General features: G+C 47.2%; 2 protein-coding genes across 2 annotated transcripts in view; both read left to right on the plus strand.

The window, feature by feature from the left end:
• Nucleotides 1-20,215: 20,215 nt before the first annotated feature.
• LOC310746412 (uncharacterized protein) lies at nt 20,216-50,820 on the plus strand (the record flags this gene model as incomplete). The annotated part of the gene is made up of 7 exons (XM_083580126.1): nt 20,216-20,305; nt 40,679-40,809; nt 44,928-45,065; nt 45,588-45,750; nt 48,207-48,255; nt 49,086-49,484; nt 50,719-50,820. The coding sequence occupies exons 4-7, from the start codon at nt 45,620-45,622 to the stop codon at nt 50,818-50,820; spliced, it is 681 nt and encodes a 226-aa protein (XP_083436252.1). The 5' UTR covers nt 20,216-20,305; nt 40,679-40,809; nt 44,928-45,065; nt 45,588-45,619.
• Nucleotides 50,821-70,383: 19,563 nt separating this feature from the next.
• XIRP1 (xin actin binding repeat containing 1) overlaps nt 70,384-71,799 on the plus strand; it is a 14,251-nt gene continuing 12,835 nt past the window's right edge. The window contains exon 1 of the mRNA XM_083579055.1: nt 70,384-70,469. The gene's annotated coding sequence lies outside the window, so the exon portion shown is untranslated. The remainder of the gene's footprint in view (nt 70,470-71,799) is intronic.

The following is a 71,799-nucleotide window of genomic DNA, read 5'->3' on the forward strand; positions in this document are numbered from 1 at the left end:
GACCAAAAAAAGTACTTTTTCATACGGTGTGTGGTTAAAACTATGGACTTTGCTACCGCAAGGTGCTACGACACCTTGGTTTTTTGAAAGAGGATTTGATAAGGCCATCAAAAGCTCCCGGTCACGGTGGCTATGTGGCAACATCTCTAGGCATCTGAATATCAGTCGTTGGGGGTCGCAAGCAAGAGAGGTCTACTGTGCTCCTGATCTCATTGGAAGCCCCTCACAGAAAACCCCACAAAAACCCACTCTTTACCGCCAAATCGGAGCAAACAGCAGTCCATGGGAAACCCAAACTGCTGTTTGTTCTGATTCAGCATTGAAGAGCTGTTTTTTGTGGGGAAAGCGCCAGGGCAATAAAGAAAAGCACTCAGTACCACCACTTTAAAACACAGCCAAAAGGTAAGCATGGGTGAGCCTTCAAATGAAATGTGCACTTTTTGTACACCCGCGTGGGACTGTCATAGAGTCGGAAGGCACCCTGAGGCAGTGGCGTAGCAAGGTCAGGTGGTACCCAACACGATTTTTTTTTAATTACTCCCCCCCACACACACACATTGAAATCTAATTGGACTCCCAAGAGACTGTGATCTGCTCATGTCAAGACGAAGGGCAAAGGAGGAAACGCCACAGCTCCCCTCCCCCCTTCCACCAACAGCTCAGGTTAGGCAGGAGTCGCGGGCGGGCGGCGAGCTGATGACACCCCCCTCAGTGATGACACCCGGGGCGGTCCACCCCACCCCCACCTTGCTCCGCCCCTGCCCTGAGGATCATCTAGTCCAGCCTTTCTCAACCTGTGGGTCCCCAGATGTTGTTGAACTACAACTCCCATCACCCCTAGCTAGAGCTGAGGGGTGATGGGAGTTGTAGTCCAACAACATCTGGGGACCCAAAGGTTGAGAACCGCTGATGTAGTGCAACCCCTGCAATGTCGGACTGTGCAGCTGTCCTATACAGTGGTGACTCGGGTTAAGTACTTAATTCATTCCGGAGGTCCGTTCTTAACCTGAAACTGTTCTTAACCTGAAGCACCACTTTAGCTAATGGGGCCTCCTGCTGCCGCTGCGCCACCGGAGCACAATTTCTGTTCTCATCCTGAAGCAAAGTTCTTAACCCGAGGTACTATTTCTGGGTTAGCGGAGTCTGGAACCTGAAGCGTATGTAACCTGAGATACCACTGTACAGGGACTGAACTTGCAACCTTGGCATTCTCAGAACCACACTCTCACCAACTGAGCTATCCAGGCTGACATTAGAAAAGCTGGAGAAACTGAGATTGGCAGATCCACCCATCCCTGTGTCAATTTCCACAGCGGGGCTGCTCTTGGCAAATTTTGTGGGTCTTGAGGGAAGAGGAGACAGGGTGGTGGAGCGTCACACTGAACAGAGCCATTGGTAGGCCTGACCTACTCCTAAGGGACCAAGCAAGGGTGTAGCAAGTAGTTTGTCAGTGATTGGTTCATGTGCTGGCCCCGGGGGTAACCCGAGAAACACGGTCCAGGTCCAGTCCAGAATCCAAAGTTTCCGCTAGGAGTCAGTCCGGTGGGGCTAAGGCAGGACGCGAGGCAGGAAACCAGGCAAGGACAGGTACAGGATCTCAGGCAGGATCTGGCATACAGCAATGTTGCTGCCACAACCTGGGACAGGGTCCGTCAGCCTTTTATCTTTGTCGGGGTAACTGCCGGTCCTGATCCCGGGCGACTCACCTCCCTGTTTCGCCCGAAGGTGAGCACTCCTCCTGCGAGTACTCAGGTCTCTCCTTCTCTCAGACCTTAGTCTCTGCAGCTCGGGAGACGTTGGTGGGTTACTAGACCCAGGGGCTGCCTCAGCCTCCCCTGACCCAACCAGTAGTGGGGCAGCTATAAGTGATGGCCCAACTGAAGGCAACGAGGTAATCCCCGCATCTGGAGCGAGGGCAGGCTCAGGCCCCTGACTCGGCCCAGCTGGTGCTTGTTGCAGGGGCAGCTGTGCAGACTGGGGCTCTTCAGGATCAGGCCCCAGACTTGGTTCAGATGATGCCTGAGGCAAAGGATCTGGTGCGGACTGAGACCCCTCTGGTTCCGAGTCCAAGCCCGAGTCCCAGGCCATCACAGTTCGGTTCCACTCCATGTGCTGCTTTCAGAGCAAACCTGGAAATCAAGACTCTATACCTTTGAGTTGTCTTGACACGTCAAGTCGTCTTGAATGCAAAGCACAGTTTGAAACCTGTATTAAATGTTTCTCTTCCACTCTGCACAGCGTTAAACGTTCGCCCACAAAGAAAGAAACCAACTAAGTCCCTGGCCATTATTTCAAGCGCTTGCTTCCCCCTGCAAATGCAATCCAGAGCAACTGAAAAACCGCAAGCTGCTCTTTGTTTCTGGAACATGCAGGTGTGTGATTTGTGAGAGTTAAAAATGTAGCAGCAGCTAATAGTGGCCGTGTGCAACTCGGCGTGTGTGCTGGAGCGTGTGGCAGAGTTTTTCTGCAGAGTGATGGCTTGCAATAATCCAGCCAAGACATTATAAACACTCACACACCGTAGACTACTAATTCCGCCTTAGGCTGACGACAGCGTTTCTGGGTTATTGTCCTAGAAAGCCAACAGTCCAGACATTTCTTGTTGCCACGACTGACTCATGTGAACTGGAAACGACATGAAACGCTCCCCAAGCACCTTTGTGAGCAAAATCTTCCCTCTCTGAGACCCACATTGACTCTGAGCTGTGCAAGATTCCAGGGGTCCAAGAATCTTATCTGAAGCTCAGGTTTCCTTTTGGGTTCAAACAGAAATCAAACATGGCTCTCAAACATTGCTTTCCCTCTCTCTCCCCAGCTTGCTGCTTTACTTTTAGTTCTCATCACTGTCAACCCCCCCCCCAAAAAAAACACCTCTACTCTAAACCCTGTTGAGGGAGGGGCACCTGCCCAAGGGGTTCTTACAGAACCCCTTAATTTCCCTTTGTTTAGTTATTCATTTACAGTTTTACCTCAGGTTAAGAACTTAATTTGTTCTGGAGGTCCGTTCTTAACCTGAAACTGTTCTTAACCTTAGGTACCACTTTAGCTAATGGGGCCTTCCGCTGCCACCGCACGATTTCTGTTCTCATCCTGAAGCAAAGTTCTAAACCCGAGGTACTATTTCTGGGTTAGCGGAGTCTGTAACCTGAAGCGTCTGTAACCTGAGGTGTCTGTAACACGAGGTACCACTGTATCTACATTGGCTCCCAGTACGTTTCCGAGCACAGTTCAAAGTATTGGTGCTGACCTTTAAAGCCCTTTAAAGCCTGAAACAGCCTCGGCCCTGTATACCTGAAGGAGCGTCTCCACCCCTATCGTTCAGATGTCAAGGAAATAAACAACTCGGTTTTCGAACGTAATCCGTTCCAGAAATCTGTTCAAGTTCCAAAACCAAAAACTGAAAGCAGAAGCCTCAAAACGGAAGCCTCAATACAGAAAACTCAAAACGGAAGCCACATTTCCTATTCGACTTCCAAGGCACGTTTGAAAACTGGGGCGTTTACTTCCGGGTTTTCAATGCTCAAGTTCCAAAACGTTCAACTACAGAGGCGTTCGAAAACCAAGGTACCACTGTATCTGACTTTTAGAAGACAACTGAAGGAAGCCCTTCGTATGGAAGTTTTCAATGTCGGGTGTTTTACTGTGTTTGATGTTTTAATTTGCTGTAAGCTGCCCAGAGCGGCTGGGGCAACTCAGTCAGATGAGCGGCATATAAATATTTTTCATTCATTTATTTAATTGATTTACTTCTTTGCAGCATTTGTACCCCACTCTTCAGCCAAAGTGGCTCCCCATCAAAACAAGCCCACCAAGAGGCTTACAACCTAAAAGAAAAAATCGCAGCACTCAAAGGAAAAGGGACATCCTGAATAGAACGTAAGATATGACTGCGCATTTGCATGCGCGAGCGGCGAAACCCGGAAGTAACGCGCTCCGTTACTTCAGGGTTGCCATGGAGCGCAACTTGAAAATGCTCAACCTGAAGCACATTCAACCTGAGGTATGACTGTATTATTATTATTATTATTTTCTGTTTTTTCCTTCTGATGCCCTGTGGTTAGGGGTGCGGGCCAAATTGAGTTCGGTTTGCATTTTCATGCCAACCCAGCGAATTCAAATTCTCTGAATCGAAGCATGGCCAAGCCACAGATGCATTTGGCTCCCCGGGCATACTCTCGGCGAGGAGTCGCGACCCTAACGCCTGCACGCTATTGCAACAACATAGATTGACGCAACAGAAGATGTTGACGCGCCTAATTCTGTAGCCTTGAAATTGGCAGAGGTTTGATGTATAGCTTCATCTGGGTGAGGCAGAAGGGAATCCGCCCCAAAGGCATTTATCCTTTCATGAAGAAAGGGACTCTTTTACTGTTTCTGTTGCTTGCTCTTTCTGTCGGACAGGGAGAAAACAACTCTTTAATCTACACCGAAATGATCGTTTTGGTGGTCAGCTGGCAAGAGGAACTGGGCAGCCCAGCCACTTTGGGTGGGGGTGGTAGAAGATGCTGTAGGGATTTTCGGGAGACCCAGAAATCGATGGGTGGCGTGGCTTGCTGTCCATTGATCAAAGCCTACATCGCAAATAACCCTTCTGGGCCTGGCGCCATAGACGCTGGGCTTGAAAGGAGCCCTTTGATACCTGGTGAGGATAATCTGTCATTCTAGAGTCATAATCCACTTTCTCCTTTAGTTTAACCAGAGAGCTGCAACTCAGGTGTGAAATGTTAAAATCACAGCTCAGAGGAGATGAGCAGGACTTTGGCATGTTGTCGTTGCTGTTTCTGGAGATTTGCTTCACTCTTCTCCCTCGAGGCAGCTGCAGTAGCGAAGTTCAGCTTCCTTTCAAAGAGAGGAGAAGCATGTTTCAAACCTCTTCTGAGCAAAATGGAATCAAAATTCTTTTCACCTTCCCTTCAAAACCCGGCCTTCAGTCCCTTGGGATCCTCCGAAATCACCCGGAACGAAAAGGAAAAACTATATTGATAAATCTTTGCGCATCCTTCTGTAATTATTTTCACTGCTCATGTGGATATTTCAAAGACCCTCCAAATATACACAGCCAATTCCTCACAAAAATCCGTCAGCATTTGAGTGGTAATTTCTCTTAATATGCACATTTTGTGTGTGTGTGTGTGTGTGTGTGTGTGCAATTTCCCCTAATATACACATTTTTTGCAAAAGCATTCTCCCCCGACATTATTTATTTATTTGCTCACATACTTATTTATAAAAATATGCACATGCCGCCCTCCCATAAAACATCACGGGGAGGTGTACAGCAACGTTGTAAAAGTACCCTTTAAAAGGAATACAGAACAATCATTAAAATGACTGGCTGCTTTTTGGTATGCTATTTTCTTTTTCTTCTCTTTTTCTGGGTGGGATGCTTCTTTTAAAAAAAAATTTAAAAGTTTTTATTATTAAAATAATTCAGCATTAATACACACATATTGCAAATATACAAGCATACAAACATACTATGCGGGGGGGTCAAGTTTGACCAGGGGGTCCAGCACACTTCCTCTGCGCAGCTCTGCTCTTCCCCCCTGGAACCTTTGACTCCAGCAGAGTAAACACAGCGGATGTAGAAGCTTGAAACGTTCTGTCGTGTGGTGGCAATAACTCAGGCCGAAACGCAGCTCTCCTTATCTTAAAGTCTTTATTCCGTACAGATCAACACATCGTAAATCTTCCCGGTGAGTCGCAACTCATGTTGCTCTCTCTCACACTGCGTGCGTCCTTCTCCTTAGAGCGTAACACACAGACTGAAAGCACACACAGAAATCCACGCCCCTTCCGTGTTCTCTGCCCGCCCTCAGAATGTGAGGCGTCATCACTCAGAACTCTTAACCCTGTAAGTTCTGAGCCCCCTCAACACCCCCTCTCGAATCACATTCTGAGAGGACTTCTGAGTGTTCAACACCTTCCCCATTGCCTTCCGCCCCTTCCTGGCATCATTGTTAGGCACCTGTTGAACCTCACAAACCTCAGGTTCGCACTGTGCGAAACCAACCCACGCATTTGTGACCTGAAACCTCTCAGGTGGAATTCCCTTTGTTGCCCTTGAAGACCGCCTGGGCACAAACTGGGGTTTTTCTCCTGACCCACTGGGGCCAGCATGTGTGTCTTCCTCATCAGAAGACTCCCCCTCTGACTTGACACGTCTGTGAGCTTTCTCCATTATGCGCACAGGAGATGAGGGCTCACTCTTGGACACTCCTTTAACAACCTGTGGAGACGCCTCCCCCTGGTCCTGATCCTGATCATCGACCAGATCACCATCACCTGGCTCTCCCTCCTGCTCAGATTCGGATTCAGACAGACAATCTGAGACAGCGTCATGGCTGACTTTGCGCCTTGACCTATTTCCCTGCTGCTCTTTGAACTCAGCATGCTTGCTGACCAGAAGCTTGGTCTGATCACCTTCTGGGTATGCGAACCTCCACCCCTTGGTCGCGGGTTCATACCCACAGAAGATCATTTCCTGGTACCTTGGACCACCTTCTTGCTGCAAACACTTTGGTACAGGCACCATGGCTCTGCAACCAAAAGTGCGAAAGAAATGCACAAGCGGCTTCTGCCGATGAAGCAGGAAATACGGGGTGTCACCTACCACTGCATTGTAGCACCTGTTCATCGAGAAATTGGCCGTTTTTACCGCCTCCCCCCAAAAACTGTGAGGCAAACCAGAGTCATCCAGTAGAATTTCGGATGCTCGGACCAGAGCTTTACTCCTAAGCTCTGCCACGCCACTCTCTTGAGGAGAAGTCACCTTGTGACGTATCCCCCTCTGGCGAAAGAAACCCTTTAGAGCAGACCCAGTGACCTCAGAACCACGGTCAAACTGGAAACCTTGCACCTTGGTGGAGAACCTCTGTTCCACCTCTGCAACCCAATCTTTGATCAGTTGCGCTGCTTCCTCCTTAGCTTTCAGCGTGAAAGCCCATGCGTTCCTGCTAAAATCATCTGTCAGCACCATCAGCCACTTGGCCTTGCCCAGACTTGGCTGTGGCATACCTACAAGGTCTGCATGCACAAGCTCAAAAGGCTTTGTGGTCACCCTCTCCACTCTGGGATCATCAAATCCCTTGTTTCTGGCTTTCCTGCAAGCCTTGCAATTCAAAGGTTTCCCACACTCTTTTACCTTGCAACCTTTGGTGCACTCTGATAACATCTGGACGTCCTCGCAGGACCCATGTGATATCCTCTTGTGCCACACGCAAGCACACGACACATGTGTGTGATCAGTGGCTTTCCCCTCACCCTCTAGAGGTGATTCCAGAACAAAGAGGTTGTTTTGATCCTTTCCAACACTTACGAGCTCCTTCCCATCTCTGGAAATTGTGCAAACATTTTTTTCAAAACTCACAGAATATCCCTCCTGTAAAAGGCATGGTACAGACAGTAGGCTATGTTTTAACTCAGGAAGAACATAAACCTTCAATTCAGCCTGTAAAAAAGGGACAAACATGTTAGAAATATGGGTTACACGGCCCTGTGCACCTGTAGCAAATCTAACAGTTTTCTCAGTTGAAACAGCCTTGCAGTTCCACATTTGTCCATCAGGTGGCGCTGTTACCAAATGGGCATTCGCAGCTGAGTCAACAACCCAACGTAGGACCCTCCCCCCACTGGAGTTGTCCTTCTTTGTTGCCTTAGCAACTGACTTCCTGCTCCTCCCGACCTTGGAGCTCTCGTTGCAGGTGGTGTTTTCCAAAACAGCCATCGAAGCAGTCAACGTCTCTTGTTTCTCACGCCTGCTCCCTCTGCAGGCCCAGTTGCCATGGAAACCCGCCTGGTTCCCATGGGAAATGTCCTTGGGACCTTCCTGCCCTTTGTCTCGCTGTGGACAGCTTCGGCGCAGGTGCTCCGGAGAACCGCAAGCAAAACATCTCCGAGTGGAAAACTTTGCAACTTGGCCTTTGGTCTTCAATGCCCCCCCAACCTTTCCAGCAGCCCTCCTCCTTGAGGCTTTTCTGCTGTTGGGAAAATGGCCTTTGGCTTCCAGCTCTGTGGTTTCTCTGCAAACCCCTTCCAGCTCCTGCCAAACAGCCTGGGCACTCTCAAGACCCTTGGAATGGCCTTTCTGGCCTGCACCCCCAAACTTAGGTGCAAAGCCTCCAGAGGAACAGCTTGCCACTGCTTTCCTCTTTCCAGCTTTCAGCAGCTTCCCAGCACATGGCTGCTCATCTCTCTGGCGTGTCAAAGCATCGCAGCAGCTTTTAGACACGGCTTCAGCCCACTTTGGGCTTTCTGGGCATCCCACAGCCCCTCCTGGACGTCCCTCAGGCTGGCGTCTGGCCCCCTCTGATGTGGCTCCCACTCCTCTCAGTGCCTGCCACTCTCCCCAGGGCTTCTTCCCGTCTGCCTCTTCAAAAGGGATTGCACGCGATGTCTGGCTGTCTGCCATGTCTCCCCCGGGGGCCCAGCTTACTCACGAGTACCTCCGGTCCGGCAGATCTCAGCTCCTCCCAGCGAACTCCTGGCTGGCTTTGGCTGCAGTTTCCCTTTCCCAGCGTCTCATCAGCTGGCCTTTGGCTGCTCCTCAGCCGATTCTGCCTGCAGCTTTCACTTCCCAGCGAGCTCCCTTCGCTTCTGCTGGCACCAGCTTCTCCTTGCTGGCCTTTGGCTGCAGCCCTCTCACACGCACGAACGTTGCTTATCTTTATTGCTGACACCCATAACCTATTGCGGGGGGGTCAAGTTTGACCAGGGGGTCCAGCACACTTCCTCTGCGCAGCTCTGCTCTTCCCCCCTGGAACCTTTGACTCCAGCAGAGTAAACACAGCGGATGTAGAAGCTTGAAACGTTCTGTCGTGTGGTGGCAATAACTCAGGCCGAAACGCAGCTCTCCTTATCTTAAAGTCTTTATTCCGTACAGATCAACACATCGTAAATCTTCCCGGTGAGTCGCAACTCATGTTGCTCTCTCTCACACTGCGTGCGTCCTTCTCCTTAGAGCGTAACACACAGACTGAAAGCACACACAGAAATCCACGCCCCTTCCGTGTTCTCTGCCCGCCCTCAGAATGTGAGGCGTCATCACTCAGAACTCTTAACCCTGTAAGTTCTGAGCCCCCTCAACACATACATTTCATACAATCCTTTAAAAAGTTCAAACATACCCACACTCAGTTCCACAGAGAATTCCTTTTCCCATCACCATCCACCACCCCTCACCCCACCTTTGTGTTAGACTTCCAATCTACTCAATTGCAATTTCTTTCCACTTCTATTACTTTCCTTCACACACCTTTAACCTAATTCCATGCTCCTTTTTCTATTACACATTGTTATCCATCTTATTTAGCATTTCAGGATTTTAAACAGAACTTGTTTATTCTAATAGGAGTTCTGATTTTTCAATATGGTTTTGCAAGTATCCTTTAAACACCTCCCAGTCCCTGTCTATCTCAAAAGAGAAGATAGCTATTTTCAATAAATTTATGCATTCATCAGCATGATTTGCCCAAGCATATGCCATTTTGTACGCATGCCTTGGCTACAGAGATGCTTTGCGAAATTCAGAGAGGTGCGAATTTCAAAGGATGGCTGTCCGGAGTGCGTGAAGGAGCCATGCCCTGTGACCAGAAGGACTTCGCAGGATTGGGGCCTTCCGAAGTTTGTTCTGGAGAGGCAAGGTGCGGCCGCACAGGTGAGGCCACTTGGTAACACAGCATTTCCCTTCGGCTCTTTGCCACAGCAACACGTTTCCTGCCTTGCTGCATTTGGCTTCTTGCTTCTTGACCCTCGGACCCTTGACTTTGTGACTCCCTGCTTCCTGACGCTTGGACCCCTGGCTTCTGGACTTTCATTCCTGCTCCCACCTCACCATCTTGCCCCCGGTCCCGACATCCTCAGCCGGGACTTCAATCGCCCGTAGAATGGACCGTGACAATGGCTGTGCTTTGGTTGCTCCAGGAAGTGTGAATTCAGCATGTTCGCCTTTAGTTGTGAACTGGATCAAATATCTCAACCATCCCTGCTTAGGAAGGAGACTTTAGCTCCTCTCAACTGCATCATCATTGCCAGTCCTGCTGCCACACATGCACGTTAGAGGCAATGAGGAGCCTTTTCTACTCATTTAGGCTTCTTGCTCAATTCAGAATCCTGATTTTTCCAGTGATCCAAATCTCTACTATCAGCACCACCAATTTATTAATTGCCTTCTAAAGAATTGTCTCAAGGCGATGTACGCTGAATATCATCGAAGTTTAAAACTCAAAGGAGCAAATACATTTAAAACAAAATTAAAACATATAAAGTAGACTTAAAAGGGACACGGGTGGCGCTGTGGGTTAAACCACAGAGCCTAGGACTTGCCGATCAGAAGGTTGGCGGTTCGAATCCCCACAACGGGGTGAGCTCCCGTTGCTCAGTCCCTGCTCCTGCCCACCTAGCAGTTCAAAAGCATGCCAAAGTGCAAGTAGATAAATAGGTACCGCTCTGGCGGGAAGGTAAATGGCGTTTCCGTGCGCTGCTCTGGTTCGCCAGAAGTGGCTTAGTCATGCTGGCCACATGACCTGGAAGCTGTACGTCAGCTCCCTCGGCCAATAAAGCGAGATGAGCGCCGCAACCCCAGAGTCGGCCACGACTGGACCTAATGGTCAGGGGTCCTTTTAAAGTAGACTTAGGGTAGACACCCATTTCTCCAGCTGAGAAAGCCTGTCAAAACAAACATGTCATTGATTGTTTCTGAAAATGCACATAGTGGGAGCCTTTCAAATCTTGTCAGGAATGCAGTTCCACAGAAGTGGGGCAGCCACACTAAAAGCCTTGCTCTGAGTTACTGTGAACTGGGCTTCTGAGATCTTTGGAACTTGCAAGAGAAACTCTTTGCACTTCTTAGTGCACTCCTACGGAAGATTTTAAACCCAGCCAGACTTGACAATTCCCCTTTGTCCCACAGAGGTTGGACTGTGTAAACTCTTAATGCATACTTGCCAGGCAATCTGATAATCAATGCACACTTGCTCAGGGAACTAACACGAGTTACACAACGAGTTACATCACAATCATTTCTCAATGATTTAAAGAACCCATTTTAAAATCTCACCCCCCTGCTGTCAACAAGAGTTGCCTCCCTTGTAATAGATCGGCAATTTGTTCTTCTGTGCTCTTGCAGCCACCGGAGGGGAAGAGAGCTGGGTGTATCTTAGGGCAGCAGCTCAGAGTAACAAGAGAAGAAGAACTTGCTGGATCAAGCCGAAGATCAAAGATCTAATCCAGGGGTGGCCAACTCCCAAGAGCCTGCGATCTACTCACAGAGTTAAAAACTGGCAGTGATCTACCCCCTTTTTAGGAGTTCAGGTCAAGGTCACTGAACTTTTTTTAGGAAGGAAAGCCCTTTTTTGGGGGGTTCAGGTTGAAGTTGTTGAGCTTCTTTTAGAGAGAAGGAAAGCCACATTTTTGGGGGGTGCAGGGCAAAAATGTTGAGCTTTTTTTAGGGGAGCCAAAATTGTTGAGCTTCTTTGGGGGGAGCCAGTGATCTACCAGTGATCTACCACAGATGTCCAGTGATCTACTGGTAGATCACGATCTACCTGTTGGACGTGCCTGATCTAATCCAACAATGGACATTCAGAGGACACCCAGGACTATGGCACCACACACTGGTGCTGGAGCTATCATGCAGTGGTTCCTTGGAATGAAAATCGTTCCCCGAGAGAGAGAGACCTTGAAAAACATCGCAATAGATCAGTGGTTCCCAAAGTAGGGGCAATGGAGGAAAGGGGGCGGGAGAGGGCGCGGGAGGCGCAAATGACTTTAAAAAGCTGGTATCTCCGGAGCAAGTCCATCGATTTTGTTGAATTAATTAAACTAAGTCATTTTAATTGAATTTTGAATAAATGTGCAATTACTGTTTCTAATTTTATTGTATCACTATTTTCCTTAGTAGGATTACAGTGGTACCTCGGGTTAAGTACTTAATTCGTTCCGGAGGTCTGTACTTAACCTGAAACTGTTCTTAACCTGAAGCACCACTTTAGCTAATGGGGCCTCCTGCTGCCACCACGCCGCCAGAGCACATTTTCTGTTCTCATCCTGAAGCAAAGTTCTTAACCTGAAGCACTATTTCTGGGTTAGCAGAGTCTGTAACCTGAAGTGTATGTAACCTGAGGTACCACTGTATTGCTTTCTTCTTCTTCGTCATAGAATTTATATACCGCCCTATACCTGGGGGTCTCAGGGTGGTTCACAGAATAAAATCAAGATATAAAACCACAAAATACATAATAAAAATAAAGACAACAGCCCAATAGCCCCCCCCCAAAAAAATACATTTTAAAGGGGCATGCAATGTAAATTGAATTGATTTTAGAATGCATTTCAATTAACTGATTGTGATTTTATGTAAACTGTGTTACTTTTATTGTTGTTAGATGCTCTGAGCCCGGCTTTGGCTGGGGAGGGCGGGATATAAATAAAATATTATTATTATTATTAAATCAGATCAACCAAAGATCTGGTTATAAAGGAACGTTTTTCCCTGACGCCTACATGTGTCTAATAAAGGTGTATTATGCATTTTGTTTTGGTTTTTTCTATTGTGATTTTATGTTGTGAGCTGCCCTGAGATCTATGAATGAAGGGTCATTTGATAATAATAATAATAATAATAATAATAATAATAATAATAATAATAATAATAATGCTTTTGATAGGGTAGGGAGCCCTGGGGATAAGTTTATGGAACCAAGTGTTGGATCGTGGCATTCTTGCAATTGCAAAAAAAATCCCTTGCAATTCTTCCTGGCGCTAATAGCAAAAGCTGCACGGATTCGGGAATCAACAACCAAACGACCCGCGCCAACAAGTTGCATGAAACTAACGCTTCCGTCGCGAGTGACATGCTGCTTATTAATGGCAGGTGTGAGGAAGTTAAGCACGGCGTGTACACAGATCTTTATCTGCAGCTATTCTTCAACAAACTGGCAGAGATGCATCGCTGCCTGCCGGGCAGAAGACAGAGAGGGATTAGATGTTAGGCAGGGGACCCCCAACCTCCCAGCTTTAAGTTTCTGAAGAATACGGATGTGTCCTCGGCTGATGAGAAGCGCAGACAGGGGCCTGGGAAGGAGATACATCAACAATGAAGGTTATTGCCATATAAGGCGAAGAAAGCAATGGTGCTTGCCAGGGGGGGAGAAGCAGGTTCAGGCAGACGGGGAGATCGTGGGATCGGAGCATTAGTGCCGAGGCCTGTCGAGTGGTGCCAGGATGAAAAATATGCGAGGGAGCTAGGAAAACAGGCAGCCAGATCAGCCAATGAACAGAGCTCTCAGTATCGGCAGGGATGGACCCTGGGGTGGTGTGTGTGTGTTTGCGGGAGTGTAAGCCCTTCCCCAAATCCAAATTGTACATTTCTGCTTGGGTCAAAGCTCTCCCTTTCTCCCGCTGGGTGGAAAAGCTTTCCTGTAGGAAATAAAGAGCCCGACTCTTTCTTAGACAGCTCACAAAACCCCTGGGACTGTGATCAAAAGAAGCCTTTATAGGAGTGGCGCTGTGGTCTAAACCACTGAGCGTCTTGGGCTTGCCAATCGGAAGGTCGGCGGTTCGAATCCCCACGACAGGGTGAGCTCCTGTTGCTCGGTCCCAGCTCCTGCCAACCTAGCAGTTCGAAAGCACGCCAGTGCAAGTAGATAAATAGGTACCGCTCCGGCGGGAAGGTAAACGGCATTTCTGTGCGCTCTGGTTTCCGTCACGGTGTCCTGTTGCGCCAGAAGCGGTTTAGTCCTGCTGGCCACATGACCCGGAAAGCTGCCTGTGGACAAATGCCAGCTCCCTCGGCCTGAAAAGCAAGATGAGCACCACAACCCCATAGTTGCCTTTGACTGGACTCAAGTTTAAATTCTTATAAACTTATTTTCTATGTTTTTTGTTTTCTATGTTTTTTAGCGGTTTTTATTTTTATCTGTAAGCTGTCTTGGGTGCCGTCAGGGGAAAAGGCAGAGTATAAAGAAATATATAATCATAATAATAATTATAGGCCATACTTCCATAACAAAAAACAAGGCGATATCCAGAAATTACAAACCCAGCATGACAATAAGTTCAATAAAAGCACCAGTAAATACTGGTTGGGGAAAAGAAATTTGCATTTCAAAGGCCCATCTGAATAATACAGTTTTCCAAAGGCATCCAAATGGAAGCAGGGATTATTCCCACTAGATATCTATTGGCAGGGAGTTCCACAGGGCAAGCCAGCGTGTTCCATAGTTTAACTATGTGCCTTTTAACTGTCCTCAATCTTCCAACATCCTTTTGAAAAGCAGTGGAGGCTGTTCTATTAGGGCAAATGGGGCACTGACCCCACCAAACCCGGCCTACTCCTCCTGTTTGCCCTTTTACTTGCAACCAGTCCAGGGGTCGCCATGGAGTGCCAGTTTCCACTTCCTTAGTCTTATTTGTAGAACTCAGTAGGAAGTATGACTGGGACAAAGCTATACAGTGGTACCTTGGGTTAAGTACTTAATTCGTTCCGGAGGTCCGTTCTTAACCTGAAACTGTTCTTAACCTGAAGCACCACTTTAGCTAATGGGGCCTCCTGCTGCTGCCGGACCGCCGGAGCACATTTTCTATTCTCATCCTGAAGCAAAGTTTTTAACCTGAGGTACTACCGTATTTTTCACTCCATAAGGCGCACCAGACCATTAGGTGCACCTAGTTTTTAGAGGGGGAAATCAAGGGGAAAAAATATCCGCTTCTCCCAGAGCTTCTCGGGGCTGCCGGGGGAAGCCCGGGTCCCCCCCCCCAGCCCCAAAGAGCAAAGAAGCCAAGGGAGCGAGTGGGATCCATCGCGCTGGCTGTCTTGGCTTCTGCCATAGCTGCGTGCAGCCTCTCCCGGCCGAAGGGGCTGTGCGAGGCTAAAGAAGCCAAGACAGCCAGCGCGATCCATCCCGTTCGCTGTCTTGGCTTTCTCTTTAGCTGTGTGCAACCTCTCCAGCCAGGACAGGCTGCGCACGGCTATGGCAATTCCCCCACCTCCCATAAAAGCCCACCGGAGCCGCGCACCCTTTAAGGAGTGTGCGGCTCCTGCGGGCTTTTCTACGAGGAGGGAGAAGGGACTGACTGGCCACATCAGTCCCTTCTCCCTTCTGGGGAAAAGCCCGCAAGAGCCGCATGGAGCTTGTGTGCGGCTCTTGGGGGCTTTTCCTGCCTGCCTCCCCCCTGCATTTGCTCCATAAGACGCACACACACTTCCCCTTACTTTTTAGGAGGGAAAAAGTGCATCTTATGGAGCGAAAAATACGGTATTTCTGGGTTAGTGGAGTCTCTAACCTGAAGCATATGTAACCCGAGGTACCACTGTAATCCGCTGGCTCTGCTTTTCATTGGCTCTGGCGCCACCTGCTGTTCAGCTCCTTGCCTTCTGGCCTACCAGCTGCAAAGGTCAGCAATCGCCACTGTTGAAAAGTAGCCCTTCCTCCTCCTTCTTCTTCGAAGAAAGGCACCAGGTGGATTTAAAGAACTAAAACAGCAACCACGTCTTAAAGAGAGTTCATTCGGCGCAACCTATTTCTCAAGGCTAAGGGATTACGAGGCTCCAAATGTCCTGGTTCGCACACGAGATGATGAACGATCTCAAAAACAGAGGGTAGGTGCCGATCTATTAATTCCAGTGCGGTGGTTCTCCCACACCTCCGCCCGGCGTCTCCTCATGGAACGACAATAGGAATTGCGCCTTTGCACGCGTAAGGAAGCCGGGAATTAATGAGGGCAAAGTCTCGGAGCTCCTTTCCTTCGCAGAAGTGACACGGAAGCTGTGAATAATGAGCTTTCGCGCTACGCAGGCCCCTCTCCAAGGACCCAAACGTAGACACGTTCCATTAAGAAGCCACTCCATCAAAGGGTCCCAGGAGGAGGCGCGCCGGTGCGTTTTCCAGAAAGATGCCACAGAGTGGAGGGGGCAGGGGGAGGCTGGTGGATGATAGATGCCCGATATGATGTGCAAAGCTAACCACAGAGGACCGGATGAAGAGACATCGTCGACAGGTAATGGAAGACACTCATTCTGATTCCCAAACAAGCCTCGGAAGGAGACCCGCACGCAGTGATTATTTGCCGCAACTTATTTATCATTCGGGTATCCTGCTGCTCCACGGAAGAACTCAGGGCAGCTTATTGATGGTTGCTAAAATGTTCCTCATCTTTTTTTCTTTTTCTTTTCAGTTTTTTCTTTATACTTTTCAAATTTATAAGGTAAAGGTAAAGGGACCCCTGAACATTAGGTCCAGTCGTGACCGACTCTGGGGTTGCGGCACTCATCTCGCTTTATTGGCTGCGGGAGCCGGCGTACAGCTTCTGGGTCATGTGGCCAGCATGACTAAGCCACTTCTGGCGAATCTGAGCAGTGCATGGAAACACCGTTTACCTTCCTGTCGGTACCTATTTATCTACGTGCACTTTGATGTGCTTTCAAACTGCTAGGTTGGCAGGAGCAGGGACCGGGTAATGGGAGCTCACCCCGTTGCAGGGATTCGAACTGCCGATCTTCTGATTGGCAAGTCCTAGGTTCTGTGGTTTAACCCACAGTGCCACCCACGTCCCTCTTTCAAATGTATACATTCCATTAATTTGACAATCCATTTAACATTTCAAAATTTGACTTTCTTCCCCCTCCTTCTGCGGCTCCTTAAATTTATTTTACCATATCTTCTGCACATCCAAATTCATTTAATTTACTCATTTAATTATCTACTGCATATACATACTCTCTTAAAACTGCAGGTTTTTACAATAATCCCGCTAATGTTTTTATCTGCTTACAATTTGTCTGTAAATATTCAATAAACCCTTTCCATTCTTTTATAAAGAGTTTCTTGTCTTGATTTCTTATGCTTCCGGTAAGTTTTGCCATTTCTGCATACTCCATAAGTTTTTTTTTTAATCCATTCTCCCTTTACTGGGACTTCTGCTTCTTTCCATTTTTGGTCAAGTGGCATTCTTGCTGCTGCTGCAGTAGCATACATAAATAAATTATACAATTTAGGTACCATATTTTTCACTCTATAAGATGCACCAGACCACAAGACGCACCTAGTTTTTGAAGGAGGAAAACAAGAAAAAAATATATTCTGAATCCCAGAAGCCGGAACAGCAAGAGGGATCGCTGCGCAGCGAAAGCAGCAATCCCTCTTGCTGTTCTGGCTTCTGGGATAGCTGCACAGCCTGCATTCGCTCCATAAGACGCACACACATTTCCCCTTACTTTTTAGGAGGGAAAAAGTGAGTCTTATAGAGCAAAAAATATAGTTCTGTCCCTATAATTCCCAAAAGAAAAGCTTGGATAGTATGCCTCTCATCCATACACCTTCCAGGGCCAGAACAGCTCTACTTGTGCAAGAGAACCGCAGGGCCGGATTTAGGTTTGATGACGCCCTAAGCTACTGAAGGTAATGGGGCCCTTTATATGTCTACCTGTCCTTTGTCAACAACAAATTGTCACTGGTTTTTGTGTTGAATATATGCTATATGGTAATGTATGGACGTAATAGGTGTCTAAATCCATTTGCACATGTTGCCATGCAGCCAGTCCATGCAGAATGTAGGCACCCTAAATATAGAAATGAGCAAAGCAGTGATTATTTTAGGGAGCAGGCTAGCAGGCGGGGCCCATGACTTATATCATAGGAGCCTATACAACACCAAACACTGTTGGTGTGTGTAGGTTTTATTTTATTTGTTTTTTCTCTTATATTTTGGAAATGTACATCCAGGTTTTTCCCCTTCACATTTTTTGGGGGCTCCCAAGCAAAACTGTCAACGTTTCCCTTTTTCTGAATAGGATTCCTCGCAAGAAAAGGGAAAAGTTGACAGCTATGCTCCCAAGAGTGTGGGGCCCTAAGCTATAGCTTGTTTAGCTTATAAAACCGGCACTGAGCCTCCTGAAACGGAAACCACACACCCTGTTCCCCAAACCGGGGAGCAAATTAACCCCTGAATGTGTGCAGAATTGGCTTCAAATGCACATGTTATTTCAGATCACCCACCCAACTATGCCAGCTGCCCAACCGCTCCTCCTTTAGGGCTAAAGATATGAAATGCCCACCCATGCCCAAAAAACCTGAAGAGTGGGAGCTAGACCAGAGAGAAGTATTTGCTCCAAGATACAGTGGTACCTTGGGTTACAGACGCTTCAGGTTACAGACACTTCAAGTTACAGACTCCACTAACCCAAGTAGTACCTCGGGTTAAGAACTTTGCTTCAGGATGAGAACATAAATCGTGCGACGGCAGCGGGAGGCCCCATTAGCTAAAGTGATACCTCAAGTTAAGAACAGTTTCAGGTTAAGAACGGACCTCCAGAACAAATTAAGTTCTTAACCCAAGGTACCACTGTATAGTATGCCCCCAATGGTGGAGAAACATTTCTTCGGCCACAATCTCTTCTGGGCAATTTTGCAGGGCCCATGTGACCGTGGTGGGTGGAGCCAGAGGTAAAAGTGGGCAGGGAAATGGATGCAAATATTTAGCTTCATAAAATCATAGGATTGTCAAGGTGGAAGGGACCCCAAGGGTCATCTAGTCCAACCCCCTGAAATGCAGGAATCTCAGCTAAAGCACCCATGACAAATGGCCATCCAACCTCTGCTTAAAAACCTCCAAAGAAGGAGAGTCTGCAACCTCCTGAGGGAGACCATTCCGCTGTCGAACAGCTCTTACTGTCAGAAAGTTATTCCTGATGTTTTGTCGGAATTTCCTCTCTTGTAACTTGAAGCCATGGGTTCGAGTCCTACCCGCCAGAGCAGGAGAAGGAAAGCTTGCTCCCTCTTCCACGTGACAGTCCTAAAGTTCTTTATTTCATACAGTGTAGAACTACTGCATACTGCAAAAATTATAAAATGACACACACACACATTCTGCTTTATTCGCCATTCAGGCTTACAGGAGACGTTTTCAGGGTTCAAGGCCATTTTCCAGCCAGGTAAAAACTCTCAGAGTATGAAGGAAGGTCAGTGAGGGATGTGGACCTGAAATATTTCTGAAGGTCATATAGAGAGGCGGCGGGTGGCGCTGTGGGTTAAACCACAGAGCCTAGGACTTGCCGATCAGAAGGTCGGTGGTTCGAATCCCCTCGACAGGGTGAGCTCCTGTTGCTCAGTCCCTGCTCCTGCCAACCTAGCAGTTTGAAAGCACGTCAAAGTGCAAGTAGATAAATAGGTACCGCTCCGGCGGGAAGGTAAACGGCATTTCTGTGTGCTGCTCTGGTTTGCCAGAAGCGGCTTAGTCATGCTTGGCCACATGACCCGGAAGCTGTACGCCGGCTCCCTCGGCCTATAGAGCGAGATGAGCGCCGCAACCCCAGAGTCGGTCACGACTGGACCTAATGGTCAGGGGTCCCTTTACCTTTACCTAGAGTAACCAAATTCAGGCCTCCACAGTTAGTATTTCCTATGGGTTTAAGCATTCTGGGCCACAATTATCTGTGAGGAATTGCACCTGTGGCCCGACTCTCTCCATGATATGGGTGCTCAGCAGAAATGTCAACGTGGCTGCCTCACTTTGCGTGCTGAAGAAGGCATCTTTGTAGATTTCTCAAACGCTATCTTAACCAGACAATCTCAACATTGTAGGGAACTATCTTCCAGAACCCTGGGAGTAATAATGTTAAACTATCCAATAATCCAGTTTGGTGAATGTGAGCTGACTGGAGAATGTTCGATAAACACCAGTCGTTCTTGACATTCACCAGGCATTTAGCTATTTCGACCCTGCTTTTTCAGCATTCAGTGTTGTCCACCCATCTCTCAAAGAGGTTCAGGTAGAACCTAAGGAAACAAAAACGAAGCCACAATAAAACCTGAGAACATAAAAACAACAACAACACAGGGTGAGGAGAGGAAGGCATTTCTTAGAGGCCAGGGTCACACCGACACCATGCTGCATTTAACTTCATCACCCCGTTTGTGGGTGATGAATGGGATACAATGAAACAGCAAGCGCAAAATTCACGGGAAACCTAAATCTCTGCCAAAGCATTTCATCGAGTTCTGGGCAGGGTCTCCCTATTATAAACGGCCAGCTCATTATCCCCCCCAGGGAGCAAAAGATAAATACCGTGACCCCGGAAAAGCATGTCACGGAAAATAGCTTTCCAGTCTCCAAATTGCAACAAAAGGGGAGAAAACAACACCTTGCAGCTTACATTTTCGAAACAGTAAACGTATTGTTCCGACTTTATTTCCTGAGGGCGAGAGTTGGAACATCGGAATGGCTCCAAAAACACCTATTCTAACCCATCAGGTGTGCTCAAAGATATTCAGGCAGCATCCAGCCCAACGTTGGCACTCAGCCCTGTCGGGTAAATGCCAGGCTCCACAGTCCCCTCAAGGGTCCACCATGGCTGACTACCACCCCCTGCCAGAACCTCCTTTGCTTCTTACATTCTTCCCAGGGTGACAGGGACTTTGCAAGGCACCAACAGAGGCTGCAACCGCCCGCTATTGCCATTTAACAACTAGGGACCAGTTCACCTACGAGATGGTCTTACCTCACATGTGCCCACCTGACTACTTTGATCAGCCGAGTTGGCACTAATACTGGTGCCGCAATACCTGTTCTGCATCTGTAAGAATCCACTTTGGAACTCCCTGCCTGTTGAGATCAAGCAGGCGCCTTCACTGTTCTCTTTCTGACACCTGCAAAAAACCATTCCTGTTTTAGACAAGCCTACCCAGGTGCTTCATAGGTGGCGCTGTGGGTTAAACCACAGAGCCTAGGACTTGCTGATCCGAAGGTCGGTGGTTCGAATCCCCGCAACGGGGGTGAGCTCCCGTTGCTCGGTCCCTGCTCCTGCCAACCTAGCAGTTCAAAAGCATGTCAAAGTGCAAGTAGATAAATAGGTACCGCTCCGGCGGGAAGGTAAACGGCGTTTCCGTGCGCTGCTCTGGTTCGCTAGAAGCGGCTTAGTCATTCTGGCCACATGACCCGGAAGCTGTACGCCGGCTCCCTCGGCCAGTAAAGTGAGATGAGCGCCGCAACCCCAGAGTCGGTCACGACTGGACCTAATGGTCAGGGGTCCCTTTACCTTTACTTACCCAGGTGCTTTGAAAGCGGAGGTGATTTTCTGTTTTAGAAAGTTAACTTTCATCTGTTTCAAAGTAAGATTGTTATTCCCGTCCCCTCCCCCTTTGCTGCTGCTCTTTTGTCTTTCGTAAAGCACTGTGAGGTTTTTTTGTTTTTACTTTCAAGCGGTGTAAAAATTTTATGAAAGGAAAAAATACAATAATTTCCCCCATGATGCCTCTGGTTTTAACTACGTTGGGGTGCCCAGAAGCATTCTGGGGGGGAAAGGAGGTATCAGGCTGCTGCTTCTGCCCACCACTTGGTACGTTTGGGGGGGTGTCACCATTGTGATGCAGGACTTCACACAAGGATGTGTGGGGCTAAGGCCTAACTCTGACCCTGAATAGCTCTATGGTCTGCAAATGTCCAGCAGTGGCTTGGGAAGTTAGGATCCTGTCAGGCTTCAGGGACTCCTCTCCCCCCCCCCCTTTGGCAGTAGATAAGCAGAACAAAGCAAAAGGAGTCTCTTACCAGTTAGAGATTTTAATGATCACAGCGAGAGAGCAAATGATTCTTTCCTAGGAATGAAGGTGCTCCCAGTTAAGGGTCCCACCCACTTCCCCCTCCTTGTCACCCACGTCACTTCCGCGTCCTGCAACCTGATCTCGCAACCACTGTGCTTTCTGTGCTGCCACCTTATCTGCTTTCCTTGACCTTGGGCTGAGCAGATGGACGCTTTCCAGCGAAAGAGAGTCTGTTAACTCTTCCTCTCCCAGTTCTTCTCCTAGCTGTTCACCAGCCAGTTCTTCCCAACTTCGGTCTTCTGAACTACGTCCCTCTGCAAACCACTTTTCCAAATCTATACTGGGAAGATTCAGGATCCTGATCAGGAGCAGGGGGAGGGGGAGGCTCCCACCATTATTCCTCAGTGCAGCCCTCCTCAGCACGGTCCCTGACAGATCCACACCCAACTCCATCAAAACGCAGGCTTTGTACTGTATTTTTCCGTGTATAAGACTAGGTTCCCCCCCAAAAAAAATAATGTCCAAAATTAGGGGGCATCTTATACACGGATCGTGCCGAGGGTGGATTTTCTTAAATCTGAGTCCTCCAAAATAGGGGGCGTCTTATACATGGGGGCATCTTATAGACGGAAAAATACGGTTCGTGCCTGATTGACTCTGGAGCTGAACTTGGAGAATTTCCACCTAGGGGTGGGCAAATCTACTAATTTTGGTTTCTCTCAGTTCTCATTCCCACCCCATCTTCAGTAAAGTTATCCACATTTTCACATTTGTAGGGATCCCTCGCCCACAAAGTCCACTTGAAAATTCACCAGCATTTTAGTGTGAAATTCTCTCAACGCAGACATTCCTGTATTCAATCTGGCCTAATATTTTGGTGGTTTTGCTTACATAGGCATTTATATACCTGTTTAAGGAATATAGGGAGCTGCCAGACCACTGGTCCCTCTAGCTCAGTACTGTCTGAAATGACAGGCAGTGGCTCTCTGAGATTTTAGACCAGATTCCCTCCTTGAACCTGGGATCTTTTGCATGCAAGGCTCTATCATTGAGCGTCAGCCCTCCAAATGGGTGCCATTTTGTACACAATACTTGGCTGGAGAGGCGCACTGGAAAAAACCAGAGCTGTGCGAATCTTGCGGGATGGTTATTTCAATTCGCACATTGCTTTCCGAAAGTGCGAAATTGGAAGATTCGCCTTTCAGTGCGAACTGGGCCGAATCTTTCCCCGCCCCCGCCATTACCATATCCCCTCCAAATGTCTTCTTCCTGAAAAGTTCAGGCAAAGATATCCAAGTTTCCAGCAGGCAACCCCAACCGGGGAGCTTTGAGGGCATCTGAACCCAGGCCAAGCCAGGCTTTGTTCAGAAGAAAGAGGAGAAGCCCCAGCTTGTTGCAACATGCGTTGGGGTGGGTGAGTAGGTGGGGGGGGCTTAAAAACAAGCTGGTTTTAAGCATGCTGCTGTTTTGCAAGGGCTTCCATGGCAACCATGAAAGTAAACAAGCCCAAACAGCTCGAAATAGCTGCCTTCCGCAGCACGGTTATTGTCTCTGTCACTTGGCCAAAGCGGTGAGTTATGGCCAAGCGCAAATAGCCCATGGAGCGCTTGGCTCTGTTCAGTCTGTTTTGCAAGCAGCTGGAAATGCTTAAGGGGAGGGGCTGTCCCAGAAGGAGAGCGGGGTCCAGTTAGAGTTGGGAGAGTGGAGGCAGGATGTCTTAGGGGAAAGCAAGGGTGGGTGTGTTTGGGATTTGGCCTGCCTGCCAGCCAGAAAATCAAGATAGCTTGGCTCCAGAATGGATTTTGAAATGGCAGCACTATTTGGCGCTGTGGGTTAAACCACAGAGCCTAGGACTTGCCGATCAGAAGGTCGGCGGTTCGAATCCCCACGACGGGGTGAGCTCCCGTTGCTCGGTCCCTGCTCCTGCCAACCTAGCAGTTCGAAAGCACGTCACAGTGCAAGTAGATAAATAGGTACCACTCCGGCAGGAAGGTAAACGGCGTTTCCGTGCGCTGCTCTGGTTCGCCAGAAGCGGCTTAGTCATGTTGGCCACATGACCTGGAAGCTGTCTGTGGACAAATGCTGGCTCCCTCGGCCAAAAAAGCGAGATGAGCGCCGCAACCCCAGAGTCGGTCACGACTGGACCTAAAGGTCAGGGGTCCATTTACCTTACAAAGCCTTTGACAACTTGGGAACTGTTTACATACAAGAACACTTTACCCAATATATGGGCTGGTATTCCATGCTCTCTTCTTGCTCTCTCATTGGTCTGGTGCCTCGCTATGTTCCTTGAGGGATGCTGAGGTCTCCTGACCTAAGTCCTTAGGACCCCCAAGAGCTGCTGGTTCCCTCCTCTGAGTTGCCTTTGTCCTGCCAGCCCTGGTACCCCCCCCCCCACTCTGTGACAGGTAGTTTATAACCTCTAGGTTGGATTGCTGCAATGGGTTAAACACCTCTGAAGACAGTTCAGAAACTTCAGCTGGTGCGGAATTAGGTAGCCAGGTTCCTCGCCAGGGCAAGATGGTTTGAGCATATAACGCCAGTCCTGGCCTGACTGCACTGGCTGCCACTTGGTTCCACGCTGGTTGTGACCTCTAAAGCCTTAAATGCTTCAGGACCAGAATACTCCAAGGGCCTCCTCCCTCCTTATGGACCTACCTGGAACCTGAGATTGTCTTCTGAGGCCCTTCTTCATGTGCCTCCTCCACAAGAGGTCTGGAGGGTGGCAACACAAGAACAGGGCCTTCTCTGCAGTGGCTCCCTGTCTGTGGAATGCTCTCCCCAGGGAAGTTCGCCTGGCACCTTCATTATACGCCTTTAGACACCAGGCAAAAACCTTCCTCTTCAACCAGGCCTTTGGCTGATTAACATTTATATCCCTTTTTAATGTGTTTGTGGGCGTGGGAGGCGAGGGGGGTTATTGCACTGAGGGTTTTTCTGTTCTCGGTTTTATCATGTATTTTGTGTTTTTATGGATGCGGGTGGCGCTGTGGGTTACAGCACTTGCTAATCAGAAGGTTGGTGGTTCGAATCCCTGCGACGGGGTGAGCTCCCATTGCTCAGTCCCAGCTCCTGCCAACCTAGCAGTTCGAAAGCACGTCAAAGTGCAAGTAGATAAATAGGTACCGCTCCGGCAGGAAGGTAAAGGGTGTTTCCGTGCGCTGCTCTGGTTCGCCAAAAGCGGCTTAGTCATGCTGGCCACATGACCCGGAAGCTGTACGCCGGCTCCCTTGGCCAATAAAGTGAGATGAGTGCCACAACCCCAGAGTCAGTCACGACTGGACCTAATGGTCAGGGGTCCCTTTACCTTTATTATGTTGTGAACTTCCCTGAGATCTATGAATGAAGGACGGTATACAAATTTAACAAATAGATAAATATAATGGTAATGATAACAATAACTCGAATAGCGACTGCTGTCAGAAACAGTCACAATCCATCTTTTCGTTACTACTATATTTGGATGGGTTTTTTTTTAACTGTCTCGTCTGATTAATTTTTCCATGCACTGCCTTGAGTGAAGGGCAATGGATATACAAATTAAGTACAGTAAATAAAGCATGACTTATTATTACATCAAAACTGTTCCAGCACCAAGGCAGCTGTCCACATTCACCCCCTGATGAACAAGGGCCCAAAAAAGTGCTGGTATAAATCCAAGTTGAAAACTCGGCTGCAGAAGTTGCATTGCGTTGATCCTAGATGGCGCTTCCTTCCCAAAATGCAGAATTGCAGGACAAATGGTGCAGCGCAAATTAGCCCCCCCTCCTTTCCTCCCCCCCTCCGAAGATTGCTAGATGAACTCAGCTGTTTTCTCTTAAATCAGCTCAAAGGGGCTGCCTTTAGCATCTGTTCCTAATCCTTTTGTGAGGAAACCAATATCCTTCTGATTTTGCCATTGACTGGTGTTTCACAAGCGGTGGGGGGTTTGGCCCCCTCCCATTTATTTCGATGGGGTTTCGGCAGGGGAACTTTCCAGAAGATCAGGGCCCTTCTGAGGAAAGCAAGCTGTGCCCTGACTATGGGGCCAGGATGAAAACACACACACACACACACCTGCCTCTTCCTTCATCTCATGTACCAAGATGACACTCAATTAAAGAAAAGTGTCATGATACAGTGGTACCTGTTGATATCAAGCCTTGTCATTCAGAGGCATTTGGCACTCTCCAGGTGCCCGGCTTGATTCCTTGTTGGCCTCCCCCGTCAGCGACTCCCGGCAAGACAAGGCGAGGTCTTTATCGGCCGATCCTTCTTCAAACGTGAGAAGAACACAGCCACTCCTCCTCCCTCACTCCCTGCCATCCCCAGGGAGGGGAAAGAGACAGACAGAAATGTATTTACATGCCTTTATTTCTGTCTTTCCTCAGTGCAGAGAACAACATGTCTGCACTCTCTGATACCCAGCTGCAGAGAGAGAATAACTCCACCCATGTACTTCCAGTACAGGGTCATGTGACACTCTGAGCTAACATCCGGTGCTCAGAGCACATAATAGACTGTCCCTTCTTCCCACGGTACAGTCCCAAAACATCAACATCCTGTTTGGCTTTCCAGCCATCTGGAGCACTCAGCAGCATTGCTCCTTTTTCGTAACAACCTCCCCCAAAAGAATCAATGCGTGTTGCGGCAAGCAAAGCGTGATCCAGAGAAGAAAACAAACAGTTGTTATACACATAACACTCCCCTGTTGTTTCAGTTCCACCCTTGGAACTACCCGCCACTGGTTTCCCCAGTGTACCTCTCTGGTTGTCTGGCTTCCAAGGAATGAGTGCATCTGCATTACCTTGGCTAGCAACTCTCTGTTGTGTCTTTGTCTCTGACTTAGACACAGCTCCAACCTGTCCTCGGTTGTGTACAACAGCAACACATGCAACAGCTAAATTAGCATACTCTTCTGAGTACCTTTTGGGTGGTTCACCCTTTGTGACTCTCTCAGACCTGCGTATGAGGTGCTGATCCTCTCTGCTCACTGGTCCAGTCTCAGGACTCTTAGGAGAACCAGTTCCAACAGTAAACAGTGGTTCATCCTTCACCTGTGAAGGTCTATCCATTGTGTGAGACTTCCTCTCAATGACTGTGACAACTGAGCTCTCCGAGCTATCAGTGTCATCACTCTCAGTACCACTGTACTCTGTGAAATCATCATCATCATCTGAATCGTCCTCTGTGGGAAATGTGTGCACTATGACTCTCTCCTTTTCAGGAGCACTCTCTAGAAATTTTGTGAGAATCACCTGACCAGATTCAGACAAAATTACTCTGTAGAGACCCTTTTCATATCCCACAAAAATGCCTCTGGCATTCTTTACTCCACCTGGAGCTTCTGTCCTCACATGAGACCCAAAAACCCTGAAATGGGCAACAGAAGGTTTTCTCTGGAACAGTTTCTCAAAAGGAGAACTTCCCAACTCTTTCGACACCTTTCTCACCCATGCATGACAATACGACATGAGTGACTCCGCCCAGAACTCATGTGGCAGATGTGAACTAAGCAATTGCGCATTCATTCCCTTTTGCAATTCTTTGTTCACTTTTACACAGACACCCCTGTTCCACGCTCCCGCTGAAACAGCAACCTTGTGTCTGATCCCCTTCTTCTGCAGGAACCTCTGGAAATCCTGTAAAAGAAAAATCTGCTTCTCATCTGTCAAAAGACAATCAATGTTAGCATCATGCATATCTTTAACTTTGTCACAAAACTCCTGAAACCTTTCTAAGGCTTCCTGTGGCCTCTTTAACACATAAACCCAGACAAAGTTAGAGAAATGATCCACACACACAAGATAAAATCTTGCATTGCCTCTAGATGGTTCTAGAGGACCAATCACATCAGCATACACCCGCTGAAATGCTCTGTTGACCCTGGCCACCTTCTTGGCACTCGTTTTGGTCACACCTGCAAGAGAAATCACGTTAGACTCAGAATTACATTCCATGTAATCACTTTGCTCAAAGTCCAACAAATACAGTCCACCTTTCTGTCTGGCAGAAAGATATAACTCTCCATCTTTGAAGATCTTGCAGCTCTTATCATCATAGGACAGTTTCAGTCCTTTCTTTGCAATCTGCGAAACACTCAGCAGATTGAACTTCAATTCAGGAACCAAGTAAACATTGTTTATTGTCAAGTTCAGACTCTTAAGATAGACAGTGCCAACCCCGGTCGCTTCCAGCTTCTGACCGTTGGCTTGTTCCACAGCGAAGCTTTGCTTCTTAAACGTCGAAAAGAGTCCTCTGTGCGGGGACATATGAAAATTACAGCCCGTATCGATTACAAAAGAGTGTCCAACATCTGGCGTGGTTCCTTTCGCCATCAGGGCCTTTGCAGGTTTCACCGAAGACTTGGTATGACCTTTGCCTGCTGCCTCAGGCTTTGCTGAGCGGCCCTTCGCTCCTTTCGGCTGGCGTGGCTTCTTGCAGTTCCGCTGAAGATGCCCAGTCTGTCCGCAATTGTAGCATCGGACAACGTTCAAAGCTACAGCATCCTCTCCAGTAGCAACATCAGTGGGGGAATTAGAACTCCGTTCTTCCCTCCCACTGTCCTTCACCTCCAGTGCAGCAAGCCTGTCGTGTTCATTCAAAACAACGGCAGTCACCCTCTCCGCGGTCAAATCGTTCGCAGGGAGGGATCCCAGCTGACTGGCAACGGTTTTGTAAGTCCGATTTAAGCTGTTAATCATCATGAAGCAAAACACTTCCTCCTGCAGACGGAAATTGCGTTCCACCATCTGTTGGCGCAGATATTTCATTTCCGTCAGGTGCGCTTGAACATCTCCATCAGGCGCAAGCCTCAGATTGGTCAGCTTCTCAAAATACAACAACGCTGAAGAGCCAGCATCTCTCTGATGTGTTCTACGCAGCGTTTCCCAAATCTCACGCGCATATTCCAAATCCTGAATATGCACAAGTTGATCATCCGAGACACACAGAATTATAGCCGTCCTGGCCTTCACATTCTGTGATTCCCAACCTCTGGTTGGTGCTTGAGGGATGGGGTTCTCAATCACCCCAAAAATCCTCTGATTCTGCAGCAGGGCCTTCATCTTTACAGACCAAGATGAATAATTGTCATTAGTCAGGGGAGGCGGGTAAGGCAAGGCTCCCCCCTTCTTGGGATCCATTTTGAATCCAAGTCTCAGCTCTCCACTCTCGAGCTAGTAAAATCCCAAAAGCTCCTTTTGAGCTGTCTTTCTGCCTGTCTCTCAGGCAGGCAATCTCCAAGCTGTCTCAAAGTCAAAACAACTTTCGCTTTCCCGGCTCTGACTGAGCCAGCCCCAGGTGTCAGTAGTTTTCCACTGCCCTGACTGTCGTTGCTTAGCAACTGTGCATACTTTTCATCCTTATCTCACCACAGGAATTCCTGGTATGCAAGCCTTTCTTTCAGAGCTTGTTTTTCCAAACGCAGCTCTCGTGAACCAGAGAATAAATCAATCTGCATTCACACTTTTAGCCCGATATTCAGCATACCTTTTTGGGGCTCCGTTGCTTGGAAAACACCCCCTCTTGGAGCCAGCCGTCTGTTCAGCTTCTGGCTGCAATTGCAGACGTTATCTTCTTTCCTTGGTGCAGAGGATGGCACACGATCCATCAACCTCTCACCTCTCATGCTGATTCCCATGGATCAGATAACCAGCAGCGTCTGCTACCATATGTTGATATCAAGCCTTGTCATTCAGAGGCATTTGGCACTCTCCAGGTGCCCGGCTTGATTCCTTGTTGGCCTCCCCCGTCAGCGACTCCCGGCAAGACAAGGCGAGGTCTTTATCGGCCGATCCTTCTTCAAATGTGAGAAGAACACAGCCACTCCTCCTCCCTCACTCCCTGCCATCCCCAGGGAGGGGAAAGAGACAGACAGAAATGTATTTACATGCCTTTATTTCTGTCTTTCCTCAGTGCAGAGAACAACATGTCTGCACTCTCTGATACCCAGCTGCAGAGAGAGAATAACTCCACCCATGTACTTCCAGTACAGGGTCATGTGACACTCTGAGCTAACATCCGGTGCTCAGAGCACATAATAGACTGTCCCTTCTTCCCACGGTACAGTCCCAAAACATCAACATCCTGTTTGGCTTTCCAGCCATCTGGAGCACTCAGCAGCATTGCTCCTTTTTCGTAACAGTACCTCGGGTTAAGTACTTAATTTGTTCCGGAGGTCCGTTCTTAACCTGAAACTGTTCTTAACCTGAAGCACCACTTTAGCTAATGGGGCCTCCTGCTGCCGCCGCGCTGCTGGAGCACGATTTCTGTTCTCATCCTGAAGCAAAGTTCTTAACCCGAGGTAATATTTCTGGGTTAGTGGAGTCTGTAAGCTGAAGCGTCTGTATCGTGAAGCATATGTAACCCGAGGTACCACTGTACTAAGAGTGTATTAAATCTTTTTCTTTATGCAACTGCTGCAGCCAGAATAGCCGATGCACAAATGTGGAAGGACAAAAACAGTCCACCGAAAGAGGACTGGAAGAATAAGTTAATGGAATATGTGGAAACAAAATAATAATAATAAAAATTCCTTCCAGTAGCACCTTAGAGACCAACTAAGTTTGTTATTGGTATGAGCTTTCGTGAATTTTTTTTGTTGTTGTTTGTTTAGACTACGGCAGACCAACACGACTACCTACCTGTAACTAGGAATATGTGGAGTCAGCGACGCTGACTGCAAAGAAACCAGGATGAACATAAGAGAGGAGTGGGAAAACTTTGGGGGCATATTTAAAGAATTACAGCAGTTACATAAATCTCCGAGTAGGACTGGGTATAGGAACATCAGCTATATAAACTAGAAAGATATGTAGCACAACTAACAGTAAAAAAGAACCCATGGAGAGGTGTATGGGGAAGTCGGATAATGAAGAATATTGTGAAATGGACCTACCAATTTACTGCTAAAGCATAAAAAAAATTAAATAAAAAAGTGTCATAACAAAACGTCCTTGCATGAGCCGCACTGGGTTGCAGCGTGCCTGTCAGATGTGACAAATAGAGACACCTTTCAATTCATTGCATTTGGGACTTCCGGGGTGGCGCCATCGGTAATGGCGGACTCCCTCTGAATTGGAGGGACCAGCTCCGCATGAAACGGGTCTTTTCCGCTACGGTGAAGCGGGGACCCTTCTGGAAATCACAGGCGGATGAAGCCTGTGACCGTGGGACTCGGCGGGCACCCTTAGCGCCCCCCCAACCCGCAAAGGAACCCACTAACGGGCTCCGAAGCGACGAGGGGGAAGTGGCGCGGTGCTGTGAGTCAATTGCTTTTTCTGCGGAGCGAAGCCGTATAGCCGTTACCGGAGAGCGCTGCCTTTTTCCTGGGACAATTTGGCATCTAAAATAACCACCCGTGAGTACTGAAACACTGAATAATTGGACTTGAATTAAGAACTGGCGAAATAGAAAGGAATTTGGACTTAAAATTTACCCTAATTTGGTACTGAAACGGGAAGGTCTAAACAGGAAGTCAGCCTTCCGTTTCCTTGTAGCCAGAACAAAGCAAAGACAACGTAAACTAGAGCTTTGAAAATCACTTTTAAAGGATTGGCTTTCATCATTTAAAATCGCTGAACCCCCCTTCGGCAGCAGGAGAAGAAGGGGGATCTTTTTTGGGCTGTTTAAACCTGCAGAAGTGAGTTTAAAGCAAAGTAATTTTCCACCGTCCTGATCCTGGAGCGGGGTGTCAGAATTGACGTTTGAAGCTCATTGACCAGAAACAAATGTCTCTGACAGATAGTTAAGAGAAGAGAAACATAGTGATTCCATTGTTTCCTTTCGCATTTTAAAAGAACAAATATGGACAAAATATCACAAAAAAGAAACTTTGTTGCTATTGTTATCAAAAGAAAGAACAACTAGAAGCTTTCCACCTAGAGGGGGATTGTGAAATTGTAACTAATTCCTGGGAGCTTGCAGCTGTTTCAGATTACAACCGTGGGAAAGGATTTGTGACCTTGCAGGACAATGTCTTCAGAAGCACTGTTGGGTGCTTTCTGTAAAAGAAATGCCCTATTGGATCAGTTAAGCCAGAAGACGGATTTAATGACTAATGCGGCCAGAACCCTTGAACAGGTAGTGGGAAATTATATGGAGCCCACCCAGGAACTAAAACAGGAGTGTGCCGTGACAGAACAACTGAAAGAAGAGGATGTTGCTGAATCTTGGGCGCCAGAGACGGAGGGAGCAGCGGCCCAGCAGGAACATAAATTTTTGGAGTTGACAAATGAACTTGGAAAAAACCAGACTTGGAAAGATAGAGTTTGGTTAGGTTTGGAAATGGGGGGCTGGATAGACCCCCCCTTTACAGGGAGATTTGGGCTTTTCGAGTCTGGCAATGGGCCGTTTGATGTCTGGAGCTGTGGGGGCTCTCAATTTTGGAGGGAATCTGGAACATGTTTTTAAATACCATATGGAGTCCAGTCTGGTCTATGGAAAAGGGGCTGATTTGTTGAAAAGGGTCCAAAACATTACCAAGCTGGAGTTCCCGAGAATGAAAGGAAAATATGAAGAAGAGCTGCGGAAGGGACATGGAAGAGACTTGAGGGCCTCGGATATAAGGTTACCAGGTTAATGTGCTAGATTAATAGGTTAAAAAGGACTGACAAAGCCCGGGACCAGGAGGAAGGGACGCTGGATGAAGATTGGATTGTTTTTTTTCATATATATATATATATATATATATATATATATATATATATAATTAAGATTGTTCTATAAAATTAATGAATGTCAGAAAAATGTTGAAATGAAATTACTTGGCTCTTGTAAAAATGTCTAAAGAATTAGGTAAGAATGTTATGGTTAGGAGAAGTTGGTAAAAATAAGATTTAAGCTTTAAACTTTAAGGTTTCTATATGATAAGATGAAAATAGAATTAAGGTAATGTAATGACAGAATATTATGAATTAAGGAAAGGATTTGCTGCGATTATTATTAATCAGGATACAAGAAAAGGGAGGAGGAGGAGGTCAAAGAAAGAAGGTATTGAAAGTGGGGAATCTGAGAATGATGGGTTTTTTATTTTATTTGTCTTGTTTTTTCTTTGTGTGTGTGAATTTTTTTTTTTAAAAAAACCTTTTCCCCAATAAATATCATTTAAAAACAAACAAACAATTCATTGCATTTGCAGCTGCAAGCTGCAGAAAAATTGAGACCCCAGGGGAAAGACGCCAAGCATTGTAAGGAAACAGGACTCTCAGTTTTACCAGGTAAAGGGACAATTTTCTGGTCCCTTGTAAATCACTCAGTCTGTTTCACATTCTTTTTTAATGTGTTACAACATGATCCCAACTGTCTTCACCCAGAAGTAAGTCCTATCAAACTAGCCACGAAGCATTGCCGTATTAATGATGCCTCTGCTCTTCTTGCTATCAATTTTCAAAATTCAATAGAAGACGTGATAAAGGCACACATGAGCTTAGCTGGTTAGAAGCAGCTCAGACAGGGAAACTCTCTATACAAGAGGTAGTCCAGTCCTGTTCTGCAGAACGCAGCGCCAATCCGAAATATCCTACTAATGGAATTTGCTGGGCATGCTGTAAATCACCTTTCCATGTGAGGATTACAAGAATTGTGGAGGGAAGGGATTAGGAAAAACTCACAGTGTCAGGGTTGGGCCAGCACAATTGGATCTGGTTTGCCTTCCTTTTTATTTTCCTGTTTTCTGGTTTTATTGGAAGTCATAGCCGAGTTCACCCAGAAACCCAAATGTGCCTTGGGGTGGGGACAACCCCTTAGTGGGGAAGGTTTCCTTACAATGTGGTAAAAATGAAAAACCGTTGAATTAATTTTAATATCCCACAGGGTAACGGAAAAAGCGAGGCACCTGGCTAGGGTTGTGAAATTTCCAAACTTTGAGAGAAACCAGAGAAGCAAAGGGACTTTCCTGAGTAGCTTTCTTTCCAAGACGGAAGGATCTGGATGCACACCTGGGCGACACACCTGGCATTCCTCCACCTGACTCTTTGGGGCTTTCCTTCTTTTAACATTTATGGGGATCTGGCTATAATTTCCATTCTCGGCCAGTGTGCCAAATGCCTGGAAAGTGGTGTAGAAAGAGAGGATGTTGTTGCCATTCTCCTAGTTAAAATCAGATAAAATCAGATAATATTCCTGATTAAGGAATATTAATTGGAGAGAGCAGATCCTGTTGCAGATGCTTTTGCACTGCAGCTGAGAAATAAAGAAGAAGTTCTCCCCAACTAAGCTAAAAATAATACCTTTTTTTCCAAATAATCTTTATTAGTTTTTCAATTAGAAAAACACATATTGTATCACATTTTACATTTATACTTGCTCTTCAGAGCTGACTTCCCTCCTTCCTTCTTCTGGTTTTTTATATCACATATAATTTTATCGCACTATTTTCTTCCATTTTATATATTGTTATTCATTTTCCATATTTGACCATAGTGTATCCCTAAACAAATAAATCCTCCTGTTTATACAATTCTTGTTGTCTGTCTGTATTCATTCATCACTACTGTTAGTTATATTAGTTTCCTTATACATTTTGTTTCTTATTATTTTCATTATCCATCGCTTTTCTTAATCTTTCCCGTTATGAGGTTTGTTTCCAATTCTACCGGTTTTACTTTTTCATCTTATCTTTCCTATATACAACATAATTTTTTCCCATTCTTTATGAAATGTTTCTTCGCCCTGTTGTCAAATTTACCCTGTTAGTTTGGCTATTTCCGCATACTCCATTACCTTCTGTCACCATTCTTCTGCTGTTGGTAATTGCTGCTGTTTCCAAACCTGAGCTAGCAGTAACCTCGCCGCTGTTGTTGCATATAAAAATAGTTTTGGGTCGTTCTTAACTATATCTTCTCCTACCATTCCTAACAAGAATGCCTCTGGCTTTTTCAAAAACGTATATCTAAAGATCTTCTTTAGCTCATTATATATATTTTCCCAGCACATTTTTACCTTATCACATGACCACCACATGTTTTAGTTTGGTTTAAGGCAAGGGTAATGTTATGTACTGAGTTGAATAGGATCCAAAATGCAGCAGTCTGATTGGTCCTAGAACAATGCAGCAGTCTGATTGGTCTGCAGGAACCAACCAATCCAGCTCCAGATGGAAGTGAATCCACAACCTCATTGGCCTACAGGAGAATTCTGGAATTAACCAATCACGTGCAGCCCATTGTGTAAATAATGTATATAAAGCAGATACTTTGGGGAAACTTCCATTCCCTCCTCACCACTATGAGCTGAATAAAGAGCATGAAATCCACTCTCGACTCCCGAGTATATTTCAGGTAAGAAGCCTGCATCCCTCCAGATGTTGCTGGACTTCAACTCCCATCATCCTTCACCTTTATCCAGGCTGCCTGTGGCTGATGGAAGTGGGAGTCCAACGACAGATGGAGAGCTGTTCAGGTGTTGTTGGAAACCTGCTTCCATCAGCCGCAACCAGCATGGCCAATGGGAGTGGGAGCCCAATACATCTGGAGGGTACCAGGCTCCCCAGCCCTTGTTTAAGGAGGCGTAAGTTTGCAGTCCTAGACACAGTGGCCTGAGCGAGGGATAAGACCCACTGAGTTCAATGGGTTTCACTTCTGAATGTGCATGTTTAGGGTTAGGGTATAAGAGGGGAGGATGGTAGTGGTTTATAATAATTGGGCATAGTGTGGAAAAATTCATTTTTCTCGCTCTCTCATGTCTGATGAAGCTGATTCGCGGGGTCATGTTAATTTCAGCAGGGAGCGATGGGGTGGGATCGAAATCTGCACTTCCCCCAAAAATATGAACCAAAAATGCAGGTATCGTTCAAAATTCACACTCCTCCGAATTTCTGTGATGTAGTTCTCCAACCAAACAGACAAAGATGCACATGTATATTAGGGAGAAATGTGCATTATAGTGCATGTATTTGTGAAAAATAAGACACATTCTATGAGGAAATTTTTATTGCAAGATATTAGGCGAAACTGCATACAAAAATGGGTGTACAGTGGTACCTCAAGTTACAGAAGCCTCAGGTTACAAATGCTTCAGGTTACAAACTCTGCTAACCTGGAAGAGTTACCTCGAGTTGAGAACTTTGCCCCAGGATGAGAACGGAAATCGTGTGCCGGTGGCGCAGCGGCAGCAAGAGGCCCCATTAGCGAAAGCACGCCTCTAGTTAAGAACAGTTTCAGGTTAAGAACGGACCTCTGGAACGAATTAAGTTAGTAACTAGAGGTACCACTGCATTATTAGGAAAATTGGGCACTAAACTGCTGGTGAATTCGCAAACCGTTGCAGATTTATGGAGAAGATTGGGAAAAGGAGAGACTGAGGTCCAGTGTGCTTCTGCTGAAATGAACCTAAATGTTGTTTGCCTTTGTGCAAATAAACAGAGAGAAACAGAAATGGATAGACTCGCTCATCCGCTACCAACTGGGACCTCTTTCTTGGGGTAGCCTTCCCCTATGCTACTGTGTTGCACAATATTTTCACCCAGGCTGCAAAACTTTATTGGGGAGCAGAGGCCCTTCAGAATTCATACCCCCAGTTGGGCTGTAGGTCAGCCAGGGGGTAAATGTGCCATCTGGCTGTATCCTAAGCTATCATAATGAGTGGATGCTTTTTGCACAATCTCCCACCAAGTCTTGCTCAAGGTGCATGGTGGTGAAGTCAGCGAGGCACAACCTTATCTATCCTTATTCTTTCCCCAATGCAGAATGCTCCACTTCTGATTTCTGAGTCATCTTCTTTCTGCTTCCTTCTTTTATGATGAACGTCCGCATGTATGCAACCATTCGCCCTAGGCGTCTTGTTAGTTTCTTCCTCAAGTTTCTTTTAGCAGAAGTAATGTCTGTGTTCCCTCTGCTGGCCTGATGAGGAATCACATTGGTGTATATAGGACTGACAAGATGAAACAGCAGTTGAAACAACAGCAGCAAGAATACTCATCACGAAGTATTGGAAGACACAAGATTTACCCACCCGGGAAGAATGGCAGATGGAACTGGCGGAAATGACTGGCAGAATCCGAGACCAGGGAGAAGAGTCGGTGGAAGAAGACTGGAAAAAGTTTAAAGACTATTTACAGAAATACTGTAAAATTAATGAATGTTAGAAAAATGTTGGAATGAAGTTATATGGCTTTAGTAGAAATGTTATAAGGAATTAAGTATAAATAGATTAATAGAGTATTAAAGGAAAAAATAAGGTTAGAATATGTTAAGATAATTATAGGATAGAAAACAGAGGAAGATGGAAAGGAATTGCTGAAACAATTAACAGAAGTGGAATACAAAAAGAGAGGTGTGAGGAGGTCGTTGAAATAAGTGAATGAAAGATAAGATATTGAAATTGTTTGATGTGTTTTAAACTGTTTTTGTTTTGTTTTGTTTTGTTTTGTTAGTTTAATGTGTTAGTGTTATGTAGTGTTTTTGTATTGTATTGTATTGTTTATTTTTTTGTAGTGTTTAAATTGTTGGAAAGGTAATAAATATTATTTTTTTAAAAAAAGACAAGATGAAACAGCAAAACCTTTAGCATATTAACTCAGAAGAAATCTGGCTGTGTTCAGCAGTGCTTATGCTCAGGAAAGTGTGTGCAGGATTGCAGCTCCTGGTGCCATTAGTGCAGGAGCAAAGTTAAAGATCGGACCAAAATTTAGAGTGAAATTTGGTTTCAAAAAGTTCAAACTTGGAGGAATGCCACCGATAAATCAATATTTAAGCCTTGATGTATGTCCAGGCAATCATGTTCGGTAACAGTTTACCAAATTCAAGACTGCTTCTAAAAAGCCCTTAAACCAAACAGTAAAGATAATTCAGAATGCTGAGGAGTATTTGTGCTCTAGAAAGTCACAGAATTTCAGCAGGAAGTTAGAGAGCACATGTTCAGCCCGGACACTGAGGTCCAGCTCCAAGGGCCTTCTGGCAGTTCCCTCATTGCGAGAAATGAGGTTACAGGGAACCAGGCAGACGGCCTTCTCGGTGGTGGCGCCCGCCCTGTGGAACGCCCTCCCATCAGATGTCAAGGAGATAAGCAATTATCTGACTTTTAGAAGACATCTGAAGGCAGCACTGTTTAGGGAAGTTTTTTAATGTTTGATGTTTTATCGTGTTTTTAATATTCTGTTGGGAGCCTCCCAGAGTGGCTGGGGAAACCCAGCCAGATGGGTGGGGTATAAATATATTATTATTATTATTATTATTATTATTATTATTATTATTATTATTATTATCTGTTTGACAGTGGAACAGACTCCCTCAGACTCCTTGGAGCTTTTTAAGCAGAGGGGTTTCGACTAGAAGACCCTTGAGGTCCCTTCCAACTCTCCCATTCTATGATTCCTGGACTCAGCACATGCTCAGAGGCACCTGGTTTCTCAATTCCTAGCCACAATTTTGCACCTTAGGGGGGGACCCCAGGGTTACAGTAAAAACAAAAGGACAAGCCTGAGCACTTGGGCCCTGAGCCTTCCCTGAAAGCTCTTCCAGGCGACTTGCTCCAGTTCTTGCCACTGGCCTTGTGCCCATCGCTCTGTGCACAGAGATCCATTTGCACCTCTTCTCCAGGCTGATGTGCACTTAGGCAACGCTGCTCCCGCGAGGTTATTAATAGGTTTCCTGAACATTTCCTGCCTTGAGATGCTTCCTCCCCAGCAGGCAGAGAAGGGCCTTGGGATTCTTCCTTCTCCTGGCTTACGGTTCACGTCTCAAGGTTGTTCTTTCAAAGCTTGTAATGTGCAGTGCCAGTTACCTCAAGCAAGAACAGCTTTTCAACAGGAACTCATCAGCTGTAGGAGAGTCGCATTAGTCCAGCAGCAGCCCAGGAAGCAAATAAAGTAAATAAATGGTGAGAAGAACATTGAGATATGTTCAGACTTCATATATGCGTGCTGTGTGTGTGCTTTGCACAGGTTACAGACCCTCTGAGTGTCCCTATTTTCCAGGGACAGTCCAGGATTTACAAAAGCCGTCCCGGTTTCTGATTTGATGCCGGAATGTCCCGTTTTTCATAAGGACACCCCTGTTTTCATTGGAGAAATGTTGGAGGGGATGGAGTTATGCGACCCCCGAGCCAAGGAGATGAATAACCATACAACCTTTAGAAGAAGTCTGAAGGCAGCCCTGTATAGGCAAGTTTTTAAATGTGCAATGTTTTACAGTCATACCTCATGTTACGTTTGCTTCATGTTACGTTCTTTCAGGTTACGTCCCGTAGCGACCCGGAAGTACCGGAAAGGGTTACTTCTGGGTTTTGCCGCTCACACATGCGCAGAAGCACAAAATGACATCACACCCATGTGCAGATGCACCGCTGCGGGTTGCGCTATTTTCAGGTTGCGAACGAGCTTCCGGAACAGATCCCATTCGCAACCAGAGGTACCACTGTATTATGTTTCGATATATGTTGGAAACTGCCCAGAGTGGCTGAGGCATTATTATTACATTGTTGTTGTGGTGGTGGTTGTGGTTGTTGTTGTTAAATAGGATGTCCCTGTTTTCATCAGAGAAATGCTGGAGGGTATGAGGTTAATGCAGAATGGGTGGGAAATGGAAAAACCCAGCCAATTAATTAGGAACTCTGAGTCTGAAATTTTATATAGAGAGATTTCAGTAGAAGTGGATGTGAAAACAGCACTCCTGAGATTGTTATAGGTTCACTAAGGTAAAGGACATTTCTGTGCAACTGTTTATTGGCAAGGAACAGAGACCCTGTGGGCGGAGCTAAAACATTTCCAGATTCCGTGCCCATGTAAACAATGATCAGTGGTTCTGAATAAGTCATTTACAGTCATACCTCGGGTTGCGAACACTGCGGGTTGCGTGTTTTCGGGTTACGGACCGCGCCAAACCAGGAAGTACCGGAACAGGTTACTTCCGGGTTTCGGCGCTCGCGCATGCGCAGAAATACTAAACCACACTTTGCGCATGCGTAGAAGTGCTGAATGCGGGTTACAAACATGCCTCCCGCACAGATCACGTTCGCAACCCGAGGTATGACTATATACTGTATATCTCTATTTAAAGTAGAGATTGCAAAGATGGCACTCTCCAAATTTTGATGGGCTGCAGCTCCCATCACCCCTGACTGCTGGCCATGCTGGGAAGAGTTGATGGGAGTTGAAGATAACAGCATCTGTTTCTAAACCAACCAACCAACCTCTTCCTCCATCCCCATTCCACTCCCCAAAATGATAGACAACACTGACTAAATTAGGATCCTGCAATGCCTGGTAGAGTCGATCTTCAGATCAGGATAGAGCTGGGGTAGAAGAGAAAGCTTTTCAGATATTCCTGTCTACAGCAGATTGTGATGCCCTGGCAGTCTGTGTTGCAGTAGCAACATTAGACACCACTATGCTTTTTTTTAAAAAAAGTACATTTCGTTTGCTCTATATCTGCATTTAGCTGATAACTTTTGGTTCCTTATCAAGGAGCCAATAATTATGGAAATGACTTTTGGGGGCTGGAGAAATCTCAGTGGGGAAAATGACAGGGAGCCAAGTGATCTGAAACACAGTAGTAGGTTGTGACAAGAAAACATTCAGTAGCTGGGTGTTTCAGTCTAAATGGGGGCACACAGTTCTCTGTCCTTCCCAGATGGAGACATGGGAAATTTCAGAAGCAGCGTTCAACAGATGGCGCTCTCCCTCGTTCTTTGGCAACAACCTCTGAGATCCAAGCTTTCGTCAAGAAACCGGGGGAAATGGAGTTTGAAGTCTCAGACTGGTGGCAGGCAATTGAAATTAAAGAGATATGTAGCATTGCACATGGCGAACACATGTTTATTTGGGCCTGCACTCACCACAAGCCAAACCGCGCGCGCGCGCGCGTGTGTGTGTGTGTGTGTACACTCTCTCACTCACACACACACACACACAGATTTCTTTTTCTGGGGGGACGCAAGGGGACGCATACCCCTAAACATTTAGTGAATCTTTGTACTTTTGTCCATTTACTGTATTTATTTTTCCCTATTTGAACTATAAAACAGTGATTTTCTTGAGTCAAAATGAGAGTACCCCCTAAACATTGTGGTGTTTTTTTTTTAAAAAAAGTACTCACTCTGTGTGTGTGTGTGTGTGTGTGTGTGTGTGTGTGTGTGTAAAATCAGGAACTCCATGAAACTAGGGGGTGGGGGGGTGGCAGCGGGGAATGAAGCCAGGAAACATCACTAATTATTTTATTTTTTAACAGATTGCAAGCACAAACAAGACTGTGTAAACGAAACTAGAAATGCTACTGTCAAAACAGGACCCCGTTGTTTTTTTTTAAAAAAAACCAAATGCCACCACAACAAAAACAGTGGTTATTCCTTATGACGGAAGGTGAGAGGGGCCCTTTCCCACCACCCTCACTCTGTCCTCAGCTTGCCATGCCTGCCTGTCTCCCTGCTTACAACCACTTCAGGTGCTTTGCCCGGCTGCCAGCTTCCTGGCTGCTTAACCTCAACGTTGCTCCCGTCAAAGTACTGCATTTTTCACCCCATAAGACACACCTGGCCATAAGACGCACCTAGTTTTTAGAGGGGGAAAGCAAGAAAAAAATGTTCTGCGCAGAGCATGTAAGCAGCTCTCGCTTTTCTTGCTTTAAAGCAAGCAAAGCGAGAGCCGCTTACATGGCTTCTTTCCCGCTTTTCGCAACTCTCACTTGGCTTGCCCATCCCTCCTCCCGCCTCGCTGTAAAGCACGGTGACACTGGAGGAAGAAGAGGAGGAGGAGACACCGGGACAGGTGCTTTGCTTGCTTTACAGCGAGGTGGGAGGAAGGATGGGCAAGCAAAGCGAGAACTGCGTAAAGCGGGACAGAAGCCATGTAAGCAGCTCTCGCTTTGCTTGCTCCCGTCCGTCCCTCCTTCCGCTTCGCTGTGAAGCCAGCAGAGCAAACTGCGCAGCTATCGCTCTCTCTGAAGCCAGCAGAGCAAGAGCGATGGCTGCACAGCAGCTCTTGCTCTGCTGGCTTCACAGCGAGCGACGGACGGGAGCTATGGCTCTGGCTGTGGAGGCATCCCTCAGCTTGCAACTGCAGCGGTAGCCGAGGGATCCCTCTGCCGCCCAGTGCATTTGCTCCATAAGATGCACAGACATTTCCCCTTTTTTTAGGAGGAAAAAAGTGCGTCTTATGGAGCGAAAAATACGGTAATTGGGGAGGAGAGAAAATTAGCATCAGTTGCCTCGACCTCCACCTGCTTTTGTCTCTGGCTCCACCTGCTGTTGACCCTTCAGCTTTCCATCCCACCATCCCTAATGGGAACCAGCCTCCACGGATTCCTTTAGTCGCCAACCATTTGTGTCTCCTAACAAGCCCATCGCCCTTCTTGGTTAGACACCTGTAACCGTCGTCCTCCTTAACAGCAGTGGCGTTGTCGCACCTCACCCCAAACTTGTGCAACTCCAGGTGTTAACCCAGGGTTCGTGTTTCCTTCTAGAATTGAAGGTCGCATCCCTAGAAACTTGCCTGTGGAAGCAAGTCTTCAATTACTGGTTATCATTGTGGCATAGATTACCAAACCATTACCTTGCCCAATGCTTATGGCGAGATGAATTCTCCAGCCTTTGGACTAGCAGAATTCATGCCAAACTCCTGAGTTATGGAATCTCTCCCTCAGATTCCCTAAAACTAGACCAAATCACTGCTCAGAGACTGATCCGCCAAAGATTGGATGACATCGATTTACAGCGAAATTATACGCTGGGGGGAGGTGTTTGTTCGCCCCAGAACATTGGTATCACTTTAACTTACTGCGTTCCATCATACCTCTCCTCCCTTTCGACTGTTGCACATAGACTGGCCTTCACCAAAGCGAGGTTTAACGTTTTTCCCTCCAATGTCCTGAGACATAGGTTCTCAAAGGGTCAAGCCCCCGCCGTGTGCGAATGTGATAAGGTGTCGCCGGAGTCGCTCCAGCACATTATGTTCACTTGCCCCTTGTTTAATGTGCTACGGGCAAATTTGTTGGGATCAATCATACAGAAACTAGAGGGTACCCCACCAAAATTCCACCTTGCCCAAATCTTGCAGGACAAGGATACCCACACGACCCTGAAGGTGGCTAGGTTCCTAGTTGCTGTCCTTTCCCAAAAGCGACGCCAAGGAGCTCTACAAGCTAATTAAGGCGTAGTATGCCTTTCCATTTCATAGTATTTTATTGTTATAGTAGTGTTTTAGCGATTGCTTTTTTTTTTCTCCTTACGGCACAAGCTGTTATTTATGTGCTGTTTTTACCTGTATGGGCCTATGGCCGTAATAAATGATATTCTTCAGAATGAGGTACAGCAGAGATGGCGGTGCCTTTAGGATATACGGTTTATTTACACATATGTACATACCAGCCGGGACGCGGGTGGCACTGTGGGTTAAACCGCTGAGCCTAGGACTTGCCGATCAGAAGGTTGGCGGTTCAAATCCCTGCGACAGGGTGAGCTCCCGTTGCTCAGTCTCTGCTCCTGCCAACCTAGCAGTTTGAAAGCACGTCAAAGTTCAAGTAGATAAATAGGTACCGCTCTGGCGGGAAGGTAAACGGTGTTTCCGTGCGCTGCTCTGGTTTGCCAGAAGCGGCTTAGTCATGCTGGCCACATGACCCGGAAGCTTTACGCCAGCTCCCTTGGCCAATAAAGCAAGATGAGCGCTGCAACCCCAGAGTTGGCCACGACTGGACCTAATAGTCAGGGGTCCCTTTACCTTTACCTAAATACCAGCCAGTTAAGGGAGAGATGCCCACCCATTTGTCGTCCAGCACAGAGCCACTTCTTTTGTCACCTTAATGATCTGTACTTAGAGGGTCATTATCACACCAGGAAGCTGTTAGAATTCATGCTCTGTGATTGCAGTCATGGGATTGTTGTCTTTCACATGACGGTATATGTTTTGACTCCACAGAGTGGGAAGTGATGGAGACAGGATGTTTGTGTTACTGTGTTCCGTGAAGTGGGACTATTGTCTTTTGTTCTCTCTCTTTGCTGTTTGGTGCTAGAAAGAGAGGGAGCCATGTTGCAGTGCTTCGTGTGTGTTTATATGTAAATAAAGTAGATTAGCCAAAATGCTGAGTTGCTGAGATCTGTTAAGCAAGCTGCGCAAACTCTGCGGATCCCTAAGTGTGCCGATGTCTGTTGGCATCAGTTGCTGTGATGTTCGGGCTGAAGAAAGCTTATGAAGCTCCCGAACGATCGACCAGGAGGGAGAGAACATGTCAGTCAGGCATGTGTCTCTACCAGGGTCCTACTAGAGTATAGGCTGAGCTCCTGACAACAGCTAGCCTGGCTATTCCAGGATTTTGAATCCTTGCTTAGATTTTAACACTTACTGTAACCAGGAATTAGAAGGGTCTCGGCATGCGGCCTACACCCCTCCCCAAATTATAACAGCGTGTTGAACTTCATTATTTTCTAAAAGGCTGTGTCCGGATCCAGCCCCCTAACCCGAGAAATGAGCGCTGCACCTTTTCATCAATTTCCCACTATAGTAAAGTCTTTCCAAGTTAAGGAAACCATTGGCTAGGACCAGGAAGAGCTTTAAGCTTCAGTTTTTGAGTTTTTGCTTACTAACGCAATCCTGTTGTCAAAGTTCTTCCTCCTTCCCCTTTCCACACCCTGAACAAAGGACATTCCTGGACAATGAATAGCCAGCAAGGATATTCTTTTGGTGCCCCAATGGCCCTCTTGTTAACATATTAACATCAGCTATTTGTGCCTCAAAGCTCTTAGAATCATAAAGTGAGAACAGACCCAAAATAAATAAAATAAAATTCCTAGCATTATGAGAATCCTCCATCAGAGACCACTAAATTCTCAAACTTGGGTTCCCAACTGTTGTTGGACTACAGTTCCCATCATCCCTAACCCCTGGTCCTGCTAGCTAGGAGTGATGGGAGTTGTAGTCCATCAACAGCTGCGGACACAAGTTTGAGAAACGCTATACATGGTTTTCACACTCAAATAGCTCAAGTTGCACAAGCCAAGGGCAAATTTACTATCAAAGAAGTAGCTCCAAGATAACTCAAGTAAACCTTATGCCCAAGTATCCCACATTAGAAAGAAATTAGAGGATTAGATCGAGATTACGTAAATCCGTTTTAGTTCCCATCCCTATCAAGTACAGTGGTACCTTGGGTTACAGACGCTTCAGGTTACAGACTCCGCTAACCTAGAAATAGTACCTCGGGTTAAGAACTTTGCTTCAAGATGAGAACAGAAATTATGCTGTGCGGCGCAGCGGCAGCAGGAGGCACCATCAGCTAAAGTGGTACCTCAGGTTAAGAACAGTTTCAGGTTAAGAACGGACCTCCAGAACGAATTAAGTTCTTAACCCGAGGTACCGCTGCAGTGGGGTTTGCAGATCTGACTAAAGCCCCTCCCCCACGAGAAAACCCGAGCTTTTTCTCTCTCCTCTCAAGCTCTGCCATTGCTGTTCTCGAGGCCTGACTTTTAATGTTTAATTTGATCCCAAAGTCAGTGGACTTTGCCCACCTGGTTGCTGCAGCTAAACAGCCCAGACAAAAGACAAGAAACTGGAAGTCCCCACCTGGAGAAGTCTTCAGGATGCTTTTGCCGTGCTCCAGTGCGGGCTAGGAAACCAACCGTTGGCAGGTAAGTACTATGGTCTGTTAACCATCTTAAACAAATAAATAAATCACTTCCTCCTGTGTCTATGCCAACCTTCCTCCAAGGCACTCAAAGCAGACCTCCAAAGGTTCCACACTAACCTCAAAGAGCCGTCAGGGAGGCTGTGGAAGGGAGTTGCCTTGTAGCCCCCAAGCAACTTTCATGCCTGAACGGGGATTCGAACTCAGACCTTCTTTGTCTGAGCTCAAGGAAAGCCAATCTAGAGTCCTACAGATGTTGTTGCACTCTAGCTCCGATCAACCTTAGCCAATGGTAAGAGATTGATAACTTTCTTGTCCATGGTTTTTGTCTCACCCTCTTCTAAAGCCATCCACATCAGTGGCCGCCAGTACTTTTTACAGGAGCAAACTGATTTTAAATCCATTTTAACATCTCTCCCCATCCTTCTCCCCTTTTAACGCACCTCCTTCAACCTTCCTTGATATCTGGTTTGTTGGAATGTCTTGAATTCGTACCTTCAGAAGCTTCTTTTTAATATACCACCAGGTGAGAGGGTGCAATGATGCTGATTTGCTGACATGGACAGAAGTCCCAGCATGAGATCACGGGCTTCCCAGAGATTGTCTAATACTTCGGAGTCTCCGGGGAGAAAACAGAATTTTGGAGCTGCACCTCTGGGAAGAATGTCCGTTTCGGAATTAGTGGTTCAGTAAGGAGAATGCCTTTAGCATTTTTTTTAAGAGTGGCTTTAATTACTTATTTCCTGGTGTTGCTTTTTTCCCTTGACTTTCTTTGATAGGTAAAGTGTTATTTTGCTATACAAGCAACGCAAAGTGAAAATGAAAGGGCATCAATCACTAAAGCCAAAGAAACAGTCTCAATAAGGGGCAATTCCTCAACCCTCATGCCACCTCCAAACAGCAAAAAAAAGCAGGGAAACTTTTAACTAACTGTGCAGGGGATCTCAGCTGAACATCTGAACAGCTTATTTTGAACAACATTACTGGAGGAGCTTGGCCATGGGATAAGGAATTTCTGGATAAGACAGCATGATAGTAACCAAATGCTTTGCGGAGTCTCTGTTTTAATCCCGGTTCCAGCTGACGGGAAAAACAGCCTCTGAGAAGTGAAAGATACTCCACACTCCACATACCTCCCAAACTGTCTCCCCACAAGACCAAACACAGCCTCTCCCTTCCCTTTCCACTAAATTACTGGTGGTCCGGGAACAGCAACAACAAACGGCTAGAGAGAGATGGAGGTGGGGTTCAATTCTGTCAATTTGTCCCTTTCCCTTTGTGTTGGCTAATAGCATGCCAGGGTGCAGGGACATACATTGGTACCTCGGGTTACAGACACTTCAGGTTACGTACGCTTCAGGTTACAGACTCCGCTAACCCAGAAATAGTACCTCGGGTTAAGAACTTTGCTTCAGGATGAGAACAGAAATTGTGCTCCGGCGACGCGGCGGCAGCGGGAGGCCCTATTAGCTAAAGTGGTGCTTCAGGGTAAGAACAGTTTCAGGTTAAGAACGGACCTCTGGAACGAATTAAGTACTTAACCCGAGGCACCGCTGTATGGAAGATGTAGTTCTCATAAGGCACAAGTGGGGAACCTGTGGCACTTTGGGTAGTGTTACCAGACGTCCCCGTTTCCCGGGGACAGTCCCCAGATTTGAGACTAAGTCCCTGGACAAATTCCATCCCCGGAATGTCCCCGGATTTCATCTAATGTCCCCGGGAAACACAGCGGTGGCAGTCTCAGCAGCCCAGAGCAGTTGGCTCTGGCTGGCTTCAGGAGCTGCTCAGAAGTCCCCATATGATGGTGGTGCAGGGGCTTTAAGATGCAGCTTCTGGACTGCCTCCGCCTTCCCTGACCCCAGCAACTAAGCTGCGAAGGGAGGCTTCATGCTGTCTATCGGAGCAGCCTCCCAAATCCTACTTGCGTGCAAGCAGGAGCGGGCAGGGATCTCTCAGCTGTGTGAACTTTGAAAAGATGCTGGATTGAACTTATGTGGTCTCTAGCTGTTATGATAAAGATAACTGGGATTAAAATTGCTTAAGTCATAAAATTTAAAAAGTTGATTGGAAAATAAGGTGTTAGTTAAAAGGAATGTTAAGAGATTAGGATTTGCTGGATTAACAATTTGAACTAGAAAACAAGAAGGGGAAGTATGAGGAAGTCAAAGAAACATGTTACTGAAAAATTGTTATTGAAATTGATTTGTTTTTAATATTTTTCTTTTTCTTTTTGTGTTTGCATAAAATTGGAAAACTTAATAAATATTTATTAAAAAAAAAAGATATCTCAGCTGTGAAGGAAGGCTTCACGCTGCCTATCGGAGCAGCCTCCCAAATCCTACTTGCATGCAAGCAGGAGGGGGCAGGGATCTCTGTTAGGCAACGGGAAGCCTCCCTTCCCAGCTGAGGGATCCCTGCCCCCTCCTGCTTGCACACAAGTAGGAATCGGATTGGGGCTGCTCCGATGGGAAGGGAAGCACTGCACTGCCTGAGAGATCCCTGCTCCCTCCTGCTTGCACGCAGGTAGGAGTTGGGATGGAGCTGCTCCGAAAGGCAGTGTGAAGCCTCGCTTACCAGCTGAGGGATCCCCGCCCCTCCTGCTTGCACACAAGTAGGAATGGGATTGGGGCTGCTCTGATGGGAAGGGAGGCATTGGGCTGCCCGAGCCTCACCGCCGCCTCCACTCTTGGCCCTCTTTCTCCGCCTTCCATGCCTGACCCACCGCACACTGCTTCCCCACCACCACCACCACCGAAGAACCAACAACTCAGGGGCTGCACAGGCTCATGGAGAAAGGAGATAGAAGCCTCGGAGGAAGGGGAAACATGGCGGTTTAGGTCAAGGCAGCGGCCGCCCCTCAGCCACCACCATCGCTGCAGTATCAACGTCCCGAAAGCATAGTGATTAATTAATTAATTAAAGTGTCCCCGGATTCATTGGAAAAAAATCTGGTAACCTTAACTTTGGGTGCTGTTGGACACCAACTCCCATAAAACCTAGCCAGCACTGGGCGGAAGTGATGGGAGATGTCATCCCAAGTGGCCATGAGTTCCACAGGTCGGCCAGTCCTGTCCTAAGGGCTCCCCAGGGAGGTGGTATGACTGGTTCATTTTTGTTTCCCTGAGGTCTGTTTTCCTTATTGCAGGTATCAGAATATATCAGAAAATGCTTCCACAACTGAAGAGAAGCCAAAGGTGAGCGAGAAGGCCAAAGAGGTTTAAATTAGACTGTGAACTGCCCTGTAATCATTGGATGAAAGGCGGTATATAAATTTAATAAATTGACCTATTCCTCCCTCACCCCAACAGCGTACGAATCAATATGGCTATCCTGACCCAGCAATGTCCTCTCACACAGAGACGAACCACACTGCAAACAAAACTCTGCCTCCCTCTTGACACTCTGCTTCTTTTGCAGAATATATATTTAAATAAAACTTCCTCTTCCACAAAATTCAAAGGGTGCAGGGGTTCCGCACCTATTTAGAAGACATATAAAGGCAGTTTTAAAAAAAACTGTTTAAAGTTTTATTATGTTTTTCCATATGTTGGAAGCCGATGGGTGAGGTAAAAATATTATTATTATTATTATTATTATTATTATTATTATTATTATTATTATTATTATTATTATTTAGGGCATTGGTACCTGAACAGAGGCACCAGGTTGCCCCCAAGATTGTGGGGGCCCAACAGCCTTTAAACAAATATTGAGGGGACCGACATGCCTTTGGCCCCTAGAGTTGGCACACCTGGACCCAAATATGGGGTTCAGGGAGGTGGATAATGTTGAAAATAAATGGGTATTGCATTTTTTAAAAAAAAATAGCTGTCCAGATCATGAATAATCATGGCAAGGAGAGTCGTTCAAGTGTAACAGGTCACCTGACTGGAGAGTGAAGTTCGAAGCGAGACAAGGTTAAACATTGCCGGACGAGTCTTTTGCCCCAGTGGCATGTGCTGAAATAACAGAATATATAGATATATGGTGTAGCTGATAAGTCCGTTCTTTGTTACGGTTTCAGGTCCTAGAGAGAAGGCTTCTGCAGAAGGCCCCAGCAGATGGGTCTGGCCCCGAATCAGACATCATCCAAAGCAATGACCACAGAGCCCCCAGGAGCAGATCCGCGGAGAATTTCACCCTCCGACAAACAAGAGAAGTGAAGAACAAGAGCTCTGATTCCCAAGCTAGCATTGACTCCCCAAAAGCTGCATCCTCACCAAGCCTTGGCAGATTTCTTGCCAGAACTTCAGCTGCTGACCTTCCTAGGAAGAGCCAGATTGAGTCCCGCAAAATGGCAGCCACCCACCAGCCGAGCGCTGGCTCCAAGCCTGCTTCCTTGCTCCTTTCCCAGGGAAAAAGCAGAAGAGAGGGGAAGTACGACGTCATCACCCACCTGCAAGAAAACAAATCGGACAGCGAGGTGGGTGCCCTTTCTTATTCCAAAGAGTGTGAGGGAGGGGCAAGAATCCTGAAAGATACTCAGAATCGAGTGTGGATTTCATGCTCTTTATTCAGCTTATAAGGGACGCGGGTGGCGCTGTGGGTTAAACCACAGAGCCTAGGACTTGCCGATCAGAAGGTCAGCAGTTCGAACCCCCGTGACGGGGTCAGCTCCCGTTGCTCAGTCCCAGCTCCTGCCAACCTAGCAGTTTGAAAGCACGTCAAAGTGCAAGTAGATAAATAGGTACCGCTCCGGCAGGAAGGTAAATGGCGTTTCCGTGTGCTGCTCTGGTTCGCCAGAAGCGGCTTAGTCATGCTGGCCACATGACCTGGAAGCTGTACGCCGGCTCCCTCGGCCAATAAAGCGCCGCAAGCCCAGAGACAACCACGACTGGACCTAATGGTCAGGGGTCCCTTTACCTTTACCTTATTCAGCTCATAGTAGTGAGGGAATGAAAGTTCCCCCAAAATATCTGCTTTATATACATTATTTACACAATGGGTCCCACGTGATTGGCTAATTCCGGGATTCTCCTGTAGGCCAATCAGGTTGCGGATTCACTTCCACCTGGAGCTGGATTGGGTGGCTCCTGTGGACCAATCATTCTGCATTCTGAATCCTATTGTTCTAGGACCAATCAGGCTGCTGCATTTTGGATCCTATTCAACTCAGTACATAACAAATCCTGTCTGAAATCTTGGAAAGCTACGGCCAGTTAGTGTTTACAGTACTGAGACAGTTGGACCCAGTGGGCTAACTTATACTAAGGCAGCTTCCCAGGTCCCATTTTCAATCATAGCTCAGCTGGTAGAGCACGAGACTCTTTAATCTCAGGATTGTGGGTTCGAATCCCATGTTCGGTCAAAGATTCCTGCATTGAAGGGGGTTGGACTAGATGACCCACGTGGTCCCGTCCAAATTCTATGATTCTGTGAATCCCTGGCCGCTTTAAATGGTTTGTCAGCCATCTTGATTCAAAATGGCGTCCAGTTGTATCCAAACGTAGATGGAGACCTGCTCCCTGATGCCACGAGCCATCGTCCAAATTTGGTTACTATGGACGGTATTCCTAAATGTTAGACCTGTTGAAATCAACACACCTCGCTTAATGTGTTCTGTTTCTTCCTGAGGTCTTGAGACTTCAGCAAGTGACTTCACACCATGCCCATTGGCCTCATAACACACCTTGTCTTGTCACTTTGTCACCATCCAGGAAGCGCTACTCACAAGGAGAAAGAAGGCATCTCCTCTCCCTTCGACAACGCTTGGTGCAGCTGCTACCTGCGCCTCAAGAAAAGTCAACAGCTGTGAGTGAACTAATGTGTTTTGGTCCCTGGGGGGGAACCCTTCCTTTTCCCAACCATGATCTAGTCAAGATTTGGCATACAGTCATACCTCGGGTTAGATGCGCTTCAGGTTGAGCGTTTTCAAGTTACGCTCCGCGGCAACCCGGAAGTAACGGAGCGCATGCACAGACACTCAAAATGACGCCACGTGCATGCGCGGAAGCAGCAAAACATGACTCGCGCATGTCTTACGTTTTACTCAGGATGTGAACGGAACGGATCCCGTTCGCATCCAGAGGTACCACTGTAATGACATGTCCCCAAGCAATCGTGTCACCTCAAGAACCTGTAAAGGTAAAGGGACCCCCTGACCGTTAGGTCCAGTCGTGGCCGACTCTGGGGTTGCGGTGCTCATCTTGCTTTACTGGCCAAGGGAGCCGGCGTACAGCATCCGGGTCATGTGGCCAGCATGACTAAGCCGCTTCTGGCGAACCAGAGCAGCGCACGGAAACACCGTTTACCTTCCCGCCGGAGCGGTACCTATTTATCTACTTGCACTTTGACGTGCTTTCGAACTGCTAGGTTGGCAGGAGCAGGGACCGAGCAACGGGAGCTCACCCCGTCACGGGGATTTGAACCGCCGACCTTCTGATCGGCAAGTCCTAGGCTCAAAAGTTTAGACCACAGCGCCACCCGCGTCCCTTACCCTTGCTTCAATCTCTTCTCTACTTTTGCATCACCTGAAGAGTTTTATAAACTCATTAAAAATACCAAGGTGGGGAGGGGGAAAAGGAAAATCTTGGTGTTCCCCCACACTGCACAACAACCACAGATCTTGCTAGAAAAGACAACAGGACCTTTATGAAGTGCTGTTCTATTCTCGCCAATTTATCGGTGGGGTTTCTATTAAAATATTGTTAGAGCAATCACTGTTGAGAAAGCTCGGAGTGCCACCTGGTGGGGAAAGTGGTGTTTTCTTTTCCTAGAAATCCTAATTCAGGGATGGGGAACTTGTGGTCCTCCATAAATTGTTGGACTCCGACTCCCATAATCCCTGAGTTGGCCCGTGAAGGCAGGGCATGAAGGCAATAGCCCTCCCATATTTGGCCACTTCTTCTGTGGCTAGTGTGGTGTAGTGGTTAAGAGTGGTAGACTCGTAATCTGGTGAACCAGGTTCGCGTCCCCGCTCCTCCACATGCAGCTGCTGGGTGACCTTGGGCTAGTCACACTTCTCTGAAGTCTCTCAGCCTCACTCACCTCACAGAGTGTTTGTTGTGGGGGAGGAAGGGAAAGGAGAATGTTAGCAGCTTTGAGACTCCTTCGGGTAGTGATAAAGTGGGATATCAAATCCAAACTCTTCTTCTTCTTCTATGAGTGTGGAAGAAGATTGTACCTCCCGAACGCATCCATTCATCGGAAGTGTGTTTGCCCTGTTCACAGCTACTGAGGAATGTGTGGAGGTCGGGCACGATTCTGCTGCTCCTTTCCATGCCACCAGGGCAGGACTTTGGGGCAGAGGTCCATGGCCCTACGCAACAGAGCAGGACCGGCCCACCCATGAGGCAAAGTGAGACGACTGCCTCAGGCAGCAAGACCCACAGGGACAGCAGTACCCAGTGCAGAGATTTATCCACCTGTTCCTGATGTAGATCTTCCCTCACCCCTTCTTCCATGGCAGGGAGGGGAGGGACGCCATTTTGTTGCTTGCCTCAGGCGCCAAAATGTCTTGGGCCAGTCCGGCAACAGAGTGAACAGGAGGGCCCCCAAACACAGCAAAGTGCAATTATTGTTATCTATCTATCATCTATCATCTATCATCTATCATCTATCATCTATCATCTATCATCTATCTATCTCTCTCTCTATCTATCTATCATCTATCTATCATCTCTATCATCTATCTATCATCTATCTATCTATCTATCTATCTATCATCTATCTATCTATATCATCTATCTATCTATCATCTATCTATCTATCATCATCTATCTATCTATCATCATCATCTATCTATCTATCTATCTATCTATCTATCTTCTATATCATCTATTTCTATATCTATCTCTATCTATCTATCTATCATCTATCTATCTATCTATCATCTATCTATCTATCTATCATCTATCATCTATCTATATCTATCATCTATTATCTATCTCAATCATCTATTTCTATATCTATATTTATTTATCTATCTATCATCTATATCTATCTATCTATCTATCATCATTATCTATCTATCTATCTATCTATCTATCTATCTATCTATCTATCATCTATCTATATCATCTATCATCTATCTATCATCTATCTATCTCTATCTACCTTCTTCTCTTTCTTTTCTGTCTCCCTATTTCTTGATTTTTCTTTCTCCATATTTTGGTTTCTCGTTATTCTCCTCCTTTAACGACAAAAGTTTGCCTTCTGTTGTATTTTATGTTGAAAACCTGAGACGGGCCCAGGCTCTCTCACCCGGGGGGGGGGGGTGACTGCTTATTCATGGCTCTTTATTTAAGCTGCGTTACGGAAGGCGAAGGGAAGATGGCTATGGCCTCAGAGGCATACCTTTTATGCAGAAAGGCGATAGACGCACTGCATCCATAAATAAGCTAATTGTCATGAAGGAGGCATTTCTGTGTGCTGTTGTTTAGTGTCCAGGGTGAAGGTGAATGAATCTGCAGGGGAGAGGAATCCACCGGCATGAGGTCACCCTTTCCGTTCTTGGGGAAGCTCCATTTCCCAGCCCCCAGGCCTCTAAATGCACTTGCCAGCCAGCAATGACATCTGACACTGGGAAAAGCCATTCCTTTCCCAAAAATGCTCCTGAAATGTTTGGTCACCCGAGTATCACCCAGAGCTCGGCTGTCACAAGCCCGGGTGACACAATGACACATTTGTGACATAGCTACGAAATGCGTAGGGATGAGCGGACCGGCTAGTTTTTGCTGCCTCTTCTGTTTTCTCATTTTCCCAAGGCTTATTTATTTATTCGATTTAACAAAACCAAGCTTTTCCAAAACATAAAACAAAGCAAACATGAAAATTGTAATAAAGGACAAATAGATAAAAGACAAAGTTTAAAAATCAACATGTTGGTAATTAAAATCAGGAGTTGATATAAAATCAGATTAAAACAGACAGCCTAGGCCAGGCATGTCCAAAGTCTGTTTTGGGGGCCTAATCCGGCTGTGGCGGTTTATTTTCTGGGGTAAAATCCTTAAAAACCCCTCAACAACTTCAAAAAAGCCCAACAACTTTGGCCGGCCCCCACAGCCCTTCGCTTCATCAAATCTGGCCCTCTTTGAAAAAAGTTTGGACATTACTGGCCTAGGCTATCTGAAGGACCATATTCTCCCATACGTGTCTTGGCCCTGAGATCTTTGGGGGAGACCTTTCTCTTCGTCCCTGTACCTTCACAGGAATGCTTGGTGGGGAAGTGGGAGAGGGCCTTCTCAGTGGTGGCTCCCAGACTTTGGAATTCACTCCCTAGAGAAGCCAAATTATCTCCCTCCTTGTTGTTTTTCCTCTGGCAGATGATGACGTTCATTCCAAAAGGCCTTTGGGAACTGACCGTTTTTGAAGCAGTGCTGTGCTATTTTTATTACCGTATTTTTCGCTCGATAACACGCACCTGACCATAACACGCACATCGTTTTTAGAGGAGGAAAACAAGGGAAAAAACATTCTGAATGAAACAGTGGATGTATCATTTTTGTGCTTCATGCTGTGGCCACAGACATGTGATCTGATGGTGAATTTGGGGTGACCCAATGCAAAAATCCTGAGAATCCCTGTGGATCCATGCTTTGTAACCACGTTTTTGCACCATTGCAGCCCCAGGCAACAGTGGGTGTGTGATTTGGGGGGGGGGGGCAGGCTGTAGCCATGGACATGCTATGTGCTCTGATGGTGAATTTGGGGTGACCCAATGCAAAGATCCTGAGGATCCATGTTTTGTAACCACGTTTTTGCACCATTGCAGCCCCAGGCAACAGTGGGTGCGTGATTTGGGGGGGGGCAGGCTGTAGCCATGGACATGCTATGTGATCTGATGGTGAATTTGGGGTGACCCAATGCAAAGATCCTGAGGATCCATGTGGATCCATGCTTTTTAACCACATTTTTGCACCATTGCAGCCCCAGGCAACAGTGCGTGTGTGATTTTTGGGGGGCAGGCTGTAGCCATGGACATGCTATGTGATCTGATGGTGAATTTGGGGTGACCCAATGCAAAGATCCTGAGGATCCATGTGGATCCATGCTTTTTAACCACATTTTAAGTGGGGAAGGAAGGAAAAATACAGAATGGACAAGGAGCACGAGAGGGGTGTGCAGAGAAGCAGCTGGCTAAGAATGCAGGAGAGGGGTATAACGGGAGGGAGGAAAGGAAGGCAAAAGTTTTCCCTCACCTACCCACCCAAGCCAGCCAGCTCTCTCTCTCTCTCTCTCTCTCTCTCTCTCTCTCTCCCTCCTGCATGTTTTCAGCAGCACCGGAGCACAGAGACGACACTCTGCTTTCCTGGAGGGGAGGGGCTTTCCCTGCTCTTTGTTCCGTTTGAGCAAACACAGCAAGGAAACAGAGGAGGGTGGGCAGTAAGACCCTGAGGCAGAATGCAGGAAAGCAGCCACTTCCTCTTTTCAGGTTTCCCTTCTCCGAGACGCGCGATTTGATTTTTGCCTGATTTTTTTTGCCATTTGGCTCCAGGGACCAAACATTCGCTCAATAACACGCACAGACATTTCCCCTTCCTTTTTAGGAGAAAAAATCTGCGTGTTATAGAGGGAAAAATACGGTATTTGTATTTTAATCAATTTGTTTGTGTAATATTGTTTTAATTCTGATAGAGTTTAATTACTTATTAATGGTGATCTTTTCTATGTTTTTAGCTATTTGTATTTTATCTGTGTTGCTTTAGTCTTTGTATGGACTCACCTTGAGTCCAGCTCTGGGGAAAATGCGAGATATTATTATTATTATTATTATTATTATTATTATTATTATTACATGTCACACACACACACCAGGAAAAGAGCACATACCTGTCAACTATCTCATTTGGGGCACCTTGCTCTCACACGATTTCAGGCCTTTTCTTGCCTTTTCACATCCACAGTCTCGCGCAGCACCCCCAAAATATGTGTTTTGGGGCACTGTGCCCGAAAAAGTGTTTTTTCGGGTCCACTATCTCACCATGCCCCCCCAAAGGTGCTTTTTTTCTGGGTCCGCAATCTCATGTGGGTCGTGCGATTTGCGGAGGATTTCGGTCCCAGAAGATGGTGTCCCAGATTTGGGCCATGTCCCGTCGGAGGGTGCGAGATCACTGGTCGTGACGTGCTCAGAGGCACCTTGCTCATTCCTGTCTTACAGCCTATATTAGTTCGAGGGATCCTTGTCAGGAGAAAATGAGACACAGACCTCCCATGGCCTGGGCTAAAGGTAAAGGTAAAGGTACCCCTGAACATTAGGTCCAGTCGCGGACAACTCTGGGGTTGCGGCGCTCATCTCACTCTATAGGCTGAGGGAGCAGGCATACAGCTTCTGGGTCATGTGGCCAGCATGACTAAGCCGCTTCTGGTGAACCAGAGCAGCGCACGGAAACACCGTTTACCTTCCCGCTGGAGTGGTACCTATTTATCTACTTGCACTTTGACGTGCTTTTGAACTGCTAGGTGGGCAGGAGCAGGGACCAAGCAATGGGAGCTCACCCCGTCGCGGGGATTCGAAATGCCGACCTTCTGATCAGCAAGTCCTAGGCTCTGTGTTTTAACCCACAGCACCACCTGCGTCCCAATGGCCTGGGCTGGACGGGGGCAAAAAACAAACAAACAAACAAACAAAACCACTGCAGGCCAAGACCTTGGGCTTAACTGGGCTTTAGACTGGGCTAATGGTCTGAAATTAGTTTCTGATCTCACAAGGTGCGTTTGACGTGGTGCCGTCGTCGTCATGACATGACACCTCAGAGCATGACTCAGCAAAGCGTCCCTAGTCCCCGATGTGCTTCTTCCCTTACCGAATTACGATTTACCGAGGGTGGAGGCGGCAGTGGGGGCTTTGCGGACTGAGTCAGCCCTCTTGGCACCGCGAATTTTGTAGGACGTGCTCCTTCTACTGCTCCCATACTGGCGTACAAGAAATCGTAATTGACTCAGCCTGATGGAATAGCAGCGCCTGCCCCCTAAAAATAGACCAGCCTTTTCACCCTCCCAACATAGCTCAGGATTCCAAGATATAATCAGCTGCGAGGGGCCGGCTGGAGACACTCAGAGCCAGGATCGGAGCGTGGAGCAGGTCTCTCCTCCCTAGGATATCCCAACGGCCCGGCCTTTCCAACACACCAACCCAGGACTTGCCGTTGCAGATTGCTGGGAACTCTCTGTAAGTCATTTCTTGAGATATTGCAAAGGGAAGGGGAAGCTAACGGAAGCTAAATCTGTGGATTTAGGTGGAGTTAGGGATTGTCAAATATCTCGTTGAGCGAAGCCAGATTAACGTACCTGGTTTTTCTACGTTGAGCCAAAACTTCTGCCGGATGGTGGTCATTGTTATTTTTCTGTAGTCAGGCATGTGTTCCTTTGGCCTGGTGAACAGTCACATCCAGATTGCGACTTAACGCTTTTGGAAACTGGTCTATTTTTTGATCGGGGCATAACTGGTCCCAGATGTGAAGGGTGGACCTAGATTCAGGTCTCGGGCAAATCCACTGAAAAATGGATAAAGCCAGTGTTTCCACATACGTTCTGGCCTTCCACCCCACCCTCCAGACACACATTTTGACCCTTCCTGAGATCTTGGAGGGGTTTCTGCCATTCAGAGCCTGAAGCTACAGGTGGTCTTTCTGACATACACCTTTCCTGCCTGCCTCCGTTGTGTTTCATCTCATATTGTGGTTTTAGGGTGTTATTTTAATTGTCATTGTTGTGATTTAATTACCTGGGTAATGGTGGTGTGGAATTTTAGAGTTGGGAAGGGGGGATCTTGGAAGGCGCCTAGTCGAAACCTCTTGTGTGATGGAGTGATCAGACCGAAGAACTGTTGAATGGGAAGGGACCACAAGGATCATCTAGTCCAACCCCCTACAATCAGCTAAAGAATCCAAAGGGCAGCTCTGTATACCCTAGACCAGGATTCCCAAAATTTAGGTCTCCAGCTGTTGTTGGACTACAACTCCCATCATCCCTAGCTAGCACGACCAGTGGTCAGGGATGATGAGATGTAGTCCAAAAACAGCTGGAGACCCCAGGTTTGAGGAACCCTGCCTTAGACCACTCTTCCCCAACCAGAGATTCTCCAGAGACTATAACTCCCATCAGTCTCAGCTGAAACAGCTACACATGGAGACTCCCTGCAAATATTTGGTCTAGTCTAGTGAGTGGATAAGGGACATGGGTGGCACTGTGGTTTAAACTACAGAGCCTGGGGCTTGCCAATTGGAAGGTTGGTGGTTCAAATCCCTGGGACGGGGTGAGCTCCCATTGCCTGGGCCCAGCTCCTGCCAACCTAGCAGTTTGAAAGCACATCAAAGTGCAAGTAGATAACTAGGTACCACTCCAGAGGGAAGGTAAATGGCGTTTCTGTGCGCTGCTCTGGTTCGTCAGAAACGGCTTAGTCATGCTGGCCACATGACCCGGAAGCTGTCTTTGGACAAATGCCGGCTCCCTCGTCCAATAAAGCGAGATGAGCGCCGCAACCCCAGAGTCATCCGCGACTGGACCTAACGGTCAGGGGTCCCTTTACCTTTAGAGAGTGGATGGTTTTGTATCAAATGGGTGGAAACCTGATCTGGCGGTTGGGTGACTTCGGGTGCTGATCATCATGACTTCAAAGCACCGCCCAGGGCTTCGAAAGGTCCTGTATGGTGCTTTGAAGTGCCATGGTTCAGCCATCTTGAAGGCAGCACCTTGAAGGCGCTTCAAGCCTGCATGTTGCAGGGATTGGCCTTGCAATCAAGTTTTGGGGGAAACGGCTTCATGGGTCAAATTAGAACCTAACCTGGGCCAAACTGAACTATCTACAGACAAGAGAGGAAGGCGTGGAGAAACTCTTGGGGCGTCGCACAGTCTTTTCGTTGCTGGCTTCAGAAATATATTACATAGCAAGATGAAAGAGTTGGTGCACAGCGACATGGGGTGCTTATTATGGAACGGACGCCCTATTCCCCTCATATAATTGCAATTCCCTGGGAAGAGAGACTGACAAACCCTCCAAGTATCCCTATGTTCCAGGGACAGTCCCAGATTTACAGAAGCCGTCCTGGTTTCTGATTTGATCCCGCCATGTCCCGCTTTTCCTTAAGACATCCTTATTTTCATCAGATAAATGTTGGTGGAGATGTCTCTATTTTCATGGGAGGAACGTTGGAGGCTAAACCACTCTGATAATTTCAGTTCTGTGAGGGGAACAGGGGCTTCGTAAGAACTCTCAGCACCCTTGGCAAACTACAACTCCCAGAATACTTTGGGGGAACCCATGGCTGTTTAAAGCAATAGGGTAGCGCTTTAAATGCATGGTGCAGCCTGCGTAAAACAAAGGCGAAGAATGAAAGGGAAACGGATCCGCAATTGCTTTTCACATTTGTTTTGATTCCTCCTTGCCCCCCAGTGGCGTAGCGTGGGGGGTGCAGGGGGGGCGGGCCGCACCGGGCGCAACATCTGGGGTTAGGGCAAATCCATGGGTTAGGGGGCGCAAATCCACGGGTTAGGGGGCGCAAATTACTTGCCTTGCCCCGGGTGCTGACAACCCACGCTACGCCACTGTTGCCCCCTGCAGCTACCAATTCATTTCAGCATCCAAAACAAATCTGGGTGCATTACATTTCATTTTCCATTCATTTTTAGTTAAAAAAGTGCGCAGCCTTAAAATACCACCCTCTGCCTGTCTGGACAACTACGCTCCGTTCAGCGCCAGCAATGCGACGATAATTCCAAACAATACCACCGGCTCGCGCATTGTATTTCTGAAAGCTCTTTAACATTCCAAAGGATCCCTTCTGCAACCCCCTGGCTTTTTGCACAGGAATGAAACTGGGCTTCTCTCACCAGCTGCCCGCTCAAAGGCAAACCTCCTCTCGCCCCCACATCCCAGAATGCCACCGGCAGTTGTCACTCGCCTTTGCATTTTTGAACCAGGAATAGCAGCTCTGCATTCTTTCATACATGATTATCTCCCCTGCCTGCCCACCCCCCCATCCCCATCCCTGGTTTCTCTCTCAGGCCAAATGTAACAAGCACAATGACTTTTGTCTCAAACAAGGGGCCATTTGCAAGGAATGTGTACGAAAAGGGGGTTGGGGGGGCGAGAGACTGCCTCTTCCGAGCTGTCAAAACTTCAGGTTCAGCAGAAGGAACGTGTTAATTCTGCACCACCAGCTATTCAGTGGACAATCGTATTTGCCTGCTCAAAAGTAAGCCCCACAGAGCTCGGTGAGGGATAAGATCGCAACCTAAATGGGCTTGTATGTGTCAGTGCAAGCCCAGAGGGTAGGACTCGAACCCATGGCTTCAAGTTAAAAGATTCCAACTAAACATCAGGAAGAACTTTGTGACAGTAAGAGCTGTTTGTCAGCAGAACTGTCTCCCTCGGGAGGTTGTAGACCAGGCATAGGCAAACTCGGCCCTCCAGATGTTTTGGGACTACAACTCCCATCATCCCTGACCACTGGTCCTCCTGTTAGCTAGGGATGATGGGAGCTGTAGTCCCAAAACATCTGGAGGGCCGAGTTCGCCTATGCCTGTTGTACACTCTCCTTCCTTGGAGGTTTTTGAGCAGATGTTGAACAGCCACCTGTCACGTATGATCTCGCTGAGATTCCTGCATTGCAGGGGGTTAGACTATAGGACCTTCGGGGTCCCTTCCAACTCTACAATTCTGTGATTCTACTATTCCAAAGACCATGCGGTTGAGGTGAGGGTGGGGAGTGATTTCCAGCGGCTGTGCTAGATCTTTGAAGCTGCCCCTTCCATTTGCATCCGCCTTCAGACTTCATTGCTTGCCTGGACCAGAAAAAAAGCCTTGGAGGGAGAGAGAGAGAGAGAGAGAGAGAGAGAGAGAGAGAGAGAGGGAGGGAGCTGGGATGGCGTTGCTCCATCAGGAATGCAGACAGGATCAGGGTCCTGGCAGCAGGACAATGGCATTGCCAGCACAAAGACAAAAAGGGGGCGGAGCAGGGCAGTGCCAGGGGGCTGAGCATTACCCATTGCCTGAATGGGGCTTGCAGGCTTGCATATATAGCTGGACCCATCACCCTCCAGTTAAAAGGATGCATTGGCTCCCACCCCCCATCCCTGGGGCTATTATTGCTGCTTATCCGTCTATGAGAATCCCCCGAGGCCGGGGGCACGAGCGGCGCCAGCGCTTAGCAAACCTTTTGTCAAGGCCCGAATTATCTTGCAGCGGAGCAAAAGGGAGAGGGATTAGGGGGGAGGCCACGCGAGTGAATTCCTTAACTTCCAGCCACAGATACGCGGGCTGTTGGAAGGCAGGGCTGGGATGCTTGACGTCCTTGGTCCAGGCCAAGATGCCTTTCCGTAGAAGTTCAGGAAGGGCAAAGACAGATGGATTGCAAGTGGGAGGAAAAGATGGCGGGCCGTTCTAGCATTTTGGCAAATTTATTCAGTCTTAACAAATAGGTTTTTGGGTATGAGGAATTCAGATCTGCTTTTATTTTGCGATTGGGCAACGCTGGAAAAATCCCCTTGGAATGACACTCCATCAAAATGTCATGAATTCATGGAGATGGGGAGAAAATGGCACGCAGGGCCTTTTTGCAACCAGAAAGGTCTCTGTGATCATCACTGCTGCCACACAGAACCATAGGGTTGCAAGAGACCATGAGGGTCACCTGGTCCAGCTCCCTGCCATTGAAGGAAACTTTTCCCCAACATGGGTTTCGAACCCACAACCCTGAAAATAAGGGTCTCATTCTCTACCGACTGAGCTATACGAGCTGATGTGGCAGTGAGAATGTTGTTTTTTTATTCTTCTTCTTAAAAGAGGAACTTACAAGGAACTTCCACTGCTTCCTAAGGAATCAAAACTTTGAGGGAACGTCACCCCTCCCCATTTTACTTAAACCCCCTCACCGGCTTTCAAAGCTTAAAGTTCTTCCAGTTCAGCACTAAATAATAATAATAATAATAATAATAATAATTTATTTATACCCCAGCCACTCTTGGCGGTTTCCAACCAAATATTAAAAACAATACAGCATCAGACATTAAAAACTTCACAAAACAGGGCCGGCTTCAGTTGTCTTTTAAAAGTAAAATAGTTGTTTATTGCCTTGACATCTGCTGGGAGGGCGTTCCACAGGGCAGGCGCCACCACCGAGAAGGCCCTCTGCCTGGTTCCCTGTAACCTCACTTCTTGCAGCGAGGGAACCGCCAGAAGGCCCTCGGTGCTGGACCTCAGTGTCCGGCTTCTCCTTGCTTCCTCCCCTTGGCTTTTCCCTTGCAAAGACAGTTTAGGATTCCTAAGATTCCGTGACGTTCAGTGAAGAAATCACAAATCACATCAATGAGGGCTTGGGGTATATTCCAGGCGAACATTTCTACTATGGCATGACTGCATGGTGGGTTGGAATGCAAAAGCAGGGGCGGACTTTGGAAATCTTTCGTAATACGGTGCCCCGTGCAAGGCCATAATTTTGCACCCCAAAATTGATCTTCTCAATTATGGGGCTTCTAAATTTGCACCCCCTCGGCTCAGCACTCAGCGCGGGGGAACTGCCCGTACCACCCTAAATCTGGCGCTGGCAACAGAAACTAGTTTTTAAAATCGACTCTAATCAGGCTTGTTGGTCTGTACAGGCCCTTCTCATTAGAGATGGGGGCAATGTGACCTGAAAGAAAGAAAGAAAGAAAGAAAGAAGTCTGTTTTTTCTAGCACCTGCTTTGCCTCACTCCCAGTAATTCCAGTACTGAGCAGGATGGAAAGCAGGGAGTGGGGGCAGGGAGTGGGGGCCTTAGGCTGGAGACAGACAAACAGACAGACAGGCTGAAGCAGGGGAGTGAGTCATGTGGCTGTGAGGGGGCATGGCTCTCTTCTACTCAGAAGTAAACCTAGGGTGCTGGGGAATGTAGAGGCCACCAGCACAAGGTGAGGCAATGAGCAAGCAGCAAAGTATTTGCAAGTTGAAGAAGTGGTATTGCATGCTCTGGTTATCTCCCGCTTGGACTACTGCAATGCGCTCTACGTGGGGCTACCTTTGAAGGTGACCCGGAAACTACAACTAATCCAGAATGCGGCAGCTAGACTGGTGACTGAGAGCGGCCGCCAAGACCACATAACACCTACTTTGTCTCCCAGTACGTTTCCAAGCACACTTCAAAGTGTTGGTGCTGACCTTTAAAGCCCTAAAAAGCCTCACCCCAGTATACCTGAAGGAGCGTCTCCACACCCATTGTTCAACCCAGACACTGAGGTCCAGTGCCGAGGGCCTTCTGGCGGTTCCCTCATTGCGAGAAGCAAAGCTACAGGGAACCAGGCAGAGGGCCTTCCTGGTAGTGGCGCCCGCCCTGTGGAACACCCTTTCATCAGATGTCAAAGAGATAAACAACTACCTGAAATTCAGAAGACATCATAAGGCAGCCCTGCTCAGGGATGTTTTTAATGTGTGACATCTTAGTGTATTTTTGGTCTTTGTGGAAGCCGCCCATCTGGGGAAACCCAGCCAGATAGGCGGGGTACAAATAATAAATTATTATTATTATTATAAATGACGCTTGAGATCCCTCCCAGCTCTACAATTCTATGGTTCCACGACTTTGGAGGACTGGAAATGGCCAGCAGGCAGCAAAGGGGGAAAGGAAGCCAGAAGGGGCAAGTACCTAGTGGTGTGGTCCAAGGAGATACGGTGTGAAAGCTGGGAATCCCAATATAACCCCAAAACTGAAGTATGCCAGACTCCTGCTGCAGGGCAGAATACAACGTACCCATTCCAGAAATCCTTTTCACGCTCCTCCTTAGGAGAAAAGCAGGTTTTTGCTCCAGGGCTTTGCAGCAAACATCTCTCTCCTCTTCCACATAATCATTCAGCCACATGGGGCACTTCTAGACTTGTCAGCATTTTTGCAGATACTGGGATAAAGTTTAGGTTGGTGCAATTGATGTGTCCTTTCACCCACTTGAAAAGAGAAACCAAATAGTTGCAGTTAGGAAAGTGACAGGGAAAGGCATTGAAATTTGTGGGACGTCTGAAAGATGAATGGGAAGTTGTCTAAATAACCTGCAACCCAACCAGGACGAATGCTGAATAAAGACCCAACGGAATCTAAACTCCGCAGGAGTTTTGTGCAAGCAAATTAGGAAGGACTCTCAGCCAGTAGGTGGTCTTGGGAACTGATGCCAGGCTCAACCCAGAGTGATCTGGTGAATTCTTATGCAAACATCCAGTGATGTTTGCCAGGGTGGTTTGTTTTCTTTACATTCATAAGGCATCACTATATCTTGCCCACTGTTAAATTCAGGCCCTGGGTTTGCAAGTTCCTCCTTAGGCGAAACATCTGAGAAATTTTGAGGGAAGCCAAAAGGATTTTGGCAAGGGTAGAGAAACTCCTCATTGTGGGGTGGCATGCTGTTAAGGCAGCAATACTGATGAAAATAATCAAGGCTTGGTGCGATCAGTGCATGGATCACGCTTCTCCCAAGGCAGAAAGGCAGGCTGCGATGAAACACAGCTCACACCAGGCTAGACTGGGTGCTGTGCCTCTCTGCTCCTGCAGAGAGAGAAATCCTGCTGGCATTTGGGGCAGCCACAGCAGGGCTTATGCCGCGACACACAATAGGGTTTTTTCGCTTAGCAGGCCTCTTTGTCCGGGGCAGATGGATTCAGCAGCAAAGCTGACGACACGCTCTTGGCCACCTCCGGCATAGAGGCTGGGCGCTGAGCTTGCAGCTTTGCCTTTTTTTTAATAGGCGGTTGCGTCCGTCGGCAAGCCAGGGGTGGATGGTGGCACTCAGCCGGTCTGGAGAAGGAAGCCATCGATTCTAACAGGTGGGTGGCACCGCTGGCCATGGTTTTAACGTAGCGGCAAAACGGGGCAGGGCAGGAAGGGGGAGAGGAGAAGGAGTTGTCTATTTGACTATAGATTCTGGGTCTTGGAGCAAATCTGGGTATTGCATGAGCATTTTTAGTAATGACGGCTACAGTGGAGAGAAAAAATGAGTCAAGTGTAAAACAGCCTCTGCCGACCTCATGGCCTCCAGATCTTTTGGACTACCTACTGCTGATGGGAGTTATAGTCCACAACATCTAGAAGGCAGCCAGTTCAGCAGAGATTGATTTACCGGATGCCACAAGCTGAGCTTTGTTGACTACTCAAGAGTTTGAGGTATTTGTAGCAAGGAAGGAAAAAGGCAACCCGGCCAAAGTAGCCGATCTCACGCACAGAGAGGTTGCCAGCTTTCAACTGTTGGGTGTGAGGCTGTGCTCATACCGTACATCTTAACATTTAGACATTAACTATGTTTTTCGGCACCAGTGGGAAGCTTTCCAGATGCAATAGCAGTTATGGTGTGTGTGTGTGTGTGTGTGTGTGTGTGTGTGTGAGAGAGAGAGAGAGAGAGAGAGAGAGAGAGAGAGAGAGAGAGAGAGAGATCCAGATTGGAAGCAAAGGGTTAAAGCCCTCCCCCAACCATGATCCCAATTTGGATCAATGCCCCTCCCATACAGCTGCTATTTACAAAACACCAGGCAGCCACTTGCACGATTATCGCCAAGTGGGCATAGCCAGGATTTATTGGGGGGGCAGGGTTTATGTTGGGGGGGGCAGAACCGAGTTGTCTGCAACACAACTGGTCAGTAAGTTAAGTATTTTTATTTATTTACTTAATTTGGGGGAGGGGCAGCTGCCCTCCTCTTTGCCCCCTGGCAACGCCTATGGGCTATATAGGATGTCATGAGTTGGGAGGGTGGGCGTGGCTTGAGAGAAATGGCCTTGCAGGCCAAATTGGAAACACTACTGGCTCCAATTAGGTCTGCGGGGCTGGAGTTCCCCCGCTCCTCTTTTGAAGAAAGGAAAAGCCTGTCTGTTTTTCATTTTCCGCCAGAAGTGCATGGAGTTTGCAGGCCTGGTTACCCCTTCTGATTGCCGTTGTGCTGAGGACATGCATCTGGTTGGTCACTCCAGCTGGCCCCTCTTATATTCTTATATGCGATCAATATATATATATTTTTCCCTTCAAAAAACCAGTCGTTGGCATTTCCAGGCTGAGACCCAGCCATTCTGGTGGCCACCATGCTTTGCGTTGCTTTCTCACAGAGGAACTGGAGACTCCTGAACATAGCTGTCAACGTTTCCCTTTTTTTAAGGGAAATTCTCTTATTCCAAATGGGATTCCTCGCAAGAAAAGGTAAAAGTTGACAACTATGTTCCTGAACGCTTTCTAAACTACCTTCTGTTGTGTTTCATCCACCTCACTCTCCTGTGATCTATGGCTTCCTGACTCTGGTCTATGGTCACAACTCTTGGTTCTCGCTGCTGACAATCTCTCCCTGCTCTCAAGTTGCAGGCTTACCCAAAAAGTTTGCTCTCACCTGCTTGGTTTTACACTTCAGTAGACCCATACCTCACAAGCGTCCTGGGGAAAAACAGAACACCCTGCTTTCTCCTGGAAGAGCACTGGTCACTGTGATCTCGCATGGTTTTGCACTGAGATCTCACCTTGAAAAAGCACTTACCGTATTTTTCGCTCTATAAGACGCACCAGACCACAAGAGTTTTTGGAGGAGGAAAACAAGAAAAAAAATATTCTGAATCTCAGTAGCCAGAACAGCAAGAGGGATCGCTGCGCAGTGAAAGCAGCAATCCCTCTTGCTGTTCTGGCTTCTGGGATAGCTGCACAGCCTGCATTCGCTCCATAAGATGCACAGACATTTCCCCTTACTTTTTAGGAGGGGAAAAGTGAGTCTTATAGAGCAAAAAATACGGTATTTTGGAGCCGCAATCTTGTGCAGCACTCCAAAACGTGCACTTTTTGGTGAGAGCAAGCCCCCCCCATGTGGGTCTTTTGGGCTCTGTGATCTCGTGCAGGTCACATGACTTGCAGGGAGCACAGACAGGAAGTTCTATGTCGCCATTTGGGGACTCTGCATGTTGGTGGGTTTGGGGAACTTATCTTGTCCGGGACATAACTTGATTCTGCTACAACTTCCCATTATCCCTCCCAAGAAACACATTTCTCCGCTTGGAACTCAGGGCTGGGGAAATTTCAAAAATGCACCCAGAACATCTGGAACAATGTTTGATTCTGAGTCTGGATTGACTACTAATTTGGATGCCACATATCACAGAAGAGCATTAATTAAGTTGCCAAGACACAGCAGTAATTGGTTGCTTGCTACTAATAATGTGTCCACACCTGGACACTGAAGTTTAAGGACAGACCACATGATAAACACGAGTCTGCAGTGTGATGCAGCAGCAAAAATGCCAAATGCAATTCTAGGCTGCCTCAACAGAAGCACAGCATCCTATGGTATTGTTGTGTTCTGCTTTGGTCAAACTTTGGCTGGGATACTGTACATACTTCTGGGCACTGCGGTTTAGAAAGGATATCCTTGAATCAAAAACCTGTAGAGCTAGAAGGGACCGCAAGGATCATCTAGTCCAGCCCCCTGCAATGCAGGAATCTTTCAGCCAACGTAGGGCATTGAACCCTACGATTAATCTCCGTGACCCTGAGATTTAAGGCCAGAGGAGGGTGGGAAAGACGAAGAGGGGAGATTGAAGCAGTTGGGAATCTTTAGCATGGAGAAGAGATAAAATGCAGTTTGAAAGGATACATCCAAAATTAATGCCAATTTTCAAGGTGGTTTTTAAAAGACGGGTGAGGGGATGAGAAGGTGCTTGCGAATGGACATATGTGAATCTGACCCAGGGCAGAAATAGACTGATCCGTCCTACATAAGCGTGGCCTTGGGACGTGAAGTGGGGGTTATAAAAATAGACCCCCTCAAAGAAGCTTGTTTCTCAGTAAAAGATGCGAACTCTGTATTGTGGGCATCTGCACAGCGAGAGTCAAATGCCTAGACTGGCTGGGGCCGCCATGCCTGGCCGGCCCGTTGCATCAGTTGTGTGCATGATAGATGTGTCACGCACTGGAATAATAAGTGCAAGGCATCCCCGTGGTTCAGCATGGCATTTTCAGCTGTTTGAGATGTTTAAATGTCAAGGCCCATCATAAATTGGTCTCTGGAGCAGCCTCTCACCCGACGCTGTACTCTGGGGGAAGGGCACCTTGAATGAAGAAAGCCGCAGGTTCAAAGCTCAGTGTTAAGTTGTGGGTGCACATATCAGACGACACAGCGATTCTTCAAACAGCTCTTGTTTAGTCACAGGCCAGGACAGAACTGAACTGAAGGGTTCAGCCAGCCTGCTTATATAGAGCTCCACTACAACGCAACAGTAACCATTTTCTGTAACTCTCCAATCACTGAACGTCACTTTCAATCCCTTATTTGCATATGTGGACCTGAGTGAAAACTATCTACAGTATCCCCCTGCTGGCCCAGGGTGAAAACTTCAGTACATAACACCCAGCATCTCCATGTAGGGCTGGGAGAGATCCTGCCTAAAACCCTGGATAGCCACTGCCAGTCAGTGCAGACAATACTAAGATGGACCAATGATCTGACTCAGTTTAAGGCAGATCCCTATGTTCCTGGTGCAAGAGGGCCCACAGGGGTATTCTTCACCACTTCTCTTCAAAACACACAAAAATGGGCACTGGGCCTGTGCTGGTCCCCCTTTTCCAAGTAATTTAAAAGTGGTGAAGAATACACCATTCCTGACCACTCCTGCATGTGTATAGTCTGCCCTATTCAAATATCCACTTTTATTGAATTTGGAGCTTGAGTTTGCTTCTCTTCCTCTTCCCTCCGCCTCCTCTTTTCCTTTTGTGTTGTGTGTTTTGCCATCTACCCTATACGGAGCTGCAATCCCAGTGCCTTTAACAAACCACAGTTCCCAGGATTCTGGGGGGGGGGGGGGAGCCACGTGCATTAAATGTGCTTTAAATGTATGGGGCGAATGTCACCAAGGCACATGACTCAGGCTGCTGTCTGTAACTCCTTTTCTTGGAGATGTTGCTTTATAAGAGCTGATAAGCCAACTGTGGGCTGAGAAGTATCAAGCTCAATAAAGGCGAGGGGAGTTGAGTTTTGCAGTAGATCAACCTACACAGAAAACCTTTCGCCTCTAAATTGCATCTCAGTTTGGCAACCCCAGAGGACACGAAGCTAGAGGCATCAAAATGGCGCACGGTTGCACTCATAAAACTGGGTTTTAAGTGACTTGCTCTAAAACAGATCCTATGAAGCCTTTTTTTTAAAAAAAAAGTGACAATGATAATACCAGGCAACATACCTGAGATTTTATGAGTGCCAAAGTTCATCTCGGAAAAGGTGTTTTGAGAAGAAATCTGCCCTTTAGTCTCACTGTCGCAGATCTACAACAAATAACAGCGTTGTGATTATTTGTGAAAGGTTATCACACTGTCCCCCCCCCTTTCTGTTTTCTTTGGGGATTTGGGACTGGGTTTAGCAGTCCCTAATTGCTGGAAGCCTCTCTCCCGTCTTTGGAATGCCATATCCATCAGAGTTGGGGAGGTGGTCAGAGAGACTGCCTGAAGCAAGTTTGAATTTAGGCAGAGTTTAGCTGAGCAGGAAGCAATGCGCCTGTGAGGGGTCCAAAATAGGAGATCAACAGTGAAATCTTATATCTGTCTAGCAAAGAAAATAAGCCCTGCTGAGTTCAACAAGACTTCTTTGCAAGGGCTCACCCTCACTGTTCTTTGCTTCCGGGGTTAACAACTGCAGGGCTTGTTTTTAGTACCGTGTAGGCCAGACGAGGACGCGGGTGGCGCTGTGGGTTAAACCACAGAGCCTAGGACTTGCCGATCAGAAGGTCAGCAGTTCGAATCCCCGCGACAGGGTGAGCTTCCGTTGTTCGGTCCCAGCTTCTGCCAACCTAGCAGTTCGAAAGCATGTCAAAGTGCAAGTAGATAAATAGGTACCGCTCCGGTGGGAAGGTAAACGGCGTTTCCGTGCACTGCTCTGGTTCGCCAGAAGCGGCTTAGTCATGCTGGCCACATGAGCCGAAAGCTGTACGACGGCTCCCTCAGCCAGTAAAGCGAGATGAGCGCCGCAACCCCAGAGTTGGCCACGACTGGACCTAATGGCCAGATTTAGTGGTGTGGCCATCGGTTGCTAACCAGGATCATACATTATCTGGACCCTGAAGCAGTAAGCTTCCTAGCAGGTGGGTGAGGCTTCACTCCACAAATGGGCAAATGCTGGGATAGCTCAGCTGGTAAAACACAAGCTTCTTAATCTCAAGGTCGCAGGTTCGAGCCCCTCGTTGGGCAAAAGATTCCTGCATTTCAGGGGGTTGGACTAGATGGCCCTCGGGGTCCCATCCGACGCTACAGTTCTGTGATTCTGCGAAGTAGCATTTCTACTGGTGCTGGAACTCTGGCACACATCTTAGCATATCTATCTTTGTCCCTGTTGCAGATGAGAAGACCCTGGGAGTTTTAAACAGCTCGGGACACAAAAGCCACATACTTCGCCAAGGACACAGGGCAGCCTCGTTCCCCTCTGTGAAGGAGCGGTCAGTTCTCTATCTGTCTCAGGCAGCAGCTGCCGCTGCGGATCTCCCCGGTGGTCTGACAGAACCAGTAAGTTTCTCAGCCTTGACATTCCTCCCATTTTTCTGAGCTAAAAGAAGTATTTGAGCCATGCCTTCCTCCGGCAAATGGTCATACTGAAGTAGAGGAGAATTGGGGCACAGGGTGGGAGGGTGAATGCTATTATGGGAGTGTGTTTTTGTGGTCATCTCCCTCTGTCCAAGTAGCTAATATACAATGCATAGATCTGAAATGGCTGTCGGGCAATTTTAAAAGTCCAAATAGTTGCAAATACTGTGTTCAGATTGGCATCAGCTTGTTTCAGGGCATACTGTATTTTTCGCTCTATAAAATGCACCAGACCACAAGACGCACCTGGTTTTTGGAGGAGTAAAACAAGAAAAAAAAAATCTGAATCTCAGAAGCCAGAACAGCAAGAGGGATGGCTGTGCAGTGAAAGCAGCGATCCCTTTTGCTGTTCTGGCTTCTGAGATAGCTGCGCAGCCTGCATTCGCTCCATAAGACGCACACACATTTCCCCTTACTTTTTAGGAGGGAAAAAGTGAGTCTTATAGAGCAAAAAATACGGTATCCATACGATAGCTTAGTTGGTTAAAGCATGGCGCTGATAATGCTAAGGTTGCAGGTTCAATCCCTGTATGGGATGGAATATTCTTGCATTTCTGGGGGTTGGACTAGATGACCCTAGCTCTACAATTCTACAATTCTATGATAACTAGCCTGAATTAGGAATGGCGGAGAAATCCAGTCTGGTTCACATTTCAGCATTAACCATCCTAATCTGAACTTCTGACACAATATGTTGACTGAAGCACAGCTCTCCTTCAAAATTTGTTCTTCTAATTTTGCAATGCAGGTCTCCAACCAAATAATGTGTGCAAAATAAATATATTAGGGGGGGTGGCTCTGTAGAAATGGATATGTTAGTGAAAACAAAAAAAGCAGAAAAATGGATTTTGTTAAGGAAAATTTGCTTCCAAGCCTATAATACAAAAATGTATATATTAGGAGAAATTTGCACTAAAACGCTGGTGATTTTTTAATGACTTTTTAAAAAAATGCCTACTGATGCAGGCATGTTGAGAACTGAACTTACTGCTGGAAAAATGAGGGGACAGAAACTGAAACTGAGCAGCTAGCCCAACATGAATACAGAGCACTCTTGATGCAAAACGGATCAGGGCTCCTGCACATTTAACAGTTGTATAGAAGAGGACCCTTCTAGGGGCGCAGCAATAAAACCACTAGCACATTTGAAAAAGCTAAGCAGGGTTCAGTGTGGCTTCAAATTGGATGGGGGAACGCGTGTTGAGATTCACGCATTGCATGGGGTTGGACTAGATGACCGCCGTTGTTCTCT

Source organism: Podarcis filfolensis, assembly GCF_964270895.1.
Source record: "Podarcis filfolensis genome assembly, chromosome: 12".
Classification (NCBI taxonomy): Eukaryota; Metazoa; Chordata; class Lepidosauria; order Squamata; family Lacertidae; genus Podarcis; species Podarcis filfolensis.